This window comes from Anser cygnoides, chromosome 10 (assembly GCF_040182565.1).
Source record: "Anser cygnoides isolate HZ-2024a breed goose chromosome 10, Taihu_goose_T2T_genome, whole genome shotgun sequence".
Lineage (NCBI taxonomy): Eukaryota > Metazoa > Chordata > Aves > Anseriformes > Anatidae > Anser > Anser cygnoides.
Window position 1 is genome coordinate 6,414,615 of NC_089882.1, and position 69,531 is coordinate 6,484,145.

Genomic DNA, 69,531 nt, shown 5'->3' on the forward strand with positions numbered 1-69,531 from the left:
AAGAGAGAGGCGGCAGCAGCCACGGGATGCTCCCCGTAGGCAGCCGGAGCCCCCAGTGGTCCCCCATACGGGTGCAGCATCCTCCTTGGTGCGCCCAGCCCGTGCCTCAGGTGGATGGCACCAGATGACTACAAGTGATCAAATATACCGCCCCATCCACGGGATTTGCCAGCTGTGACTCTTTTCCCTGAGCAGTGGTGAGGAAAAAACACCCCCCCGGTGACGCTGTAGGGGGGAGCGTGGGGCTGTAGCTCTGCGGCTGGGATCCGGGTGGTGCTGGATGGACGCGGGCGTGCTGGGGGGCTGCAGAGCCATGGGATGTTCAATACACGTTTCGCCAGCAGCAGAGTTTTGGAAAATGTGCCGGTTAAAGATTTTTGGGGCTGTTGTCACAGGATATTAAAAAAGCCTGATTCTCAACAACCCTAATCCAAGGGAAGCTCCCCAACCCCAGCTACCAAGTGCTGCCACCACCCAGCGCTGGGCTCAGGGGCTTTGACGGAAGGAGCGCGAGAGCAACCGGTGCTGCAGGGGCTGGGAGTGAGTGGAGGCGAGCAGCACACGCCGGAGCTGACCCCGTCCACCCGCGCACGTGCTGGCGTGGGGCTGCTGGTGCTGGTGCTGGGCAGTGCCAGCCGGGGCTGCTGCCGCCAGCCCCGCTGCTGCTGCCGTTGGCTCCTGGAGCAGTAAAACTGGCCTTCAGCCAGCCGCTGCAAAGTCGCATAAAGCCCATCTGATGGATTACACCTCTCACAGCTCCTAGCGCGAGGAGCAGGTACAATTAGCAGGCTGCGCGCAGGATCCTCTCTGCAATTTTTTCCTTGACATCATCAGTAATTACCCGCAATAAACATGCTGCTGCCGGGCGCGGGCTTGTCAATCACCAGGCAGCGCAGACCCGGCGCGTCGTAAATCCTCTGCCACAAACCTCGCTGCCAGGCGGGGAGAGGAGCGCTGGCAGAAGGGTGCCTGACGCCCCCGGGGCTCGGTGCGTGCCCCCCGGGCCTTGGGGCTGGGGCTGAGGTGGGGAAATTACCGCAGAGCTGCGCCGCGTGCCCCAGCCGCCGGTGCCGGTCCTTCCAGCTCGGCTGCTCCCCAGAAAAGCCATCCCCAATTACCTCGTGCGAGCCTGGCAGTTCCCCCCGCTGGAGAGATACAGGGTTATTAAGCAAATATGATTAATGAATTAAAGAACCTCTGGCATGCTGCGACGAGGCTCCAAGGCTCGCCGGGCGCCGGGAGGATTCGCCGGCTCACACTTTGGGAACTGTGTCAGGTTTCCACAGTAATACGATTAACGGGCTGTGTGACGGGCTAACCCCTTCCCGCAGCATCCCTCCGGGCTGGTCCCTGCGGGGATGAAGCTGTCCCTTTGCGATGGATGCGCTCGAGAGCGCAGCGAGCCGTACCGCTAAGCTGGGAGCAGGGGTACGGGGCTAATGCTGCAGGCAGGGGGGTCAGCAAAAGGGATTTAACGTCGTGGGTGTGTGCTGAAGGGATGTCATGTGGTGGGTGTGTGCTGAGCCTGGGCTCCTGCACCCCTGTGGCTGGCCCAGCCGTGGGTTTGTCTGCCGTCCAGCACCACCAGCCCCAGCTCCAGTGCTCGCAGAGCTGCCCGAGCTTGCTGGCAGGAGGGACGGGAAGGTTTGGGAGCGCTGCGCTCCCTGCTCGCGGGGCCAGATCGGGAGCAGCCGTGGGCAGACAGAGAGCTGGAGGTCTGCTGGGGGACAGCGCTGGCTCCTCATGCGCAGCAAGCCCTGCCGGCAGCGGCAGGACTGCCTTCGGGCAGGGAATCTTCCCTGCCACAGGGTAAAAGCAAGAGGCCGGGTGGTGTAGGGCAGGAACTGAGGCGACCGACCTGGGTTTGTCACCAGAGACCTGCTCCTGGCGTGAGGCTCTGCCGTGGGCAGTCCCAGCCCTGCCCTACCATGCTGTAATACCACATCTCTCACCCACCCCGATACACCTTCTGTTCTGGTAAGCTCTGCATCTGTGTGCTGTTGCAGCAATTCCCAGCGAGTACCTTGGTTTTGCGGATTTGGACATTTCGGGGCGGTTTTTCTTTGTGGTCCCTTCTGGTTTGGTTTCGTCTCTTAATTACCGAGCGATCGCAAGGAATCGGCGCGCGCAGGGGACTGCCTACGGAGGGATTAATCTCCGGCAGACCTCTTTACGATCCTGTTGCCACACCAATTCCCCACACTTACAGAACCTGACCACAGTGTGAAAATTGATATTTATGCTAAGGAGCACAAGGCACCGCCCGCCCACCGTTCCCTGACTTCTCTCCTCTGGGGTTTGAACTCGGAGGCTGCAGCAAGAAGTGCCGCTTCATCTCCAAACCCTGAAAATGAAATAAGTGCCCGGCCGAGCCGAATGCGATGGACGCATCAGCTCCCCGAGATCCTGCGGATATCAGCCTCCAGCTTAAAGCGAAGGAGCCTGACTGCTGGCAGCGCTGTCCCTGCAAACTCGTTGAGCCGGATGGAAACAGCGGCAGAACAGGCAGATTTTGCGATAGGGATTAAAAGCCTGCTGCTGGGCATGGTTTAAATTCATTCCTGCCTGCCTGTGGGCTCCCTCCGTCCTGCTGGCTAACCGGGGTCAGCCGCGGCGCGCTGCTGACAGATTTCCAAGACAGGCAAAAATATTGGGGGGGCTTGTCAGAGGGGAGGCAGCTCTGGGGCTGTGGCTCTCCTCCTCCCCAGGGCAGCACGTTTCCCAGCTGGGACGGGTTTCAGAGTTCGTTGAACACTTCTAGGTGAAAATGATTAAATCTTAGTCGCCAGCCCAGCCCCGTGCCGCACCTGGGGCCCAGCACGATGCTGCTAACCCCGCATGCTGTCACGGCTCCTACACCAGGCACTGCTCAGGGGCGGGCACTTCTCGTCCTGCAGAGAAGGAAGCCAAGGCGCTCCCAGGGAGCAGGAGCGAGGGATGCTGATAATCTCAGCGGCTCCGTTCTGACCGGTAATGGATCTGTTAACGTCTTCCCTGCAACGAGGAGAGACAGGTTTATTTCTGTGCCTCTCAGGAGACAGGCTGGAGCTATTATAAGAGTTATTAAGCTATTATACGCAGGTATTAAGGCTGAAAGAAGTCAGGTGTTATGAGGGCGTATGAAAGAGAAACCTCAGAGGTGCGCAGGAGATAGGCAGAAGAGGGGAAATGGTGGTGAGGCATCCACGTGTGTGACCAACCAACGCTACGGAAGGTAAACCAGAAGTCACCTTCGAGCTCCTGACAAGGTGTTTAAACTTTTCTTCTGCCCTGCGGCAGATCCGTATGGGTTCCTGCAGGGAGGTGAGCAAGAGAGCTTGTGCTGAGGATGTTTTGCTCACCAAATCTTTGCTCTTGTTTTGGGCTTCTGCAAAAATTGTGTTGTAGTTAAAAAAGCTCGTGTTTTTGGTGTTGGTGTGAGCAAGAGTGCAATGTCTGTACCCGAACTAAGCTGTCTGGCTGGAGGAAGGAAGCTGGGCGAGGAGGGAGGATGCTAGGTAGAGCTGGTACGTGGAGAGGATGCCTCAAAACCCAGCGTGGGCAGCATCTTGGATCCACTCGGCGTGTAAAAGCTCTAAACACAGTGGGATGCAGCAGCTGGATCTTTTTACGGCCATCTGAACATCCACCACAGGGAGCAGAGCCAGCGCCGTGACACACGAGCGCAAAACGCTAGTCAGAAAGGACAAATGGAATGCGAAAAACCAACAGAAACTCCCAAAGTGGGTCAAATTCCTTGATGCTTCTAACAATAGATGCAGGACGGGAAGGGCAGGGTCAAGCTGGTTGCACGCCTCCTTGCGCCTCCCCACGCCTGGGCTCGGTTGGGGCAAAATTTAGGGGGGGCAGCAGAAGCCCCGGTGGGCAGAGGCTCCGGGTGCAGCCCCTGCCCTGCCCGCCGTGCCTTCAGCTTCACGCCTGAGCGATTAGGGCCGGGTTATTAAACGTGCAGACCTGCCTCGTGCTAGCCCTTGGGTATTTAGGACCGCGGGGTCTCCGGGGCGGGATGCTCTAATGCTGCTTTTATGCCCTGCCTGCTGCAACGGGGCTCCTTAATGGGCTTGTGGTTCCCACCAGCGCTGCGAGCACGGGGCGAGGGAGGGAGAAAAACCCAGCAGCATCGGGGCGGCGTTAGCTCATGTGTTGTGCCTCTCACCGAACACACGCGGCTGGGCAGCCAGAAAGGATTGAAGGGAGGAACTCAAAAACTCCAGCCCCAGGAACCTGGGGACAGGCCCAGTCCTCACCAGCGTGGCCAGCTGCCCCCCTGCTTTCAGAGCACGGGGGCATGAACTTGCAGTGAAACTTTCTTCTTTTTTTTTTTTTTTTCCCCTCTCATTTCAAAGAGCAGCCCCCCCTCTTCCCTGCTTTAATCACTTTTAAAGCATCCTGGAGGAGCGAGACGAGAGTAAATAACTGTGGGAACCAGGGGAATTCTTGAACTGTTAAAGGAATCAATATAAATCTCAAAGTAACCTTGCCCTGATATCTTCCTTATCACCTCTGAGGCTCTACCTGCCTTTGTCTAACAACAATTTCAGTTAATTAGATAATTAATCTAATTATCTAATTAGGTGGAATAGCTAATGGCAATTCCACCTAATTAGGCCAGTCACGGTATCTCGGCAGCGGCGGTTCTCTCTTCCTGGCCAATTCTCCACCTTCTGCCACGACTGAGACCAGGCAGCGACACAGCTCATGGCTCTGCCTTTGCTTTAACCAAAACCACCTGGAAACGTTTTTATGTTTTCTCTCAAAGTTCCCATTTCCACTCAGGCTTCCCTTCCACCTGGCAAGGTGGCCACTTGGAGAGCAGACAGGGAAGCTCTCGGCACAAGATTAATTTCTAGCAATGAACGCAGCAACCTCTTCCTTTTGTAATTCATCCTCCTGGTGTAAGATTAATTTTGCTTCCGAGCACGGCAACCTGTTAGGTTTGAATTGATCCTAGGGAAGCGTGTTTTTCCTAGGCTGGGGGAACATTGTAAGCAGCTCTTTTTTTTTTTTTTTTTCCCCCTTTTTTTGGGCAAGTTTGGCTAACTCATGGCTTCAGTCCCGAGCACAGCCCCTTCTCCCGGAGAGATGCAGAGCGCTCTCCTGCCGCTGCAGGGCACGAGCTGCTGTCCCTGGGCCAGTGCAGCCCCTGGGCTCCTCTCTGCAGGGCGCTGCAGCTGCTGGCACCCTCCCGCTGCCTTTGGAGCAGTGACTGCAGCCCTGCTGCCCTCCCAGGAGCTGCGGGGGAGCCTGTGGGCTTGCAAAGCTGCCATACTGCTCTTGTGGTGGTTTTTTTTTTTTTTTTTCTTCCTTAATGCCTAAATTGGATTTAAGGCCATTTTTGTACATTCCAAAACAAATCAGCAGCTGTCTGCCAAGCAGGCAGGCAGACGCGGCCCTGAGATAACACTGCTGCGCTCGCACTTTGCACCCAAAGCTCCCAGCGCCCCGCCTTGCCAGCCCGAGGGCAAGGAAAGCCGTGCAACACCTGAGCAGTGAAGGACTCCGACTCTTCCCCCTTCGAGGCACGTTTTATTGTTAACGCCACCGCCATCAGTTGCTGGAGGACGTTGCTGGAGCCCCTCCAGCCGTGTCCAGCACCCCTCGGTGCTGAGCTGGGGAAGGAGGCGGCGGGGAGCCAGCGCTGCGTGCCGCAGAGCCCCAGCGAGATGAGATGGGCAGGTGCGCTCTGCAGGCACGTTTCTGCAGCGGGCCACCTCTCTGTCCTGGAAAATCTTCCTTCCCATAGCGGTCCTGGGTTCACCTGCTCCGACAGCACCCCAACCTGTGACATGGCTCGGTGGAGAGAGCCCCGCTCCTGACTCCATCCTCCTGCACGACGAGCACCAGGTCAACCCATGGCTTGTCATCTGGCTTTCCTTGTTAGGTTTGTTGTTTTTTAATATATATATGTATATAACTGAAACACCATAAAATGTCTCCTTGGGGTAGTTTGATTTTTCCTTCTGTTCAAAAAAAAAAAAGTTATATATATATTATTTCTACATATTTCTTAGCTGCTTGGAGCAAAGTTGTCTCAGCATTCTCATTTTGAGCCCCCCATATTGAGATGTTTATTACAGCGTGGTGAACATTTACATTTAGTTGAAACTTGGCAAGTGCTTTTTGGCTTGAAGCAAGTTTTCTTTTGAAGGAGTTTACTATTAAGTGTTCAAGGTTGTTGATTTTTTTTTCCCTTTCTCTTTTCCTTTTCAGAAAGCAGCACCTTTCAGAGCCGAATTCAGCAGCAGTAGGCCAGCTCGGCAGCAAGTGTGAAAGCTGCAAGTCAAACACGGGGCCGCAGCCATTCATGCTTTTCTCTGACATCTGTTGAGGGAACGGGAGGAAGGGAATTCAGCTGTACTCTAGAAGAAAAGAGAGGCTTTTTTTTGTTCTTTTGGTCCTGTGGAGCTGCACTCCCACCAGATGCTGGTGATCCTAATGCCAGCTGCACAGAGCACAGCATCTCTGATTCCCCGGTGCTGGGCCCTTCATGGGCCCCAGAGCGAGCCAAATTTGCTGTACCTGTAAGAAAACCGAGGGCACGACAGGCTCATTGCTCTTCTGTGGCTTGGCAGCGTGCTGGATAGCGACATCCCTGGCAGGGCCCGGCGTCGTGCTGCTGCAGTGCCGCTGAAGTGAAGGTGGTTGCTGCCCATCTGGCCGGCGCTACGGCCCCGATGCGGACGACACAGCCTGTGCTTTGCTTTATACTCTCCAGTTTTTCTTCCTTCTCAGGTGGGAAGACCCAGCGTTTCAGTGTGAGGACACGCAGGTAGATGATAGGTTTCCTACAGACGCTACTCGGGAATAAATAAGGCTTGTACAGGCTTCCTAACTGCAGGGGAAGATGCCTCCTGCACAAAGACTCCTTTTTGGCAAAACTTTGCAATGCCTAAGGACTTAGAGGAATTTTGTGTGGGCCGTGCAAAACTGCTCCTGCCTCCCAAAAGCGTCTCGTCTGTGCTGTGGAGGTCACTCGGGTGCCCGCACTACAGAAGCTGTGAGTGCTGCGGAGCCAGGAGCTCCCAAACCCTGCAGGAGGTAGCAAAGGGCTGCGGGGGGCTGGCGGTGCCTGTGTCTGCAGAGGGATGCTCCTCCACGTCCTGAGCGTGTGTGTGCTGGGGTGCTCAGCCTGCAGGCAGTGAAAAGGGCTGAGGATGGGGACGGACGGAGCAGACAGCCAGTGCACCTGCAGGGGTGGTCTAAACGGCCTGACGTCCCCGTACGGAGGTGGGCAAACATCTCCGGGGGGAGCCAGGACCTCCCTGCTGCCTGAGACAATTTCTAACCCTGGAACCAAATGGGAGAAATTTCTTCTGAGATTCTGAAATACTGTAGAGAGGGCTCGTTTTTCTTTCTCTTTACTTTTTTTCTCCTGCCACTTCCACTTTCTAGCAGCAGCCACAACTGGAAGTACCAAAAATCTGCAGTGAGCCTGCTTTCTCGGGCTCTGTCTTGAAAACCCAGGAAGTTTGAAGAGGTCTGATAATCACCCCTGGTTCCTTATCAGCTTTCCCCCACCCAGGGGTCTCCCAGCGCCCAGCGGAGGTGGCTGTGTGGCTCTGCCGGCATCACGGTGCCAGCTGGCTGCCGCAGCAGCGCTCACTGCAATGGCAAAAAACAGCGATTGTACTTTTGGTCCAGCCTTTGTGCTGGTTTTTCTATTTTTGCTCTCCCATTGAGTTTCCACAACAGAGCTGTGCCCGTGCTCTGAAGACACCAAACTATTCTCATGATTTTGTATCAGAGATATGACAATTTCATAGCAATATTTAAGATACCTCGCTGGTATATCTGAAGTTGAACAAAGAAGAATTGGGCTCTGTTTGTAGTGGGGCTTTTCAGCCCCTTCCATACTTTATTTAGGTGGCTGAATTCCAAGGGTGACTTGTTTTTTTTCCCTCCTCTTTCTCCCCTCACATTATCCTGTTTTATTTTTTTTGTTTTGTTTGTTTTGTATTTTACTAGACACTACTTTTTGACACAGCGCTCCCATTGCTATGCAGATGCTGCACAGGTCTATTTATCATTTCCCACTCGCCGTGTCTCAGAAGTCTACTCAGCAGCGCCGTGTCTTTCCTTGTTGCAAGCTTCAGTGCTCTACAAACTGCATGGAGCGAGGATATCAAGGTACTTTTTCTTGGCTGCCAGCGTCTAACATAAAGGGGGAGGCAGATTTGGAGACGTTGCTTGTTTCTATGGATAATAATCAATAAGGCCCATTAGGGAGACAACTACATACATCACTAAACTTTGACCTCTGCTCTCCAGAGCAGTCCCAAGATGCCTATTCATATGCTGGTGACATCCAGATTGCGCTATTGCAAAAGCCTCTTTGCTCGGGAAGGGATTACAGATTTAAATTGCACAGCCCTCGCTATCTGTACAATACAGCGTGCAGGATGCTTAGCTGGTGCCTCTGCTTTTTGTTGGCTTCCCTTTCCCTCAGCTGAGTTCTGTATTTAACACTGTTGCGCGCACAGCTTTTTATGCCTCCCTACCTTTTCAGGCTGTTTGCTGCTCCTGCCTGTCTGGCATTTTAAGGGTTTGCAGCCCCTGGGATTCTTGGCACTGGCTCTCGCTTGCATATTGCTCCTCATCTTTCAGATCCTTTTTCTACTAAGTTGTTCTTCGGCAGGCTGTTTCTGATAGAAAGTTTTTGGCTTGCTGTCTGAAGTTCCTGATAGTCGGCATTTGATCACTTGCTAATTCAGTTCTAAAACTATTTTCCAAAGAACCCATGAAAGACCATCTATAAATAGATTATATTAAAAGAGAACTTTAAAAAGACCCTTATTTTGCTGAACAGAGGAAGTTTTAGGTTTTCTGGGATGGCAAAAAGACACGTTCCAAATTTAGAAGCAAATTGGAAATCCCTGGGTGTTTGAGAAATCCATTTCTAGAGGCAAAAGCTGGATGAAGAGCTCTCTTCCTCCTCTATCTCTCCCCTCCTCTTGTGAGAGCAGTGGGTGAGGAGGAGATGCAGACCCGATCCCATGGGGATCCCAGGGGCAGCAGCAACCAGGGCAGCTGCTCTGCAGTGCGATTCCTCCTGCAAGCGATCAAGGTCCATATTGACATCGCCTGCCTTTGCTCCTCCCACGGCAAGGCTGTTTCTGTTCCTTGCTCCTCCGAAGGTTAGAAACAGATGTCTGATTTCCAGCCTACATGGCCAGCATAGCTCAGTTGCGCTCTTCATTCTCATCTGTTAGCTCTTCTATTACCCCATTGTGCTGCCTCCTTCCTCAGAGTACTTTTAGAGAGTAGCCATATCCCCTCTCAACCTTTGTTTCTCCAGGCTGAGCAAGTTGAACTCATAGAGACTTATTTTATAAAACAGGCTTCCCACTACTCTGACCATCCTCGAACCCCTCTTCTGTGCTAGTTCCAGCCTGTGTGCAAGTTTTTGTCAAGAATTGCCTGGAGAAAGGCAACTCCAATAAGATCTTGCCTGCGCACTGCTCAGTGCCATTAAATGCTTCCTTGTCTCTGTTTGTTGGGAGTTCTGATACCTGCGGCTTGACACGTGCCCTTCCAGGAGCGGAGTCACACCAGTGGTACACAAACTACTGAGACAGCTCTTTATCCTCCTGTGCGCCAAAGCAATGGGCTCCTAGCGAAGTCAGAAAGTTTTCTCATGAGCACCCCACTGAGTAAGTCAGATAACACCGTATTTCACCCCGCTTCCATTTCACTTTCTCTAGAAGTTATTCTTTTCTTCAGCTGTGACATCTGCATCTCGTCTTCAGGCTATTAGCACAACCCCTCGTTTTCCTGATAGGGCCGCTGATGAAGACACCAAGTGATGGTCATCCCAAGGCAGGTTTTTGAGGAGCTCTGCTCAGGATTTTCCTGCAGCCCTGTGGTTCTCCTTGCCTCATCCCTTGCCTACTGTGCCATGCCTGTGCTTCCAGCTCAGCTAAAAATATCCCATCTGACAGTGTAGCGGAGTCTTTACCGAAGTCTGGAAAATGGCATGCTGTGTGGGAACTCTCTCTTATCATTTGCTTCTCTCCTACAATTATCAGTAAAGTCTCTCAGTGTCTCCGTATTAATCCAACTCCCTTGTTAACTGCGTGTGTTTTGCAGGAGCATGCATCAAGCTCGGCGGTGCCCCGGGGCCATCCATCAGCGAGTTCTCTGTTTACACAACTCCTAGCACAACGCTTTCCCCAAAAGCCTACAAACTCAGCCCGGGCCACATTTTTAAAGGTCCTGTCAAGTGCTAAGTGAGATTTCCAAGAGCAGTTTCCTCCTGACTTCTTGCTGGCATCAGCACCTGCGAGCCAGTGGCAGCTAATGCTGTGCTTTGAAAGCAGAGGAGGGTGCGGTTAGTTGGCCACCAGCGCCTCTGGCTAACGCGTGCTCTCCGGTTTGGTGTTTTGTTTTGTGGTGAAGACTTCCAGGCTTCTGAGCGCAGGCTCCTGCCTCCCTTGCCAAGGATGCTCTTACTGTATGGCAAACATTACTCTAGTTTGCGTGGAGGCCACCGGCTTTCACACAGCCTCTTTTCATTCCACCCCTTGATGGCTTCTCCCCAGCTTGGAAACCTGGGGAGGCCAGACATTTAATCCCATTCAGCGGGATGTGTTGGGCACAATGAAGCGAATGCTGCCTGCTGTAGCTGGCTCACCTTTTCACCCTCGATTGCTAATTTCCCTTTTCACCCACTTCTACTAGAAGGTGCTAATCACGCGGTGAAACACAACTTTCCTGCCCCAGAGCATCACTTCTGAGCCTTTTAGCTCTGGCTAAACTCACAGGGACCCCTGTGTCCCAAGCCCGATTCCAATTCCTGTGTAAGAGATTCCCTATTAAACCAACAGAAAACTCATTTACAAGTGGTTAGAATTCAGGCTGTTGAGGACAGCAGTCACTTCTGAGAAGTTACGCAGATCTGATGCAAAATCACAAAAATGCATCTTTACCACAGTGACTAACGGGGCCGAGAAGCTCGAGTTAATATTTATATTTGGCATTGAACCCTATGCACAAATACTGACTTTGGCTGGGTGTGTAGCGTCCTGCTTTGTTTTTAAACCCATGTATACGAGTGGTCCAGGTGCATGGAAATATCCTTGTGCTCTCGGCACCCCAGGTTTTGGAGCTCTTTCCCCTCTGCAGGGGCTGTTCACGGGATGCTCAGCTCGGGGTGGGAGAGCTGCCAGCGTGCCCCGAGCATCTCTGGCCAGCTGCAGAGGTGCGGACTGGAGCTCTGGACCAGTGCCTGCTCTTGGGCTGGAGCTCAGAAGCAGGAGCAGCTGTGGTGCTGCTGGGGTGAGGGAGGTGGCTCTGCGAGGGCGAGGGGCTGCTGCATCTCGGGTCCTGCCTGGGAAGAGTCTGCAGCCAGTGCTCTGTGCAAGACCTTTGTTTTTAAAATGCGTGTGATGGGGGAAGGGGAGAGGTGGAAAGATGTGGATTAACAGGATCCTCTTGCAGTTGGGAGAGCCCTGAAGCAGGCGGTTGAACGCGGTACTGCTGAGAAAGCGGCATCTTCTGGATCCACGGGCAGGAATTTCTTCAGCTAGATTCACCACCAACACGGAGTCCAAAATATTTGGCTGGAATGAGTTCGGTTTTACAACTGGTGCCATGGATTTATGTGAGAGCTTAGAAATTTACTGCATTCACTTTTCAAATCAAGAGTGTTGGAGTTAATGAGAAGAAGTGCTAAATGACTTGCCCAAGGCTGCCTTGCGAGCCTGCGAGAGCCTGAACTCCATTAAAAATCGCCAGATGCTCAGCAGGGTACGCTGCCCACGTCATCGCGGCGACTTCTGAGGCAGGCAGGATAATGCACGGTGCGAGCGATGTGGTGTGAAATGAACACCCTACCAGCACAGCGACAATTTAGTTTGCTTTACTTTCCACAAATGGCTCTTCTCTTGGTGTCTGGAGGGGTTAAGAGGGAAGCGCTTCCCATGGGATGCAGCAGCTCTGGAGCTTCAGCCGGACCCGTCCGCAGTCACGGTGCTGCTCCAGGAACCATCCCAGCTTTGCCATCCGGCCTGTGAAGGTAGAGAGACCTAATTGCTACTTGAGGAGTGTTTAATAAACCGGGAATGATTACCTCCTGTTGGATGTACGTGATTAAATGAAGTCACACTGTCCAGAGGTTGCCAAGCTTTTACCATGTGACTTTGAAAACTTACTTGCTGAGGAAGGAAGGTTTCCAGGGGAATTGATAATAAAGGATGTAGTAGGTTTTTGGAAAGAAAACAACTTTTGCTGTGAATACAGCAACCCTGAAACTTTTTGAGGAGATAAACTGCTTTCTAAAAGTGTCCCGTAGCTCCTTTGTGTTTCCACAATAACTTGCTCTGTGCTTGCCGTGGCCATTGCTCTGTTTAACGCGGTAACGGAGAGCTAAGGTAAATAGCTGCAGCCTCTTCTTGCTGTAGCAGAAAATGGGAGTCAGGCAGTGCTCAGACCTGCTTCTGAGTTGAAGTTTCAGGACTTTCTGCCTTTGTGTGCTTCTTCTCAGGTTCTCCGCTGATGTTGTCCCCAAACACATTATTGTTGTGCCCGTAAACATCACTGCAGTGACGTTCTGGTAGCAATTGCACAACGGGACTTTGTGCTCGGCATACCCCTGTGAATGCTGCTGAGTGACTGTTCCCACACAGATTCCTGAAGCAAACATTGCTGCTACAATCTAAAAGAGCAAAAATGTTTGGAAAACAGCAGATGCAATGGGAAAACGACACTTCCTACATGTGATAATTACACAACCTTAACTCTGCCCTTGGAGTATGTCTGCTTCTCGCCGTATTGTTTGGAAACTTGCACGGAGTACGAAAAAGTCATTTGAAGTCTTTGTCTGCACGAGCCATGGTTCAAGGAGTGAGTGGAGGTGCCAGCAAGGGTTAAGGTACCTGCGTGTGGATGTGGGGAACTGGGCACGGTGAGAGGATTACATACAGCCCTTAAATATGGAGAGGTGACAGTCAGCACCACGCGGCTGCTCACTGGGCACTGCTGGAGGGGGATAAAACCTCTGCCTGTGAACAACTCCAGACCGCTAACGCTTTAAAGCACAGGACACGGTTATGCTTTTGTCCTGTCATGGTAAGAGCATATCCTGTCTTAAGTCCCTTACATTGGTTTGCTCTTTAAGTAGCATTTTGTTTTTTCATTTTTTCCTTGTGCTCTGCCAGGGGTTAACTTTGTTCAGACCGTCTCCATCCACTCCCTGTAGCCCCGCTCCTGCTCTCATCCTCCCTTTGCAGGCTGCAGGCTCCTTCCTGACTGCGCTGTATTTCTTGTCTGGGGTGAAGTCTGCTCCTCGCTGGCAGGAGCTAACTGGGCTTTGTTGCCACTGAAAAAGTGGGAAAATACAGTGGAAAAAAATGCCTGTCCTCTATGGCTTGCACTTGTGCAGCTACAAAGAGTTGAACCAACTTTTGTCTTTATTCTTTGCTCTTTGTAAGTTGAGAGAAGGAGGGGGGAAACATGCTCTGTGCCATGTCGGCTCTTGCTTGGATTGTAACGTGAATATTTGGAACTTTCACAAACCAGGAGCCACCTCAGTCCTTCTCCAGCCGTTCTCTCCTGGCCCTTCGACCCCATCTCCTCTCACACAGCTGCTCCAGGGGACACTGAGGGGTTGTGCAGTGAGGGCGACAAGGGCTCATCCTCGACCTGCCACCCCCAGCCACCCCCGGAGCGTTTCTCCAGGCCCACGGGGCAGGCGTAGCGCAGGCCTGGGGCCGAGCTTCTGGAGAAGAGCCACTCTTTGCCGCCTCAGGAGTTTCGCGGACCCGCGGCTTGTGCTTTCTGGTGAAGCGTGCTTATGGATCTGCAATGGATCGATGAGGATGTTGTTGAAAGACTAGGGCAATGCTGTCAAAACGCCTTAAATTCAGAGCAGCCTCTGCTTGGGTTGGTGACTTGACCCAAAGAGAGAAGGGAAGTGGTGCAGGCAGTTGCTGAGGTGCTGGCGGACGCAAAGGAGGCATGTACCCCAGGAACGCGAAGCCCTGAGGCGAGCGGTGCCCCCCTGCCCCTCAGGGCTGCCTGCGGGCACCCTGCGGGCCGCGTCCCGCTCCCCTTCCCGCACGGCAGGAGGAGGCAGGCTCCGGCCTGCCTTCCTCCCCCCGGCCCCTCTGCCCCTTTCACCGCCGAGCGGAGCTGCCCTACACCTCCCCGGGCCGCCCGGCCCCCGGGGCCTTCCCCCTCCCTCGGCGGGGCGGCGGGGCAGGGGCGGCCTCCCCCTGCTGCGGGCCCCGGGGCGGCAGCGCCTCAGCCCCGAGCCCCTCGGGGGACGGGCAGGCGGGGAGCGGTCCTGGGGGGAACGAGGGAAGGGAAAGGAAGGGAAGGGAAAGGAAAGGAAAGGAAGGGAAGGGGTCGCCTCCGGCTCAAAGAACCCTCCCCGCCGGTGGGGTCCCGGCGCGGGGGGGTGGTTGTGTGCAGCACCCCCCCCCCCCCCAAACCCGAGGGGCACAGCCCCGGCTCCGCAGCCCCCCGGGGCTCCCCGCCGCCCTCGCCCCGGCCCGGGGGTGGGACCCCGCGGCGAGGGGGGCGCCCCCCGCTCCGCTCCGCTCCGCTCCCCGCCGGGGCTGGCGGCGGGGCCGCCCCCATTGGCCGCGGCGCGGCGGCGAGCTCCGCCCGCCGGAGCGGCGCGGGGAGGAGGAGGAGGAGGAGGAGGAGGGAGAGAGAAGGAGAGGGAGGGAGGGCGCCGGGCTGCGCTGCTAGTCTGGAGCGGAGCCTGGCAGCGGCAGGAGCGGCGGCGGCGGCGCGGGGGTGAGGAGCAGCCGGAGCCCGCTGGCCGCAGGCAGCCCCGTCGCCCTCCCCTCCACCCGCCCGCCCTCCCCCTCGCGGCTTTCTTTGTGCGCAGGGCAGGGGCGGCCCCGATCCATGGTCATGGGCGACAAGAAGAGCCCGACCAGGTGAGAGCGGCGGGGGGCGGCCGGGGCTGGGGTGGGGGGGGAGGGAGAGAGTCGGGGTAGGGGCCCCTAAGATGGAGGTGAGCGCGGGGAGGGGGCGGCGGGCCGGCGGCTCGGCGCTGCCGGGCGGGGGCCGGCGGCGGGTAGGCCCCTGGCTGGCAGCGGTGTGCGTGCGCTCCGCCGCGGGCGGGCGGCGGCGAGGGGGCGCCTAAGATGGAGGGAGGGCGGGCGGGAGGAGAGGCGGGGGGGCCGCCGCGCCGCCCCGCCAGGTGGGCCAACTCCGCGCCGCCCCGGCCCCGCGGGGTGGCTGCGGGCTCGGAGGGAGGCTCCTAAGATGGAGGGGGAGCGTGGAAGGGCAGCAGCGGGAGGAGGAGGAGAAGTGTTTGTGCCTCCCCGCCGCCGGTGCCAGGGCTGCTGTGGTGTGAGAGCAGCCATGGCGGCTCCGCTCGCACACGCACTCCCGCCCCGCACACTCACTTCTCCCAGACAAAGGGAGATTTAACAAGGTGGAGGCGGCGGGCGGGTGCCGAACACGCCTCCCGGCCTTCAAACTCTTCGCCGCCCGCCCCTCCGAAAAAGGAGGGCGAGGGGGGGACGGCCCCCGCCCCGCCGGCGCTGCCCCCGCCCCAACGGCGGCGCCCCCGGGGCCGGGGGGCACGGGGGGGCCCGGCCCGGCCCGGCTCGGCTCGGCAGGGCCCGGCCTGGCCCTCGGGGAGGGCCGGGGCACGGCGCCGCCCCGCACCTCTGCGGGCCCCCGCGGGGCTCCGGCGACCCCCGGTGTGCGGGGGGAGCGGGGCGGGCAGGAGCAGGCGCCGGGCTGGAGGGCTGTGTAATATGGTTTCTAATGTGTGTGTTTTCCTTCTCTCCTCCTCCCCTCTCTCTCTCTCTCTCTCTCTCTCCTCCTCCTGCTTCTTTTCTCCTCCTCCCCAAACACACGCATACACACACACACACACACACACACACACACTTTCCCTCTCCCTCTCCCTCCTCAAGGCCAAAAAGGCAAGCCAAACCTGCAGCCGACGAAGGCTTTTGGGATTGTAGCGTGTGCACCTTTCGGAACAGCGCCGAAGCCTTCAAATGCAGCATCTGCGATGTCAGGAAAGGCACCTCCACAAGGTAATGCCCGCCTTTAAACACGGCTCCCAGCCGTGCCTTTGGTTATGCTGACTTGTTGATTTCCGCCGTTTTCCAGAGCCCCGTTGTTCGTGGCCCCCCCCCCCCCTTCCCCGAGATGTAGTCCCGGCTGTCCCCGTTTAAAATATTGTGGTTTTTAAAAATTCTCTTTCAAGCGCTTAATTAGACCTGGAAAACGCGTTTCATGACTGTGGCAGCGACCTGAATCTTTTTGTTGTTCCGTGCTTTTCTGTTGCTATTGTGAGAAAGACTTCTTAAAGCTCTGCAGGCAGCCCAAAACGTTCGGGCTGTGTTTTGGGGCCGATGGTTTTCTGTGTTTTGGGGAGAGATCTACCTGTGTTTTCCCCAGGAGTAAAAAATAACTGAGGATTAGGGAGTGAGAAGGGAAACAGCTGAAACCAAGGATGCCACAAGAACAACAACTCCCTTCCTGAGATGTTGATCTCTCTGTCTGTTGTCATCTCAAAGGAATCGGCTTTCGTGGGAATGGTGCGGATTGCTGAAAGCTTTAGCTGTCAGTTCTCTCCGATTGCCTTACGCTGAGTAACTGGAAGTCTTTGCAAGGTTTTGCAGCTGGCGTACAGTGGCTAATTTAATTCCTAAAAACTCTAAATTGCAGTTCTGCAGTTTAATTGGTTCAGAAAGTTGGTTCTGGAAATACCAGTTGGTGCTGAAACAGGCGTGTGGTGGTCTGCTTTTTTTCTCTTTCTTCTGATTTGTTCTATGATGTTGTCTTCTGATAAGCTTTTTGTAAATGATGTATGGCCTGAATATGAGTTCACGTTACTCTTCTCTGTCAAGGAAGCGGTCTGTAAGACCTGCGTTGTGAAAGGTGTCAGTTTTCTTTGAAAGCGTGTTGAGATGTGCGTTGCGATGCTCTCTTGGGCAGGCTGTTCTCGTGACTCGGGTGTCTTGACTTGATTGACAAAGGAGGTTAAAGTGTTTTTGGTTAGTTATTGTTTGCACTGTGCTTTAAACAATGTGAAGTGCCTACATTTTTAATGGGCAGCATGCTTTTGGGCCATGGAAGCTCTCTGAGTTACAGCAATAGAGTTGCAGCACTTCGCTCTGTGTTTCACGATGCATGTTGATTACAAGTATCCCTACCCGTTTTACAGAATATGCCAAGGCGTTGAACTTAACTATGCTATTTAAAATTGTTTTACATCATTGAATAAGGTCTGTCTTTCGGGACAGTAGCGTTCTGTACACGCGTAGATCTGATTCTTCACCGGCTTTGTTCAATCTTGTTTTGTCATGCAACTAAACCTTCAAAGCGTGCTTGATTTCTGTGGGTTTCTGTTGTCTTGGCTTCCCCATTGATTCAGGTAAAACACGTTGATCCTGCAGTTGTCTGGTGTTTTACTGTGCTGCTACAGCACAGCGCAGCCTTGCAGTCGCTGAAAGTTCTCACAGCATAATGTCGAGCATGTGCACGGGTGTTTGTAGGAGGAGAGTCTTAATGAGATGTAGGAGTCCACATGGATTGTATCTGCTATCATACCAGATCATTTTCATTTGGCCACCATACTGACATTCATTTTGAGAGCAGAAGGCTTTTTTTCCTCCCTTTTTTTTTTTATGAGAAGTTTCAAAAGGTTTGTTGAGATAGTACGATGTTTTTCTTTTAAAGAGCCCTTAAAAGGGATAGCAATTGATTTCAGGTTAAGAACTGTAGCCTTACTTGCCAGATGTGATCCTCATGTCTAGAACGTCGTACTTCTGCTTAACTTTTAATAGACTCTTCTGAATGGCTTCTAATTTTAATTCATTTAATTCATCAGCTTTCTATTCATTTTTGCTGCTTTTTAAATTGCTTTTGTTTGTGGAGTTTGAGGGAAAATATTCTAAATATTCAATGGACCATCATGTCTTCTTGCATATTTATATGATTTGCGAATAAATCTAACTGAAAGCAGGAGTGGCTGAATGTTGAGTGAACTTTGTGCGTTGAGAAGACCTGGGAGGTCAGAGCTCTTTGTTGTGGTATTGCTCTGAGTGTCACAGTATGTGAGGTACAAGTCGACGGCTGGGAAATTCATCAGAATTTTTTAATAAGTCACTGGTGGAAGAAAACCTAGTGAGTTATGATTGATAATTTATTACTTCAAATATGAGATGAGCTTGACCTTTGAGTTGTAATTCGACGAGTTGGTGACACCTATCCCCATTTAAAACCACCGTGCTTCATTAAGGCTGGCTTTGGTAACGCTTAACAGAAACTTACCAAACTCTCTTTAAAAAAAAAACAACAAAAACCAACTCAACAGAGTAGTGAAAGAACATTGTAGATGTGATGGGGCAACTGGTTTTCATCAAATTGTAGTGGGAAATCACAGTATGCTCAGTATTTTAATAAGATTTAGTATGACCTACATCCCCCCCCCCCCCGTGAAGTCAGTTATTTGCTGTAGAATTTACTTTGGCGGACAAATATTCTCCTATTTGAGAACTAGTTAGGACGTTAGCTAATTCTTACTGCGCGTGTGTTTTTTTCAGACTTGATACAATCTTTGTGTGGTGTGTGTGGGAGGGGTGGCTGGCAGCCTGCAGAATTTTTGCTTTCTCAGATCCAGCTATCCCCTTTCCTTAGGCTCTCAAAAAAAGAGCTTTAGCTACGTACAGTAACTCTTAGAGACGTACCGAATAAAAATCACTGTGGATGCTAAACAGTTAAGCTGCACCTGAATGCTTTTTCAAGGGATTGTTTGTAAATATTTCAGTTAAAAAAAAAAAAAAAAAAGTCAAATCCATCTCAAGAGAATTGAGAGTTTTCAGGCAAAGATTGTATTAAACCTGTAGTACTCAAATACTGAATTTGTTACATGTCGCCAGCACACTTTCCCCAACTCTATTCCTGCTTTTTTATGGTTAAACTTCATTTCTCTGTACTTAGGCAAGTATGTCGAGTATGGAGCATCTTGAGTTTTCCTTAAGTTCTCCTCTCAGAGGCTAACAGCAAAGATGCAAGCTGTGTTCAGCACAACATCCAGTTCAGCGAGATGACAATTTAATTGGCTAGCTTGGGAATGAATAATGGTAATGTGCTTGCTGGGGTTTGCAATGATTTTCTTTCCTGGAGGTTTTTGTATTGGTGTAATGGCTCAGGGAGGTGGTGCTAGTCACTGCTTCCACTTGTGTCCTTTGGCTGTCCTGGTGGTTTGCTCTGCTAGAGCCCCGTCGGTTCCTGAACACAGAGGAAGACTTGAATTAAAACTTCTGCTGGGAATTTTGCTCCACAAACACACGTTCCCTTCCAATACCCATTACTACTCCAGACGTGGAAAGAAATTTTACTTTGGATTTCCTGAGAATGCTGGGGCAGAATTTGGCCTTGCATTTCCTATTAAGGGGAGTCGTAGGTTCCTACGTGAGACCATCTCCCTGTTTCCTTTTTTTTTCCTAATGGTATTCTTGCTCCTCTTCCCTGTTCTTTCTCTTCTGGTTCACATATGTTGTGTTCCTATGCACTTGTAGCTTTCTCTCTCCTCCCAGGCATGGCTGTGCAGAATGTTTCTGTGTGCTTTAAAGCATCATCATGAAGCAGATTATTCCCCTTTCCCTCTGATTTCTCTCAGATAGTTATTTTCTGCAGTTTTCCGTTTGGTTTAACAGGCAAGCAGTGCGAGGTGGCAGAGCTTCTCTGATGTTAGGTTTTGTCTAACTTGAGGATAAGCACTTTGTTATCTGAGCTTCGTGTCCTTTATAGTGAAGAAACACACTGAAAGTACTCACCAAAAGGTGTGAGAGCAGCAATTAGATACCTGACGTGCAAATTAAGAAGAAAAAAAGGGGACTTTTTAATAGTAAGATAATAAATTGTAGCATAAATGTCTTCTGGAAGGCATACACTTAGTAATAAGCATTTCTGTTGTATTTGTTGCTAATGTCTGTATACCCAAAGTATGTGATTTGGAGGTTGCATGGGGAGATGAACATGCGTTTTGTTGTGGAGTGCTCAAGGAGCATGCATCCGTAGTGTTTCACTCTTGTGCCGTACTTTTGAGGGGAGGCCAAGCAGCGTAATTTTAAAATGAATTTTGTTTTGTGTGGAGCAGGTGCCTTGGATGCTGGTCTTCCTTCCTCTTCAGTTCTTCAGAAAATTCCTTTGCACGTCTGCAGTATCTAAGCTAGCACCTTGAAGGACATCAGCTGCTCTCCGTGTCACCAGCGCAAGTACTCTTGTTCTGTACCCAGGCTGGGCTGACCAGAATAGACACCAGATAGTCCTGCTATTCCTGGAATGAGGAATCAGGCTTACGAGCCCAGCCTCTGCAGAGCTAATATGTGCCCTGCTTATTTGCCGTCTATTAGCAGGACCCTTCTAAAAATACGTGCTGGTGTGTCATCGTGGTGTAGATTAGAAGCAAAGTGGTTTTCATTCAGTTCTTTAAAGTTAAGTGTCTTTCACCTGCGTTAGGCAGGGTTTTATTTTTGCATCAGGGCTGTTCTTTTGAGTGGGCTATATCTATAAAAATGGAGTAGGGGACTTCTAGAAAGAGCTGTTGGGGAAGGGAAGTTGGTGCTCTTCTCTAGAACATTAGCTTTACTTACTGGCCGTTGAGGACCATGTGTAAATCGTCTCTGCTTTTCCCGTTGAAGCTAAATGGCAGCTGGGTCGTAAGGGAGCTGAGTGAGGTCTGTCCCAGCCCGAAGCCGTGCGGGTGCCCCCTGGGCCATCTGGGTCTGGAGGCTGAGTCTGCTCGGGGACTGCTTGGCTGGTAATGGGTGAGAGCAACGTAATCGTGCCTTGGTCACTTGGAGTGCTGGGATTCACAATAGGCGTTTACTAAATGTTCGACCGCGTGTAGGGAGCTCTTCAGACCACGGTTTTCTCAATTCTTGTTTACCAGCGCTGTCTAAAACTAGTTGGCTCTTACTCGCTGAATTTGTAGAGGAAGAGTACTTTCGCTAAGTTTGGCAAACCCGGTGTGGCACGGGAGCTAAGAATAGGAGCCTTCTGCGAATCTTGCATACAATCAGCCCTTCACAAGCAGAAAATGCTGATTGTTCCCAGCCAGACCTGAATTCTGAGGCTGTGCTTTGACGATACACTGTTTGACTTCATGACTTATATTGTCAGACCCGAAATGCATCAGCCATGAGCCATTATAAGCTGTCCGCTGGTACAGATTCATGGTATGCTTTTTTAACCAGCATAGCCTTAGTCTGTAAGACTTCATCTGAGCGGATGAAGCTATTCAGCTTCAGATCTGGTGTTATCTGTCATACTGGTGCAGGCAGAAAGCTGGCATAGGATCAGTCTCTTGTGCTTTGGCTGCTGGAAGGAGTACGAGTTGTGTCCTGATTTGCTCTTTGCTGGTGTTTGGGTCTGGCATTGATGATCTCATTACCACAAATGTGTTTTTTTGTCTTGGGCCTCAGCACCTCTGGGGAATCGTTCTGAGCAGGGAGGATCCTCTGCATTGATGTGGAGCGTCTTGGCATGGCTCCTGGTCTAGCTTCCAGCTTTGGGTACCTGAAGTGCTGTAGGTGACGAGCATAGCAGGGCTGTGTTGGCTGCTGTGACTCTTCTGCCACGTTTTGGTCCTGAAGATCGTGGTAAGGCATGCTGACTGCACCTTCCGTGGTCCTTTTGTACTAGGGAAAGAAAAAAATATGTTTAATAGCATAGTAAAATGCTCAGTGTGGATAAGGTGCGTTACAGTTTTCATGTAGGTTACACGTTCGGGTTAAATGATCGCAGGTGGGAGGATTTAAAGCTCCGTCCCCTGTTTCCAGTGGAGACAGTCTAAAGGTCTAATTGATAAACCGTGGCACTGAGTGTGTTAATCTGTCATCGATAGTACGCAGCGTGGATATTATTCATTTTCTCCTTCCTCCATAGACTGCTTTTTTTGGAGACGGGAATCTAAATCAAAGTGTGCATGCGCGTGTGGGAGGCGAGGGCACGCAACTTTCTGCTGGAGCCGGGAACAGCCATCGCGCCCGGTGGGATGCGGGCCTCGCTCCCCTCAGGTCCTCGTGGGCCGAGGAATGCGGCGCGGCTTTCTCTGCGTGCCTTTCTCAAACCCACCGGATCGTTTCGTGCTCCGGGCAGCTGGCTGCGGAAAGGCTGGTCCAGCTGCAAGATCGGCGTGTGCGTCTCGTGCCCTGACGCGGGTCCGTCAAAGAGCTGGGACCTCGCACGACCTGGGAATAGGAACGTTTTTGTACAGCATCGCCCCGAGGAGTAGCTGCAAGGAGGGAAGTGGTGGATGCGAGGAGCAGTTCTCCGTGGACACGCTCGGCTCACGCATGATCTGACTTACTGTCGTGTGCTGCATATTAACGTTGCCCAACAACCCCAAGTGCTGTGGGGCTCTGTTTTGGCTGAATTATTAGGTCTCTGAAAACAATGCCTGTGACCCGAGACCCCAGAGGGATGAAAGGTGTCAGGGAACGTGCTGTGGGCTGGATGAATTATTTTGGTTGTCTCTATCCAGGCTTTGCGCTCGGGTACCTCTGCCGTAACTCCAGGCCGGTTCGCTGCTGGTTATCAATCAGGTGTCGCTTGTGCTCTGGCTACTGCAAGGCCCCCTCCGCTTCAGGACTGTGGATTACTCACACAGCTTCACTGGTGATGCTTCTGCGTGTGGGGCTGCTCCTTTCCTCCCTGCCTCCCCAGGCCTGAAGGAGCAGGCTTCTTCCAGGGTCCCTCAGTGAGAATCAAAGCAGTTCGTGATGCTTGTGGGAAGTCCCGCCTGCACGCAACGGTGGCAGCGGGGTAAAAAATAGGATTTGCAGCGTGCTCCTGTGTTCGTTAGGTGAAGGACGCAATCTCAGTGTTCTTTGTTACGCGTGTGTCTTTTTGGCCGTGTAATTCTTTCTACCAGGAAACCCACTGACCTATTTTGTGGGCTTTCAGATGGTTCTGTAGGTTAGTGGGTTTTAATTCCACAATGTAGGTCACTTGCAAGGTGTGCTGGCGTTTCGTAACACGCAGCTCTGACCTGAAATAAGACTCACACAAACTACAGATGTGGCTGTGTCTTGCAGCAGCACTTCACATCTCTTCGCACTGTCCTTCCCAAGGCAGAAGGAGAAATTTGGGCATTTTTGCTCAAATACTCATATCCTGAATATTCATCCCTACCATAAGCAGGTGTCCAGGATTAGATGGTATAACAGAAAGGAGGTGAAAATGCCTGTTTCGCTTATGTAAGTCCCTTTTGCAGGTTACATCTGCTAACTACAGTGATTTTCCTGTATATCAACCACAGCTCGATTCGCTCTTTTTCGTTATGTCTGGAGGTGTGACCAAATCCTCAGCACTGTTCTTCCAATAAGCCAGCTATTAATTAGGAACGTGTTCTTTGGAGAAGACTGCTAATTGGTACGCCAACAAATTCACTGTCTGTTAAACACTGGGAAAATTGTAATTCTGTGTGGCTCAACTAAAAGGAGGAAAAGCTTCATTTCTTGCTGGCCTAGAGTGTTTTGTTTGACTGCTCACTAACTCGGTATCTTCAGAGGTGGATCTTAACTCCTTAAAAGAAACGAAACCAACTGGATAAAATCGGACCCCGTTTGAGTTTGACAGTGTTTTATTATTGAAGGTGCTGCCCGTGTTTCTGAAAGTGAAAAGTAAACCCACGGTTAATCTTCCGTTAACAAGCAGTACTGGATTTACATGAGGAAAAGGGGTTGTGCGGATTTGAGGTTCAGATCCTGAAACCAGGAGGCCTGATCTGGAGAAGTATGGTGTCTTGCTTGGGGCGCTGGTCTGTGATTGCAGAGTAACAGTCTGTGCTGCGAGGGTCAGAACAGTAAAATGTGAAATTAGGTACCGCAGAAGCAGAAGTCTTCTGACTTTTAAATGGATTTTAACTTTGGCTGATGTACATTTTGAACCTCCATCGTTGAGCGCTTTGCTGAGAGCTGGGCTGTTCCGTGTTTAAGCACAGCGCGTGCTTTTTGTCAGTTGCGATACGGAGGTGCCAACTTCCAGAAGTCCAACTTAGGGCTTGGGTATCTCCAGGAGTTCCAGAAACTCCAGCGTGAGGATCTTATCAGACTTGTTGGAGTCCCTTTAGGGGTAAGTGAGGAGTAAATATTTAGATGTGTTTTTCTTTAGATGTGTTTTCTGAAGCAGATTGTTCGTTGGGATTTCAGAGTTGTGATGGATTGCGTGTAACGTGCAGAGGTGCTAAGTGAGACAAAATGTCTTGCCTGAGATAAAGCTGCCTGCTTCAGATTTATATTGTTGGGCAGACAAATGCGAGACTGATTATAATCAGAAATTTTTCCTCAGCTAAATTATTTTTGTGCAGGTGGAGCGATGTCTGGGTAATTCATGTGCAATTTAACGTAGTCAAATCGCAGAAGTGGACCTACGATGTGGGAGGACTGTGTTAGAAACTCGATCAGAACGTTTTTGGACGGGGTTTAGTGCCCATGTCCTGTTCCTGCTGCAGAATGTGCAGCATTTCTGAAATCACAGGGGTAGTGCATAATCGAATAGATCCCTCCTTTTCCTTTTTTCCATGTTATTACCAATGTAGTAGATAAATGAGAAAGATCTGTATGTGCTCACTTCGGTTTGCAGGTGTCAGTGGGGATAATACCGCATTAGTGTCATGTGAGCCTGTGTCCAAGGAGCTGGAACTCACCTCTTCGCAAATCAGGTAGCTAAATACCCTCCAGGTTCCCTTCTTTGGTCTGCGTGGCTGTATTCGCCGTCTGTGTTTTTGCTTGACCAAGTAAATTATGCCTGTAGTAGGTGTTTCATTCCTCTTTTTAAAAACAAACAGAAAACCCAACACCACCAAAAGACCTGGATTAGCATAAGGACATAAATCTTTCTTGTCCTGGTTGAACAAAGCGTACATATATATGTCGGGGTTGCTGGAAACGCGTGTTTCTGCGGAAACATTTGGCTCTAATTGTGTGCCTTGGAGCTCTTATTCTGAAAGCGCTTCCACCGTTTTCCCGAAGTGGTACGAGCACTTTCTCTTCCCGAGATGAGATTTCAATAAAGGAGGCAATACATTGATGGACGATGGCCCCGTGATGGAGTCAATCAGCCGGTGCAGTCATTTGTCTCCTGGGGATAGCAGGGTAGAGCACATCATTAGCATCGGCAGGAGAGGCTCTCCTCTGTGATGCTAATCCAGCCAGGGAGCTCGCTGGTGCCTGTTTGCTGCTATTACTGAGTTATTACAGGTGCCGTATGGAGAAGGGAGGGGAAACAGCCATTGCCAGTTGTTATCTGCAGCAGGCACGGGTGTGTGGTTCAGCCTAACAAAAATATTAAATACGCCTTATGAGATGTTTCCAGTTCAGCATGTTATTAGCTATAGGGAAACCTACAGCAGATAAAACTTTGTCACAACAATTGAGACTTATTTGGGGGGGAATTATGTGCATCTTGTTGTTCTTACACACCTGTTCTGAAGGAACTGTAGGACTGGGGTTCTGCTTTTGTCTAAGAAGTGAAGTATAGAAGGAGCAAGAAGGACCTTTTAAAAAGTTACTGGGTTTTGTCTTTTGCCTCACTGCAGTAGGAAGATAAAGCAGGACTAATTTATCTGCTTCAGGTGCATCTTCTGCAGCGAGACTTGTGTTGTCAGTGAGAGTGGTACTTTACGATTCGATCAAATATCGCGTGTGCTGCTTACACGTGAAGTTATGGTGTAAAATTGTCAACATCCCCGACGTGGAACAGCTGAGTGCCCGTAAAGCTTTATCGTGTCGCCGAGGAGTTGTAGCCTGCGTAACTCTGGTAATCTTGTCCAGTGAGAAATGATCGCTGGAAAATTGTCAGCAATTCAGGCGGCTGCAACTGGAATGGACTTCTTCGGTGAATAGAGCCAGGCTCCTAAAAGCTCCTCTCCTCGGTTATTTATTTATTTCTATTATAATCGGTGGCACAAATCGTTGGTGGTTTTTCCAGTGGTTTATAAACCCTAAAACGTCTTTGGAAAAAAGTAGCTGCGTGGGATTTCTCCCACCCTCGGAAGTGCGAAGAAAACGTCAGAGGAGGAGCGTGCCAGCACCTTTAGCGCTGAGCACAGCTGCGAGATGTGCTCTGGTAGGGGCTTCTTCCCTCACACGTACCTCGTGTGGCTTTACGGTAGGGAGTCGGTCTCTTCGTGCTTAATCTCCGCTCGGCTTGCTGGTAGCAGAGCTCCCCGGTTTTGCAGGGAATATCTGCTCGCTTGGATTCAAGGATGGCGTGTCTTACTGGGAGGAAAACCACTGGGAGCGAAGCCTGCGGATCCCAGAGAAGGTTATTCTGGTCGGATGGAGCCAAAGCGCTTGGTGGGCGCTTGGAGAGGCTGCGGGGTTGCGCTGTGGTTTCTCGTGGGGCTGTGCTGAGCGACGTGGGCTGCTCCCGCCATGGCTCCTGGCTCTCAGCAGCATAAAGGCTGTGGCAGGGACGCTTGCCAGGAGCCAGCCCGGGCTTTCCTGAGGCACAGGAGCTGTCCCCAGGGTGCAGGAGCTATCCCCAGCTGTGGCAGGTGTCTGCAGGGAACCACTCACCTCCGCGGGCATGGGAGTGCCTGGGGTAATTCCCGTGTGAGATGCAGGGCTGGGCGTTTTGCGTGAGTAGTGCCTGGGTGTCCGGAGCTGTTTGCTTGCCACGTGACACAAAACGAAACCGAAATCGGCAGGAATGGTGGCAGAGGCATGGCTGAGCCGGGAGGGTGAGGCGGGGCGGCTGGGTCCCTCTCCTTTTCCCCTTTAGCTCCCGGTCACATCACAGGTAGGTGATGGCGTGCTTTGGCTTACCTGCCTGTCGAGCGGATGTAATTACAACTCCCCCCGCATACGGCTTACAGGAGGCGAAGTCAATTTTTGGAAAACGCGACAAAATCCGGAAACGTTTTCCCAAAAACTGCACGTGGAGTCAGACTTCAGAACAAGTCTTCTGATTTCTAAACGGCGCAGAGGCGGTCGTTCCGAACAGGAGCACGCGCAGCAAGAAATTGAATGAGGATGCAGCTGCGAGATGGTTCCTGGAACGAGGTGGGCAGGCTTCGTCCACTGCTTCGCCGTCATAAACGGTGACGTCTTCGCTCCTCGGCTCCGGTGAAACCTCACAGCTGCCTCCCGCACGGCTACCAGAGGCACGGCACCATTAGAGTTGCATAACTTCACATGTGGGCTAGCAGAGCGAGGAGCATGCTCAGCTGTGGGTGTAGGAATATAGTACTCTGGGAGCAATTAAGAGTCATTAACTCCAAGTACTTGTTAGCGGACGTGACGCAAGTTAGTTGCAAGTTGCTTAACTTCTGAGGTCAAGATGAGCTCAGGCATCTCCGGTGAGCGCGGTTAGTGCCCCTGAGGCTGGGGGGCTGTGACACCAGGGCTCCAACTGCGAAACCCCGAGGTTTGTTACATGACTGACGTGGAACGGCAGCTTCACAGCACCGCTGCGAGCTGGGACCGCGCGTTTGCATTGAGAAGTGCGGACCCGTGGGTTCCTAGCTTGTGTCTCCTGTGTTGAAGCGTGCTGGGAATTTACAGCGCTGTGCTGGGACTCGCTGTTATTCAACCGGCGTTCAAAGAAGCGATAGCGAAACTTCGTAATAAACAACAGCCTCCTTACCTGGGTGAAGAGGATGATGATTTTTTTCCCAATGACAAATTAACCAACTGATACTAAAGCCGACAACGAACAGAGCGGTAGAGCATCATGCCCACATGCCTACTCTAAATGCATAGGAGATGGCACCTTAATATTCAGTGTCTGCATTTATAACGATTTAAACATGAGGACAGTCTCACCACCTGTGCTTGGAAGACTCACGCTTGTGCCAGATGTCAGTCATGGAAAGCAGTCCATAATAAGGTACGCGTTACGTTTCTCTGCCAGTTCTCAGATTTTTTTCTGATGTGTAGGGATAACACTTAGCAGTACCTGGGTTTTGTTTCCATCTCTTTAGACTTTCCCCTCTTGCCTTTTTTTGCACTGTAAACCAGGCACTCTGAATTCAAAGTTAGGAGGTTGTACAGCTGTGTACTACGCTTGCTTGTTTCTAAAAGCCTGTCACAAGTAGGAGTGGCTTTTTTTTTTTTTGACGTGAAGGTATATAGCGTCAGGAGCATGCTTATTTAGTCACGGGTGTGGGAATCCAGAGTGCTGCTCTGAAATTAGTTTAATAACAGCTGGTGGCTTTATTTCTGAACGTGCTAGCATTTGAAACTTCATGGTGGTTCGGCAGGTAGCTGACACATGCGGAGAACGTGACCTTTTGTTGTTCACACAGGATTTTTCTGAATCATGTCCAGGGGCTGCAGAAGTGAGGGCAGCGCTTGGCTGTCAGTTGCAGGAGCTGGGTTAGGCGTCTGAGACTGACACTTTGAGAAGGATGGGAGTAAGATGACATTAAACTTGAGCAAGATCACAAAGAACAACTGCGTTTTTTCCAGGACTATTTTTTTTTTTCTAGAGAGTGTTTTTTAATAGATAAAAAAGAATTGAGAAATGAATTGTATTGTATAAAGCCTGAAATGAGGCTCTGGGGAAGAGTTCTGTGCCCCTTTGAGCAGAGAACTCCTTCAGATTTCTCGTTGCTTTCCTTGTCCTGGTAGTCTCTGAAGTTAGGACAGTGCTGAGACCGATAAAACTTTCTTTTTTTAATTTAAACATGTCATAGGTAGCAATCGAACCCAACCCAGATGATTTCTTGTTACGAAGTGGAAGAAAACAAAGTGCATGCTGCATTATGTTCACAAAATAAGGCACGGTCCTAGCTTGTGATGAGTCTCATCTGTCAAAAGTTTCTTCTTTCTGCTGCTGAGTAAAGTTCTTGGGTTTTGATCTTAACGTATAAAGACCATATTCCTTCTCCTGAGTTGTATCTATGCCTTTCCTCGTTTAGGTGGCAGGTGAGCGGTAGGTATGATGAGTAAACTGTCAGCAGCACGCTGCTTTTCCTTGCTTCTCCTTCCTTTATCTTCAGTAGCTCAAAGCAGAGCTCCTCCTGGAAGAATTTCTGGCTCAAGGCGGAAAAAAAGCTTTCTTACCAGTTCTGAACTGCTGGGGCTATTGTGTTTTTTGAGATCCTATTCATCTCTTCACAAAAGTTTTACAAGTACATCTTGAATCATGCGTAGCCTGAAGAATACCCCAGGGGCAGGGTGGCACAAATAGCTGTTTTCTTGGGCTGCTCTGGTGTGTGGCTTATGTCGTGCTGAGTGGACGGGCAGGACTGATGTTCATTTAGTGCTGGCCTAGGAGTTTTCCCAATCTCAAGCTGAGCATTTATCTTGGTAAAACTTAGCGTGCTGTTAAGCAAGACCGTGCAAATATATTTTGACTTCAGCTTTTAGTTTGTGAAAAGGTTGTGGGTCTCTCACCTTTCAAAAATTGGGCAGTTACACCCATTGGAGTCTTACATGTCAAATGAAATCCTATTGTAAGGAAAACACTTTCTGGTTAATAATTACATTAGTTAATATATAATTTTCTATCTCACTAGTTTTCTGAAAAAAAAAGGTCTCGTATTCAGTGGTTGTTAGCAGGGAGAGCAAAAATGCGAGCAATATATCAACATTGTTTTTATTAAAAATAAACTTAGCTTTTCGTACTGCAGGAAAATAAATTCTTGTGCTCAAAACATGCAGCAAAAGCAATCCCATGAAAATCAATTAGAATAATAGAGTACAGCCATTGCAAAATATCATTACAATAGTTAAGTAATTATCCCACTGCATGACTTAGCAAGAGGGATAAATAATGCATGCAGAATTGTGTTGGAGCTTGCGAGGGAGCTTCACGCTGGCAGAGCGGGTGGAAAGGGCAGACAGAGCGCTTCCAGGGAGGGGGCTGCTGGGTCCAGTGGATGCTGATGATTGAGATCTTGTAGTGCCTGTGATAAGTAAGATGCAAAAGAGACACAGTTTTAGATGTTTCTCACTGGTTTTGAGATAACCTTGAGGAGGAAGTCTGTCTTTGCTGCGTTAACCAATGTACCTGGTGTGGCGTGTTGGAGGAAAAAGTGCATTCCAAAAAAAAAAAAGTAATACGAAATTTCATTTCAGACTAGTTTTAGCTCAGAATATGTTGAGGATTTGTCTGGTGAGTGTGCTTTGCGACAGCCCTCTGGCCTGGAAAGAAGGAATGAAGCAGTGCCTGCAGGACCAGAGCAGAGCCCGCGTGGTGCCGCAGTGCTGAGCAGGTCGCGGGGATGCTCGGCTGTGGAAGGAGAGCACGGGCAGGGACAGTGGAACCAGCAACCTGCAGGAGCCGGCTTTGCTTCTTGTAGAAGGTAGCGAGGGGTAGAAACCCCTGACAGGGCACTGTGTTGGGGTGCAGATTGCCACCAGCTGGCCCAACTCTGTGTCATCTGGGTGAGCAGTTGCTTTCAGCTTCTTGCTTTACTTTTCTACGTTTCGCCTGGTGAAGCTGTGGGGCCGGTCAGCAGGATCACTAGCCGTTTTTTTCAGCCTTATTCCAGGGCTGATAAGGGTTTTTTTTTTTTTCTTCCTTTTGTTAGGAACTGAATACTCTGAATCTGTCAGTTGCTGTCAGAGGATCGTACTTTGGGTTGTTAAACTACTGGAAGCAGTTTGAACCATTGCAGATGAATTATGCTGAACAACAGTATAATTAATGGTTATATTATATAATGTCATCTGCAAGCTTATAAAAATAGCAGGTAAGGTGAAAAGAAATGTCCTCTTGAGGGAAATTGTCCTTACGGCCCCGTGCAGTTCCCGCACAGCCTGAGGCACGCGGCGTATTTAAAGGGCGCTGCGTTTCTGCCTGGGGCTGTTACGATTTCAGGGCAGGATGTGGTCCCACCTATGTGATCTTTAGCTTCTGCTGTTCCAGGAAAAGGCATGTGAACGAGACCAGCCACCACACGTGGCTTTTTGTGAAGCTGACAAAGACTTTGGTGGTATTGACAGAGGTATTGTGGCTACTCCCCAGGAAATGGAGCTACCAGGACAGATTTTTTTGCTGTTACGTTGGTTCCATCACGAGACGCGTGGTAGCAGCTTGTAGTGCCTTTCCCCTTCCCCTCTTTGATACCTTTCCCACCAGCACAGGATCAAACCAAGAATCCTGCCCACTTGTTGGATCTATTCGTTGCTTTTGTAATTGCAGAAGCCTTCCATTATTGTGTAATTACAGATAGCACGTGAAACAAATCTTCAGGCTGAGGTTCATCAGCGTTTTCGTGGTTGCGTTCGGAATAGAAATTTCGGGGAAATTGTACAATAGCCTTGTGCTGTGCATTACTAGTAAAGCTGCACCACTTGTGTTTTTGGGGAAGCCAAAATGGTGATTGAGATTTCCAAAGTAGCTGCTGTTCTGTCGTGAGCTCAGACCTGCTGGGAAAAGCTACGTATTGCAGCTGGACAACGAATGAGACCGTGCGCCTCAGGTGTGCCTTGTCGGTATCAGACTGGGGGTGTGATGCTTTCAGGTTAGCAGTATTTTACTTCTGTGACTGTCCAGGGGACACGGATCAAAATCCCGAGTTGCTGCTGTAATTCTGAACGAGTTTGATGAAAGATTAACGCCATTATTCCGTTTGCTGACTTCAGTTGTCTGAACCGTACTCAACAACACTTGAAAACGTTTTTTCGTCTTAAAGAAAAAAAGGGGAGAGTTATGCTGGTACGTAACTTGATAAAGGTTTCTAAAAATGGCACTTTATCAAATGTATTGATTGATTATTCACAAAGTGAATCCCGTGCCTAAAAAGAGCAACTTTCTGTTAAAACGTGCTACTGCTGCTAAGCACGTTTGAGACTGCCTGCCCTCCAGTTTCGCATCTACACGGATTCCCCGAGTGTTAGTTTGTTCAATATTCACTGCCGCTGACCTTGGATAATTAAGAAGAAAGTCTGCTGTTCGGAGGAGATAAATGCAGCTTCTGTGTGGAACGTGGCTGATTAGCTCAGCTGGGGAAGCGTAGTTTCTGCGGGCCCTGGCAGGATGGATGCTGCCTCTGCAGAACTCGGCATCCCTCCCTCTTCTGCTCCCCGACGCGGCGTGAAGATGCTGGGGGAAGTCCCCCAGGGCTCCAGAATCTGAACTGTGCGACGAGCTTCTTCCCCTTAGTTAATACAAGCTGCTTTTACTTACTGAACTGCTCGGCTGTTCTCAGGGCAAACACAGGGCTGCTGTTGTACGCTGAATCGGGCTCGAGATCTGGGCAGCGGGGTGGCCGGAGCAGATGCTGGAGCACGTGCGCTTCTTCCAAAGCAGCGCCACTCCTGGTACGCTCCTTAAGGTACGTGCTTGTTTGCAGAGGACTGCAGTGTCCTAAACATCTCCGTGATGATCACTCGCTCGTTTGCGTGGTATTTTGGTGGGCTTTTTGCTTAGGGTAGGATTTTCACTCGAGATACTGAACTGTACTTGCAGGGCGTAGCGCTCCGGAGGTGGAGGCGGCTAACAAGGTTGCATTTCTGGGGGGGTTTCTGGTCTCACTGATTCAATGAAACCATCTTAGCACTAGGAGAAACTAGGCAAACCTTAAAAGCAACTTTAAAAGTGTAGCTGCATCCATGCTGGATTTTTGTAGCTGGTGTCAACCACTCTCCTGTACATTCTTGAGAGACAGAACTGCGGTGGTAAGTTGTGGATTTTGCTGGGGTGTCTTTTGGTTATCCGCAGTGGGACGCTGTTCCTGATGGGATCTTCGGGTGCTGATGCAGTGTCTGTAGTTACCAGGAAGATTCGGGATGGCATGCAGTTTTTACAAACTCTTGGCTTCTGAAACCAAATCTGTAGCCTTGAAAATCTTGGGGACTTTGTAATCTTCCCTTCTGCAAGGGTATTATTTATTTGGGAAATTGCATAACACTTGTTATGCAAGCAGTCTCTTTTCAGCCACTGTGTAAAGTTTATTATGGAGAAAAATGTAATACATTTTTTAAAAAAAATCAGGCATCAAGTGGCACAAATTAAATCCCACAACTGAAATCTTTTAAAGAAGAGGGGCTTTAAGGAAGGTTGCCTTCTGTTTATTGCAGAAGTGAGGCAGAACGGGACGCAGCTCTAACTTCCACACCTGTTTCCACAAAGAAGTTCACTTCCCACTGTGCATCCAGTTCTGAGAAATGGTGATTAAGCGGACGGGCTGTGTCGCAGGCAAAATCAACACAGGGCTGCTAAACTGATCCGTGTTTTTTCCTGGAATGTTTTTAGTAAACAAAAGTTTATGTTAAATACGTGCCTACCTTACTTTATGGCATTTCACTTAAGGATTTGCTGCTTACGGTAATTTCTGGGTCCGTATTCACATGCCTGTGCGTGTCCTGAAACAACTCATTTTGTAGGCTGGGTACCCGATATGCAGTTCTCCTTTTCCTTTGCAAACTGCTGCACGGTTTTGTTTTCAAGTTTCCCCGAGAATCCGGATTACCAGCAGCAGCAGCAAATACTGTGGGCAGTGACTGCTGCTGGGGTTGCAGGAGGACACTCTCACATTGTCCCCTTTGCAGCCATTGTCCCCTCAGCGGGCTTGTGCAAGACTTGGCTGCCTCTGAATTCACCGGGATCTGGCTGGAGGAGGTTGGCGTTGGAGGAGTGGCTACTGAGGAACGTTTTGGCCGGTACAGCCAGCGCTCTGGAGAAGGAGGGGGTAGATAACACGCCTAGCTGCTTTCCAGCTTACCTTGGTGGCTTACCAGGTGGCTCTGGGCCACATGGTGGCCTTACAGATTTTATGTTCAAACTAGGTTTTCCTTCAGTGTATCTGTTTAATTCAGAAAGGTTTGTTTAATGCAATGTAGCCGAGTAGAAGACTTAGTCACTCAAACAAAAGAGGCTTAAAACAAAGCTGCTGTCACAGCCACTGACTCCTTTTTCTCCCCGTGTGTTGCTGTCTGTTGAGAGCTTTCAAACTTTCCTCCAGCACAGGAGATCCGTACCCCTTAACTTCGTCAGTGGAACCTGTCGCACAGAAACAGCAGATGAGTGCGTTTGTGAAACTACCCTGGTGGTTTTGTTTGTTTATGAAGCAGTACAAAATAATTTGTGGAAGGCTCGGGTCCTCGTTTTGCAGTGGGCTCTGCACAGGCATACTGCTGCTGGTGGTGAGCAGGCCGGCTTCGTTAGACTTGACGTTTTAATGTTCTTTATATAAACTTACTTTATGTCACCACATATCAGTTGTTAAAATGATGGCTTTTAAGAGACAACGTCTGTTAACATTAAAAAGCGACTTTTTTCTGAAAGCTTTTTATGTACGAGAAGCACCTTACCTTAATGACTTCTTTCTGTTAGGGACTTCGATGGGAGCCTGTGTCTGTTTTGGTAAAACTCTTGTTACAGCTGTTACTTCAAACACCTTTACTTAAGAGGAAGAAGGAGTGCCCCAGAGTGGACAAAGGTGTCCACCAACATGTGCATGTGGACGGTTGGCGTCTCCAAGCTGTGTCCCCGTCCTTACAGCAGGGTCACCATCAAGCTTATGTTTTCTCCTCCCCGCTTGTATCCCACCACAACACAACCAGAGCTGCTTTTCCATCTGCTAATGCCGCATGTAGACCTGGTGGGATGTTTGTTTTATGAACAAAGCCAGCAGCAGGGGAAGCAGTGGCTCAAGGTAAGCCTCCACGTGGGGGGATGACCTCTTGCTAGACGGTGCCTGCACTGCCCAGCCTCTAACACGTTCCTGCCTACGTCCACACCGTGTCCATCGCTGGTTTTGCTAAGCTTGGGGGGAAGAAAAAAAGAGAGAGTGCTGAGGTGTGGATACCTGCCAGGCACGGCTGAAAGGGCTGAGGATTTTTCAGCCACCACTGCAGCATGGCTGAAGTTCAGATGAGGCAGAGGGGTCGTTAGCTCGTGTTCCGCAATAACCCTTCTTTAAATGTTTTGTCTTGACTCCCAGGGTGGGTGTTGCAGAGTTTTTAAGCTGCCAGCTCTGCTGCTGTTCCTGCTCCGGCTCTGCTGCAGCTCCTGCTCCGGCTCCCCTCGCTGGGAAGGGGGTTACACGTGCCGAGCCCCGCAGGGCTGTTGGTTGGGTGCAGGTGATGGAAGAGCGTTGCTCAGGCCGAGGCTGTATCCGTGCAGTGAAGTCAAACCACGGTTGCAGACCAGCTCTTGACGATGTTAAGGGCAGAGCAGCACGGGCTGGCAGCAAGGATACGTGTGCCTTCCTGCGAGCATAATTCCCATTTAAACCTGTGCTGCGGCACTCGCCACCAAGCTCTCACCGCTCGCTTTGCCCCACGTGATAGCTTTGGCTTTCCCTCGCTGGACGAAACGTGACGGTGAGTTTGAACTCTGGACCGTGGCACAGGCCTGGCTGCGTGCCCGTGCCCCGCTGTGGGTGGTGACACCGGCTAGTGCGGGCGCTGCCGTGTCACCGGAGGGCCCTGGGGCTAAGATGTGCCAAATCCCAGCCCTGCAGCTTTTTGCTGCTGCTTTAGCCTGTTACAACACCCCGAGCAGCACAGGCGTCTTCTATATCCTGCAGTCGTGTTTCTGCCTTAGGTGTGCCTGAGGTCAGGAGAACTGTACCCCTGGATTCACACCTTGATGCGGGCACAGAGGTCTGAAAAGAAGGGGAATGAGACCTGTACTCTGTCAAAAATCTGGTGTTCTGTGGAAGTCCTCACAGAAGAGCTGTACCGTTAATGTAAAAATGAGGGTATTTGGTAGCCAGCCTTCCTGCTGCAAATGAGTCTGCTTGAAAGGTTTGCCGTGTTGCTCTTCTTTCAGTCCTAATCCTGCAGGAGCGCAGTCCTTTGCCTGCACGAATGGTTCCCTTGCAGCTGGTGGCACTGATACCCAGAGGTAAAGCTCCAGTAGGGGATGGATCATCTGAAGCACCGCTGAGGTGTAGGTGTCAGTAACCAGAGCCTTCTTGGTGCTTGCAGCAGCAGCAGAGACCTGGGTCTGGCACTTTGTAAGAGGTAGCATCAGGCTCCCTGGGTGTGACACAGGGCTCAGACTGTGTAACTCTTGGTAGCTGCGCCCTCTTCGCTTCTGTTACTTTTTTTGTCAGCTCAATCTGACACTTTGGTAAAAAAAAAAAAAAACAGGTTATTTTTTTAAAGCAGCTTGGGAGGTGGTTTTCCACCTTCTCATTAAAAGCTGCGAGAGTCCTCGCCCGAGTCGGGCAGGGAGCAGCCCCCTGGGCTCAGGGCAGCGCTGTGCGCGGCGGGGCCGCGGGAGCGGCTGGCCGCAGAGGGAGTTTGTTGGTTTTGGACGAGGCCGCTCGCCCTGCGCCGCAGCGACCAGCGAGGAGCCCGTGCTGCTCGGCCTGCTACCGGGGGAGGGAAGAAGCTGAATAAACAGGGAAGCTGTGAAATAAACAGAAACAAAACCAAACCTAGCCCCTGCGTAGGGGAGCGCGTCCTGGAGGGAGTGAGGCGGCTGTTCCAAAGTCAGGCTTTATTCTGTTAAAGAGAGGCGCGTAAAAGCTTTCTGCTTTTGTTTCTGTGCCGTAAAGATGACTTCCATTCATTTTTCTGTGTTACTTTTGGGGTTTCTTTTGAGGAAATTCACCTGCAAAGCGAACGGCTCTTTTTTGCAGTTGTTCCTGCAGTGTTTACTGAAGGCGGCTGCTGCAGCCTTTTCTGCTTTGTGCACCCCCGGCGCTCCTGGGAGAGGTCATAATTTCTGAGCAGTGAATTTAAACCTACGCCGTTTTCTAAGTTACAGCATCTTCATAGAGTCAGTGGTGTAGACTTCTGGGGTTTGGGGTCAGGCTGGAAATCCTCGTGTCGGGGCGGTCCTGTCCCTGTACTAGCAAAAGGCTTGATTCGAATTCTGTGACTTACCGCCACTGAGAGTCACCCCGGGGATTAATAACGGACAAGATAACGAGGAAATACCTTCTGCTTTTCTTCTAGATGGCTTGTCACTAAATTATGCTAATCCAGTAACTTCTGCTCTTTTTCAGTCCCCGGCTTTGGTGCCGCGTGGGGTTACGAACTCCCTAGGAAGTGGTTGCTGCAGTCACTCCACGCTGTTTGGTGCAGCGCACTTGAGTAAAAACACGGTTCTGTTTTTAGCTTGCTTTTACTTGGAAATTCTGCTGGTAAGCAATTAGCTGCACAAATCCAGGAAGAAATTAGAGGAGGAAGCAGTGTAAAATGGTAGTATCTCACTGACTCATTTCTGCAAATCTGTAGCGGCAAGTAGTATCTCTAATCTTGGAGATGTGCATCTCTGATGTGGTGTAATCCCGGGGTTCAGAAAGCCTTCATAGATCTGCTGCTGCTGTAGTCACCCTCGAGCAAGTCACTGTTTGTCACAGCTTCGTCACGGTTAGGTGGAAACGAACCTAACCTTGATGCACATACGCGCGACTGAGGTGCCTGGATGTCGTGGTGCCGGGAGCCGGCAGTCTGACATCAGCTGTAAGAAATTCTCGGTGCGTGTGGGCAGCGGGGGATGGCCGGGGGTCGTAAAGGACGCGCCACGTGCTGCTCTTGGGCTCTCTGGTCGCGTTGTGCTGTACAGAGGAAGTGAAACTTCAGATGTATTTTGTGTATCCTTTTCTTCCATTTCCAAGAAAGATCTCCCCCGGCGTCCGTATTTCGTTCATCCTACAAACAGGTTTCACTTTCCTGACGCTTTTTAGGTGGGCACAACAGTAAATGTGCACCCATCTGCTGTTAGCACGTTGTCTGGTATTTCCTTTTGCCCCCGGTTGTGTATTCAGCTTGTAAGAGGGAACAGCAGGATTTACAGGGCTGATGTATTGCCCCACACTGGAAAAGGGCCGTGTATGTTTCGTATACAGAATGTACCGATGCCTCGTCTCTGCCTGCCATAACCAAGTGCCTGGCATAAGAAAAGTTCAGCGGCAGCTCCTTCATACAGTGAGCACCACTTTTTGAGCTCTCGCTACCCCAATTTTGTTAGCAGAGGATGGGCTACGTGGCAAAAGGAGTTACTCAACCCCAGCATCCTGACTTTCAGGTCCCGAGGCAGCGCAAGGTGTGCGCGGGAGCGCCCGGCGCTAGCCGGGGCTCGGTGACGCCGACCCCAAACCCGAAGCCCGAGGAGCGTGCGGGGCGCTGGCGCTGCCCTTCCCCTGGCGCTCGCCTCTCGGGATGCAGGCGGCGGGAGGCACCCGGCGGCGTCCTCCCCGGCACCGCGGGAGCTTCGGGAAGCCGGCGGCCGCTGCAGATGACATCTTGCATTAGGCTGACGGTCCCACACGCGCTGCGGGTCGGGCGCGCTGCCAAACGCTCAGCCGGCGGGGGGGGGGAAAGCATCAGGAATCCCAATAATCCCCACGTCGGTCGCCGTGCGGTCCTTGGTCAGCGGAGGCCGAGCGAGCGAGCTGTGGAGAGATTGTGGGTATTAAGTGGGACGGGTAATGAAAGGCTATCCCGGCGTTGATGTGAGGCTCTTTAAATGGAAAATGACTCGAAAATGATGGTGCCAGGGTGGTTGGAGTGATTCGCGGCTGGCACAGGTTCATGGCTTAACTGGTAGTTTTCAGCGAGGCTGACCACTTCTTTAGGATGGAGCACCGGGGGAAAGAAAAAAAGAACTTAACTGAATTTGCTTTCTTTCCCTCCTTGGGGCCCAGAAGGAGGGCAGCTCGAGATTTTTTTCCGTCTGTGCGTATACAAATACACGCAGGCTGTGCAAGCGTGTGTGAGGCTGCAGCGCAGTAGTCAGCAGGATGGTAAATAACTGACGTTGTGCTCAAAACGAGGAGAAAGGCAGTGTTTTAGGTTCGAGGCTATCTGAGGGCTTTATTTAAAAGGGATAGTTTTGTCTGGACAAGCAGTTATGATTGTTATCTGCCGATCAGAAGTTGACTTGTAGAGGACTCGGAAACGTTTCTGTTGTTTTAATCAACTGCTCCCAGCTTTTTGTTGTGTGGGATAGCGCTCTGCTGGCTCCATTCGGGGAGGTAATTGAGTTTCCTTATCCTGGGGGGTGTGTTAGGCACATGTAGGCATCAGCACTGCTGCTCCAAGTGAGGAATCGCTTGTTTATTTTCCTAAGGCTTTTCTAGTTAGGGTGAGAAACTGAGCTGAGGTCAGCTCCTTCAGAGCCCAGGAGTAATAATTGTGAAAACACAAGTTTTTCTGCTGCTTTGCATTTCACGCAGGTGCCTGAATGTCAGCTGCTGATTGCAGCTGAGCACCCGATTTCTCTCTGGTCTTCCTCCGGCAGAAACACGTGTGCAGGGCAGGGACTGCAGTGCCTCGTGCCACCTGGCTGGGGCTGCAGCTGAGCTTTCGGACACCAGAAACCAGCCTGCTACGTCTGCCCTGCCACCGCGTGCCGGCCAGCCCCTCGCCGATGTCCAAGGACTCTTAAAACGTCACCTAATGTGAGAGGAAATCCTGCCATTGATGTTCCTCTACAAAAAGGTCTACCTCGCTGGCAAAGCTCCACGTCCCTCGTTGAGGTGAAGCCTGCGGTTTCTGATGTAGCTGAATTAAAATTTCTGCCTTGCTCAGCCGGCTCTTTTTTTTATTGCATCCCTGGAGATTCAGAGCCTATTGAGACTCTTCGGCATCTGTTGTAGAACAGGTAGTTTCTCATTTTGCTTCTGTGGGAATTTAGGCTGGCTGGTAAGTGATAGAGAAGCGTTTTCCCCAGGTGTACGCTGTTCCAGTGTCGTGCCAGTGCGGTACAACCTTGTTCTGAGCAACTCGCGCATCCCTGCATTGCCACGTGGCTCTGCAACACAGCTACTCCGTAGACGTTTTGTGCTTGCTTTTAAGCAAAGCTCTCGTGCTTCTCTGTCGGGGGGATAGGTGTTCAGAGTGTCTGCATTTCTCACAGACTAAGTGCTGTGCGAGTTTAGGCGTTATGCTTTCCAACAGCGACTGCAAACCACGTCCCATAGTTCTTGCTAGTGCCCATCGCTCCCAGGTTTGCAGGCTGGTTCAGTCCTGCCGCTGCTTGTCTTAGGACAGCAATTGAAAGGGTGGTGGCGATGGCCAAAAAATAAAAAATAGATCACCTTGCATCAGAGCTGATTTACAGGAGGATAGGCTCTACGTTTTACAGTTTCAGTCCCAAAGTTTATAAATTCCCATCATTTGAGGGTTTAAAGTTTACCCTCCTTTTTCTAATAGAAATTACGAATGTTTGGAATGTGTTGTCAAAAGTACAAAATCTGCACCGATACTGGTGTGCAACTTGTAAGCCTTAAAATGCTGTTCAGCACTAGCTGTGCAACAGGTTTTTAGGTGGCATTGAAGTATTGTTTTTTGCAGATACAGATTAGAGCATGTTAACTTTTCTTCTCATCTAAAAAATATTATTAGGCATTGGATATCCGATACATACTCAAATTTTGAGGTGCTTGAGGATGTTCAGAGAAAATGCTGTTAGAACGTGTGTTCCGGTAAGAGAAAAACGTGCGTCGTTATTTCTGCTTACATGACAGCGTGCTTTTAAGAAGGATGCTTTTGGAAAAGTATTCTACACAGAGACTTTTGGGGATGGGAGCAACTTCAGAACTGGGTGTATTTGTTGTGGTTTTAGAGAATAGTCTATCACATCTCAGGACTTCAGGTAGTAAATTTGACCGCCGAATCTGTATTTATTTATTTATTTATTTTTTAGGGACCTCACTTTATCAGCATTTCTTTCCTTTTCCTTGCTTGCAGCTTTTTCAAGTTTGGTCTCATTCCTGCTGCTTTTTTTTTTTCCTTCTTCCACATCCCCGGGTGGGGAAGCTGCCTGCTGCGTGTAGCTGGGGGTTGGTTTGGTTTTCCTCTCGGTGGATGGGCTGTGGGAGCGGGGACGAGGAGCTGGTGACATCCATGTGAATCCATCATTCAGCTGCTGCTGAAGGCAATCCCCACCCGAGGCTGAAGAACCGTCAGGCTAACCTTGGCTTTCAATTAGCACGAAACAAGAAATGTCTCAAAGCCTCGAGGCAGATGCTCCTGGATGGGACATGTCAAGCTAAATTAAATGATGATCTGTACTTGACAATTTCCACTTACACTCAAGGTTTCAGTGTCAGAAACTGAAATATGTATTAGCGGGGGTTACAAAACGCTTTTGTAGTACCAAGTCTGGTATTCCTGGTTTTTGGCTTCAAGTAGGGTTGCTAAAATTACTGCTTTCCTCAAATTCTCATTGTTTCAATCCATAATACAATTGAGTGGTTGTTCTGGGGAATCTGCATGTTAAATTTTCATCTGACTCGTTTATACTTTGTTGCTGCCAAATGCACCTTGTTGCTAAATAGGAAGTTTGAGACTTTGGCTTTCTGCAGGATTATACATAGCTTAATAAAGAGCCAAACGGGAAGAAGTATTCAAGGAATTGTTGTAAATCTGAGTATTTTATCATATGAATCTTGGTTGCTGCCACCTTCATGAACTGTTTTCAAACTTTTCCTAGTGTGAGCAGCTTATTTTTGACAAGTGAGTGAAATCGCTTTAGTTTTATCATCGTTTTGGTGGTGGTAGGCAAGTAAGCTTTGTGCTGGTATCAGTGAATTTTCCATAACAATTTTGTAAGTCCTTGTAAATCGTAGGTTTACAATCGATAGTTTGGTATTGCCGTTTTGCAATCAAGTGTGCCTGCAGATGAAGACACCAGAAGCAACTGAGCAACAATAAATTGTGCTGTGCCGCTCTACAGCCTGATGCTGGCCGGAGTTTTCGGTGGTGGGTTAACAAGTACCTGAAGCTCAGCACATCAGCAAAAGGGGCAACAGCCTGGTGAGGGGGGCTGCAAGCAGAGTCTAAAAGTAAAGCTTGTGCAGTGCTTGCAACGTAAGAGTAAGTGTGTTGGTGAGCAAAGAAAATACCTTCACAATCTCAGGGCCATCTTCTTGAGTTCAGCTTTGGTCTGATCTTCACAGCTGCATCTAACTTCATACAAACTCCCTTGTGGATTTTTTTTATTGCAAATTTTGCAGGAGAGATTGTGCTCTTTTTTTTTCCTAAATTCATATTTTAAAATCTGCCATTAAAAAACCCTAACCTTAGTGGAAGAATAATTTTTGTGTAAAATAGAGAAAGAAAGCACCTGAGAAGCTGTAGTTCTGGTTGTCTGCTTTTGTCTGAGGTTTTCTAAGTGGACACGAATCAGCAGTAGCTTTACAACGTTCGCCTAGTGAAGCGTGATGCCTTCTTCTGCACCTTGATTTAATTAGAAATGCCTAAAATCTTTACGGGGGGAATAGATGTGTTTGAGCAGGTCTCCATTAAGACAAAAAGTGTGCTTAAAAGATAAAATTGGGGGGGTGTTTTTGCCAAACCTTACTTCATTTCACAATAGTTTAGGGGTGCATTCTGAACTTGGTGTTCAGGGAAACGTCCTTTATTTTGTAACGAATGAAGAAGATGGTCATTCAGCCTGCCCCATCCTGAAAAGATGTTCCCATGAGAAGTAACTTCAAGAAACTAACGTGGCTACTTTTCCTCCACAATCTGGTACCAAACAAGCCTGAAGAACAACTAGTGCTCAGCTCTTCCTCGTGGCATGTAGCGGTTTGTAGTTAAGTAGCCGCAAGGAAGGAATTTTGCTCTCAGAAGTGCAGTTTTGCAGAAGACCTTGTAAGGCTGCCTCGCTGCTCTTGTGTCTGCAAGAGGAGCTCGTGTTTGCCGCTCCCACGTGCTCAGTGCTGTGAGCTCTGTCACTTGTTCTAAGTATGGGAAACTTCAGAGGAAACTGAGGGGGGGACTCTTCTGAGGCCTTTTGCCATGGCTTATATAAAATATTACTTGAAGGACTTTAATTTCTTGCCTGTCCCATGTATTTCTTTAAGGATGCCAGGTCTGCCCTGTTTCAGGAGCCAGAGTGTAGATGGAGGTGGGTGCAACTGGTTCAGTAGAAGCGCTCTGCAGAGGCATATCAGAAACCTTTAAACTTTTTTTTTTTTGGTGTTTAGTACCTAGAGTATGTCTGTGGAAAGGACACAGGACAAAGCACAGCCTCAGTGTTCCGTTACAGGTGTTACTGTTCCTTGGTTCTCTGGCATCAGCATTTACCCTAGTCAAAATCCTGCAGTCCAGAACATGCACACCATACACTCTTAGTCATAGTTTTGTATTTTTTTTCATAGGGGTGTGCAGCAGAGAAGTAAAAGGGCACGGGGCAGTAATGCTGGCAAGCAGAGCCCGTGAGGTTGGGTAAAGATCCAAGTTTATGATTGCTCCCTGGCTCAGTACATTTTAACCAGAGAGTCTCTTCTGTGATTTATCACTTTCCCTTTAAAGAAGGAAGCTTTGTGCCAGTCCTGTACACTCACAATAAAGCAGACCGTGGTGCTTCCCCAGTGAAGAATATCCCAAGAAACACCCCATATCCCCGCTCTCTGGCTTTAACCTCGCAGCTGGTTATTCCTGGGGGCATTTCTGGGTTGGTGATGAGTGCTCCAGAAGTGGCCGGATGAAAAGCCTTGGTCTTCAAACAATGCCGGGCTGCTTTGGGAGGCTTCTGCTGAAGAAAATCCACCACACGAGCACATCTGGTGCAGCTGCACGTTCCCATCCCCATCGACCCAACAGCTTCAGGAGAGCTCCGGGCTGGGGACTTGCTTCTGGCTGGTGCTCCTCCAGCTCTTACAGTGTGCCGTGCAAGCACGGCATTAGGCATATTTTATTTAATTTGGTGCAAGGTTAATGCTGCCGATTGTTTCCACATTTGGATTTGCGGTGGTGCCCGTGCAACTGATTACATGAAATGGTATTTGCAGCTTCCAGCTTTGTCCTGTGCTACAGTGAGCGTTTTGAGGAATTTGTGACCACTCGCAGCTTTACCATGGGAAAGCTCTAGTCAAATGCTTCCAAAACCACCTTCTGGCCCTCATTTTAGTCTACTTTGCAATGGGATTCTATGAAATAGTGCTATGATTTGTACATAAACCCAAATAATTAGGAATAAACAATGTTGAGACTCATGGTAACATGCAAGAATTGGGTATTTTTTTTGCAGGCATCATTGAAAGAGCCTCAAATAGCAGAGAGTGCTAGCTGGGCTGCAGCTGGCTGCTCCCTGCAAATGCTTCCTTCAGCAATACTTGCGTTTTATTTAATAACTTTATATTATTAATTAAAAAAGGGAGGTGGGGAATTGGAAAAAAAGCAGCTTTCCCCAGTAAGAGGCAGGGGAGCTAGCAGCTTTGTGAGACCACTGAATAATTAAGTACTGCTAATAATTTCAAACTTCTTGAAGTTTAAAATCCTAAAAGTCTAACAACTTCTGGTAGACAACCGGAACGTTCAAAAATACGGTTCCTTGGGAAGCCTAACAAGCTCAAGGTTTGTTGTCAGAGCTAGGACGAGTTATCAGGAAACTGAGGCTCCCTTATCTCTGCTTTGCCTATTCTTAGCTCCTAAGAGGACGTGGGTGACAGCAGGTGGGATGGCCAAGGAGTCACCGAACGGTTTGTTGGAGGCTCTCTGGAGGTGGTCGTGCATTTTTAAGTGCGCTTAGTGAATGCTGTAGTGAACAGTTGTTTGGGGTTTTGTGAAGTTGTTGTTTTCTTTCACGTTTTTTCTGAAATGTTCAGACTTAACACTAACAGTCTTAGGAACGCTTTGGTGTGTCCTTCTGTATAAGGTCAGCAGCAAATCCTGTTCTTTCAGCTGAAAGATAATTGTCTTGCTCGTGATGCTGAGAAAAAGTAAACCTGCAACCCAAGAGAAGTGTTCTTTAGGTTAACTTCTTTATGTTTAAACGTCTATTTTAAATAACAGTACAGCATTAGTACATCAATGCTAAAGGTAAATCCTGTTCTTTCGACAAAATATTGCTCAACCCCGTATTTCTTGCTGTTTGTCCTTCTAGTGCTGGCTGTCTTGCGGGCTTGTATTGCACAGAGAACTTCAGATAAACGTATGTAGCTTCCATAGTGCTCTGCAGCTGGGCACGAAGGACAGCTTGTCCATTCATCTGTTTTCTTGTTGCTAAAAAGGACAATGTGGTCATCACAAATGAGCTGGAAAATATGCATACAAGAACGAGTGCTCACCCCGTCATGCTTATGGCTTAATTTCTAAAGTTTGGGGTCTTCTAGATGTGAAATTCTTTTAAGGAGGTGATTTATTTTTCCTTTTAACATATTAATGGGTTAGTTTCTAACCTCCCTGTACAGTATTTCTCAGAAGTAGGCTTATTGTACTATTGTTCTGGCACTAATGGTTTCATAAATACTCACATAAATACTTTTAGTCTTGTTTTTCCTTTGAGCAAAGACATATTCATGTGTTACTAGGATTATTAAAATAATCATGTACTTCAACTTTACACTGTACTGCATATGAAACAGATTTCCTCAAAGAAACAGAGAGCCTCTCAGAGGTCTGCTGTATCACCACTTGCATCAAAGCTGGAACAGAATGAAATTATCCAAATCCTCAGTACTTAATGTTACATGAGGCTTTTGACTCCGAAATCCCACTTGATGCTACTTTCATTCTTCTGATAACATAGTTGTAGGAAAGTAAGAGCAATTGTAACTAGATCCACAGTTCTGGGGATTGGTGGCATCCCTTAAGGTCTGTGGGTGTTGCTGTGGGTATGAAGCAAGCTGCGATTTCCGCTCCTCCGATGCTTTCGGGAGATGGGTGGCTTGCATTTGCTCAAGCAGGACCAAAGAAATCTCAAACAGATACAAAAATTAGGGTTACATGGAGGAAAAAAAAAGTCTAACTTAACCTCCTTTATCCTTCTGTAAGTTCAGATCCACGTAAACATTAACAGGATGAATGTGTGGGGCGTGATCTGTGCGTGCAGCTGGTTGCAGCGGTTGCACATAAAGCAGAATTCCTGACTGTGTTCTGCATTTAGTCCTGAAACGGGTTTTTAAAGGCACGCTTTGAGATGTGGAAGAAAATGCGCTGGGAGATATTTGCAAAACCTTAGAAATACCGATTTTTTTGAGAATGCAGTAACACACGCAGAGAGCCCTTCGTGCAAGGGCTGGTGCTTACACTCCGCTCCCCGTGAACCAGCCTTGCCAGTGCCACCTCCTGGGACAGTCCCAGGAACAGTAGGTGCAGGCACAGCACTTGTGTTGGTGAAAGGCAGCAGGGACTATTTGTGTGCAGCATTTCCAGGAGCTCACGTTAAGGACCTAAGTGCCAAAATCACTCTAAATAGAAAAATGTTTCAGCTTTCGCATGTATCAGTATTTCCTTGCTGCAATGATCATGAGAGTTGTGCAAATACCTGCTCCTGTGCTGCAAATCGCAGTGTAACACTTCAACTAATGTGAAACAATTTGGCTGAACGCACCTTTGAAAGCACAGTTTAATTTAGTTTAATTGCTCTTAGTTTTAGAACGGGAGAAGACAATCTTTGTCACGTGATAGTGAAGAAGTGGGTAATGCTCATTTGTTTGTCACATCAGGGCTGGATCGTGACAGCTGAGTCTACCCAGGCTGTCACTTTAATTAGGCTTTGCTTGGACAATTTTCCTTTTACTTAATGTCAGGTAGAAGAAAACTTAGCTCTTTCAGACGCTTGTGCTGAAGGACTGTTCCTATGCTCATCTGTTGGCATCACGATGGCAGTTTTGGTTTTCTTGTCCCTGGTGTGGGCTTTTGAGACCGCAGTGGAGGTGAATGTTGTAACTGGAAGGAAAATAATTTGGTTTGGGTTTCAGGTGCTGTTTTTTTCCTTTTCTCTTTTTTGAGACAGCGTGATATCATACTTAGTATTTCCAGAGGAAAATACTTGATGTTTTCTCCTTTCTTACCTCTTGGTTTGAGCCATTCTGGTAAATCCTCACTTCTGGCTGGGTTCTTGATTAAATCCTGGGATGTGTGCACGTGGAGCATCAATTGGGAGAATGCATATTGTCCTGCTCTTGGTGTCTGCGAGATGGGGCACAGCACCGGGGCTCAGCTCTCGTGTCTGCGTGGGGATTCGTGCACCGAATGCAGCACCGAGAATTTCATCTCTTTGCATAGCTGCTTTTGGAAGCTGAGGTTTGCTGGCTGTGCTTTGTGTACAGTGCTGTTACTTCAGACCTGCTAAACGGCACAGTGAGATGTTCCTCAAGCGTGAGTGCCGGCTGGAAGGCTTAGAAGAGCCCGAGCTGGGGTTTGATTTCTGTCACGTAAACATGTTTGCGGTTTATATGAATTGTTTTAATGTTACAGAGAGTAAGGCGACAGGCAGATTTGGGGTAAAAATGGTTAATGCACGTTTCTGAGGCTCTTCAGTCTTACAAAAAGATTTGGAAGGGGCTTCGAATTTCTGTTCAGGTTATTCTGCTCGAATGATACACCATTATTATTTTAATATAAGTTATTTGAGTTGAAGCATTCTCTTTGGAGAGTGCCAAAAAAAAAAAAAAGTGCCAGATGGGAACAAAATTAGGGGCAGAGAGACTCAGCCACATTGTACTGTTCAAAAAAAAAAAAAAAGAGGAGGAAAAAAGCAGTAAAAAGGGATCCTTCTGGTTTTATGACTTGAAATTCTGTGGTATAAGCCAAAGGATGCTAAATCATTGTAGCCCACGTGGGAATGAGACTTGTTTCTCCACTGTGTTTTGTGGTTTTTGTTTTTTTTTTTTTTTTAGATTTTTTTATTGCTCATACTCTGAAAGGGAAGACGGCTAGTATCCACTGCAAACCCTTATTGAGTTTATCCCCGTTCCTGTTTCTGGAAGGCAGTGCAAGCTGTCGCAGCTGGAGGAGAGCTGACAGCCTGAGGCAAGGGGTGGCAGCGAGGTGCAGTGCTGGTCGTGCCTGGGGAGCTGCGACCTGTGCTGGGGAGCCCAGGTGACATCGGTGCCAGCCCTCGCCGTGTGGTTTTGGTGGGCAGGGAGACTTGGAGCGAGGCTTGGATATCGCAGATATTTCGCCCGATTGTGGTTACTATGGTTATAGCTCGCGGTGGTAAAATGTGCTGTTGTACTTGCTTTGCTTGGCTTTTTCGTAAAGGGCTTGTAACCAGTGTATGCTGGCTGTAGTAGGAGTGTGGGCCTGCCTCTGAGGATTTTATGACTCCAATTATTATTACTGTGCCAGTTGCTTAACAGACCTGTTCTTTAGCCTTCCTGAGCTTGCTGCTAGCGTGAGTGAAATGGCCAAGTCATGAACTGGAAAGCCGCTCGGGCATTTGCATCATTCAAACAAAACAAAAAAACAATAAAAAACCTGTTCCTCAGATCCTGAAGCGTGTTCACCAAAGCCCTGGCAGCTTTTTGGCTGGGTGCAGAAGACGCCCCCAGCGCCGCCGGGCCCCCTCTCCTTGGGCACGCGCCTTCCCGCCCGCGGGGCTTTCGCTTTCACGTCTGCTGGTAGCAGCGAGCAGGGGAGTGCGTAAGGAGGAGTATGCAAATGCGTTTTTTGGAGAAGTTGTGCTAGTTATGTCAGTGGCTGGCCAGAAAATGATAAAACTTAATAAATGGAGTGTGCTGTCAGACGCACAGATAAGGAGTGGGAGGTCATGGGGGGAGGCGGCTCTGCAGGAAGCTTTTTTTTTTTGATGTGTAACCTTCCCTGGGGAAATACGGTGTGATTATTGCATTTTTCTTTTAGTTGGTAAGTTTCCATTTTAAAATTCACATCTTCATTCAAGCAGGGCAGCGCTCCTGCAACGCCAAATGCACGTTGGTAGCCGTTAAGGTTAGAAATAAGGTTTGGAAATAACATCACAACCAGGCACAGCAAAAAGACTTTGAAGGTGCTCTCAGATTCTTGAATTGGGATTTCCCATGAACGGCTCGAGTTTCTGATTTAACTGGCTGTGTAAACAGCAAATAACTGTAAGTCTGGGCAGAGGAGGCAGCTTCAAGCAGTGAGGTTAATCACGTAGGGAGATAGTATCTGCCCTTCCTTTGAAGGTTTCTTGACACTTCTTTTTTTTTTTTTACTTTATTTTTTAAGATATGGGAAATGAGGATCAGGAAACAGTGTGTGAACATTTTTTTTTTTTTTTATATCTAATAGAATTTGCTGCTGGCAAGGAAAAGTTTCACAGCTCTGCCATTCCTGGAAGAGCAGCAGGTCAACAGGTTGCTTTAGACAAGCTGCTGCCAGCTTTTATTGTGCTCGCATCAATCTGAAAATCACTTCTGTATAACCAAAATGCTTACTCTTACGTGTTTATTCACAGTCACCTAGACAGAAGTTGCTGTATACCAGGATTTTAAAAGCAAGGATGCTAAATACCTTCACTATTCTGTAAAATATTTGGTGGAACAGGTGGCTGTTTGATCTGATCTGCAGAACTTCCCAGGATCATAGTTATTTAAGGCTGAAGTCCATATCATCTTTGTTTAATCACTTGGAAATACACATAGATTGTTGCATAAAATGCATTATAGTTTCTGTAATGGTTGAAAAATCCAAATGCCAGTGTTGTTGAGATAGATTAGTGGCCTGATTCCAACCTGTAGACTCGATGATAACCTGTGGTAGTGAAATCGAATATCTGGGTATATATGGCTTCAGTTAAGAGCCTCTTCATACCGTTGTACAGAAAACCAGCACCAAACGAGGCGTATTAAGAATTTGGATTTTTGTGTGACAGAAAGGTAGGACTTTTTAGAGTCCCACTGTCTGCATTGGTCTCTAAATGCAGATGCTACATTTGAGTGGTTAATGTTTTGTGTGTTTGTTTAAGAACATGAAAACACCGCGTAGCTTCTTAAAAAAGGCTCTGTATGTGTAGTTAAAGCACAGGAGGTGGTTCTGGAGGGTAATGGTGCTTCTTGCTGGAGCAGGTTTACCAGAGCTCCTTGTCCGCAGGGGCAGCAGCCGCCAGCGCCCGGGGCGTGTGTAGCTGCCGCGGGTTTTGTGCTTGCTAACACTGAGCAGGGCCAAAGGATGACATTTTGGAGAGCCGGGTAATCAGCAGCGCAGCACTAATGAAGTAGGTGATGATCAGACTAACAGGGTTCAGCGCTTCGGGGTGCATGTTTCAGTAGCAATCATCGCAGTAGCTGCGGCGTAGTCAAACTCGGGCCAGCTCCGGGCCGCGCGGGCGCCTCGGCGAGGCCTGGTGGCGGTGGCCGAGGCCGCGGCCTTGGCGCTCCCACTGGTGGCACGAGGAGGGCTGGCCTCAGGCCCCGTGGTTCCCCGACATTCCTGCTGGTTGTGTGCTGCCCTTCGAGGGCTTTCGTTCACGACGTGTTAACGTCTGACCTGTGCAGGAAACTTGAGTTGTGTTTGTAACCGGCGTAACAGCTGCCGGCAGGTACGGACAACTGCCGCAATTAGCACGCGGCTCATAATTGAAGACGGATGGAGCTGATAACCCAGCCTTCTTCCCCTCCTAAGCTGCGTGGATGGTGCAGGGGGCGTTAGATCTCTCTGGCAGGTCCATCCATCACGGGCAATCAGAGTATTCGGAGAATAAACTGCTTTGTGATGTGCCAGGCCACGAGGGTGAGATTTCAAGTTGTTAAGCCGAGAGGAGGTGAAAGCCTGGATGAGGAATGCAGAAGAGACAAAGGCATAAATCTGTGAGACTGCGTGAGCACTAGGTTCTCCTTGAATGCTAAGGCATTTTTTTGTATTAATCATAATTTGAAATGCCCTTTGAAAGACAGCTTTGCTTACCTCTCTTCCTTTTCTCTTTGACTCCAACCTCTGAGTTTTGTTCCTAAGCATTACTTGTGCCGTGCACTGCCCTTGAACTCCGTTAGCTCCCTCAAACTGGAGCCTGCTGCCGGTGGTCGCAGCATGAGTGTCGCTTCCCTTGCCTTACCTTGGCCTGCCCCGTGCTCTGGCAGCAAAAAGCCATGCTGGCGTGCTCTCCTGCCCCTTGCTGTGTAAATCGGCCTGTTGGGAATCTCCGTGTGCTTTGCAAGTGCCTGACTTTTTTGCTGCTTTTTCAGTCTGAACATACGGCATGTATAGTACTGAGCACCATTCAGGGACTTCAGACAATTGTATGAGGACAGTGTGTCGGAGGCTGGCACAGCCTTTCTGCCGATGGAGTACTGAATGCCTGTTTGTTTTCTGTGTTCTTTCCAGTGAATTTCAATCCCAGTGTTTGGAACAAAGTCATCTCAGTTACCTTCTCTTGTTCTTTGTTACATGTGCTGTTCGCTGCGTCAGCAAACTTAGAAACTCATTTGAAAAATTAAGTTGGAAGATACTAAGGAAACCAATGTTTCAATTTGAAAACTTCTGTCTTGTTTGGTAGCAACTGTAGTACGCAACATTGAATAAGTGAGTCCATGTGGTATTTCATTAGTGAAGTATTCTTCCCCAGTTGCTGAAATAGATGCTTTTTGTGAAGTGGTCTTTGCTGTATGAAGTCTGACTACAGATGTCTTTATTGTCATTATAGAAAACCTAGGATAAACTCTCAGTTGGTGGCACAACAAGTTGCCCAGCAGTATGCAACCCCACCGCCACCTAAGAAGGAGAAGAAGGAAAAGGTGGAAAAACAAGACAAAGAAAAGCCTGACAAAGAGAAGGAAATTAGTCCAAGTGTTACAAAGAAGAACACTAACAAGAAGACTAAGTAAGTTTCAAGGATGCTCTATTACGTGTGGTGTGACTTCAGTACCATGCATTGATTAATTAAGTTAAAAGTTTATCTAACTAAAGTTTATCTAACTAACATCATAATCTCCCCTCTTCCCTCCAATTTTTACAGACCAAAGTCAGATATTGTGAAAGATCCTCCTAGCGAAGCGAATAGTATACAATCTGGGAATACTACAACAAAGACGAGCGACTCAAATCACACTTCAAGGTAACTTTATCGAAAAGTTAAGCTCTTAATATTTGAGAATTGTATAAATTGCAGACACTGTTTTTTTTGGTGGACCATCAGAGTACAGTCTAACTGACAGGATCTGGCCGAGTTGGTATGACAAGGCCGCCAGTGGCTACGGGTCTCGTATGCGTGCAATAAGCATTCAGCCACGCTTCTGGTGAGGACAGATTCAAGCATTTGAAATACTCATTCTATTAGCCACTTGGTTCTCATTTTTCTGCTTAAATAATCATGTGTCAACTGGGCAGTAATGTCTCCTGGCTGTGAAATACACTGGGCAAAATTCACCAGCAATCATAGTGGTCTTTATCAAATTCATACCGTCATTTGGTAGCAGTAACGAAGGTTACTTTTAAAAAATTTCCTTACCTGTAATTAAATAATTGTAATTGTCAGGATAATTTTCTTGAGTATACTGGAGTTAAGACTGCATGAACAGATTTGTTGGAATCTTTCTATCAACAAAAAGCATGAATGGTTGGCTTTGTATTTATCTATTTCAAAAGAGCAGCTGTTTGTGGAGAGCTGTTCAGTCTACGCTGATGCTCCATGCTTGTTTTCTTTAGGGTGGTGTCTTGTGCTTTTTTCATAATTCAAAAATTCAGAGTCAAAGTACAGTTCTTACGTTTTTAAACTTACAGAACTGCAAGAAGCAGAATCCAACTGGGTACTCTCCTTGTGTGGGGCACACAAGAATTGCATCCGTCCTGTAATCGCATAATGTTTTATAGGGAAGCTAGGTGAACAGAAGCACAATTTTTGTTAGCTGCAAACAGTCATAAAGTACGTGCAAAACATGGCTTTCACTGCTGTGTTAGCATAAAGATGGGCAAGCCATGACTGCAGAAAACGGTCTTGGAAGATTTTAAATAATAACATGAAAACATTTAGTAATAGCGAGTGCCCTTTACAGAGTAATTCACTGGAATGTAGCGAAGGCATTGTGAGATTTGCTGTGCTTAATCTGGAAGACCGAGATGTTTGTGGTGACTACTGCCAACTCTTCCTCAGTCCCCAAAGATTTAACTGTCCGTTCCTGATTTGATTGTAGAAATACAGCTTCATTGCAATGTTATTTTTGTCTTGTGCTTTTCAAAACAGTACTTATTTTGAGGCTTAGGATGCAGGAGACTTGATGTACTTGACTAATGAGATAACATTAAATTGATAGATTGCGTCAAATAATTGTTTTTACTCCTTAAAGGAGTCACTTTGTCTAGTGCAGAATCATCTAGTCCATCTTTTGTGGCAAGATTTTTTTCATTCCTAATTAGCCCTTAATAATAGTATCAAGACTAGCTGGAGTATTTTTAAGGGATACATCATTTCCTTCAGTTATTAAACTGTCTTCTTAAGTACTTAGTTTAGTGGAACTTTTCTTGCAGCTCACTGCCCTCAGGAGCGCTCTCAAGAATCTTTTAAAAGGACCTGATTTTTTACAGAGTTCCAAGTTATCTATTCAATTATTTTTTGTGCCCAGGTTTCCTAGCTTTTTTTTTTTTTTTTGGTAACTTGTATTTTAAGGGATCCTGTTTGAACTTCTTGGTTACCATGCCTGTTTCTGAAAAAAAAATACCTTGGTTTATTCTGCATCTTCCTGCACTCTTTGATTGTTTTGAAACGCATTCCTAGCTTGGCCATAAACCTTTTCAGCTATAAAAGAGGATGTGAAGCATCGGTGTGTTTAAATCAGTGATGGCTTCTGACAAGCAATAGCAGGAATGCACGTTCAGCCCAGCAGAAAGGTGGAGGCAGTAAGGTCTGTTCCGGTGTCTGGGCCGGCATTTCTTTGGCTGTTTCAGAGTACAAGAGAAAACAAATGACCTAGTCAAATTACAGGAAGAACCGGGTTTCCTAGAGGAACTCGGAGTTTAAGGAGGAAAATACGTACGTGTACTACGCTTCCGGGAATGTTTACTGCTGCCTCTGCTGCCAGTGCTTTGGGGGCAGCGCCGATCTGCTGAGACGCTAGCCGAAAGCTGATGGAAACCCCAAAAGTTGCTGAGCTGGCTGGCCTTTCTTGTTACCCACAAACACGGTGACATCATTTCATCTAGTCTGTGGTTACGTGTCAAGTTTGCTAACTCTCACAAGTGCGTACGTACAGCGCATACACGTGGGTGTATGTCTCGCTGCTGCAATTCAGTAAGCGCAGGTACTGCTTTGAAAAGGGCAGTGACTGACCCGAGGGGCAGATTCAAGTAGGAGGTTTTACTTGTAGTTATTCTTACACGATAGCATTTTAATTGTATTTTCTATTAGAAATGCTGCTCCTGTTCCGCATGTGGTACGTTGAAACAGCCTCCTAGGTTAGACATGAAAACACTGGTTTTGGTGCAGTAAATTCTTTTTTGCTAAAGAAGTTTGCAGAAATACTGTTGTTTATTTCTGAAGTTGTACATCCATCCTTAATACTTTCTTCTATTCTGTCCAGTTCTGGAATACCACTTGGATAGCTACTTCTTAAGGACTTCCCTCTTGTTAACTTAACGCTGTAAGCTAATGAGTATGCATGGCAAACACAAAGTCAGCTTAATTTCCTCTGTTTTTGTTTAGGCTGCATTAGCCTAATATTCTGTAGACAAAGAGAAGATAGGTTTAAAAGCTGGAGCTTGATTCCCCAAGTACGCTATCCTTCCCTCCATCTCTTGAAATAAGGCAGTTCTCAGCAAGCTACTTTTCACTGAAGTATAAAGACTCTCCTTTTTAATTTCCCTACTGGGAATATTCCGCTGCTTAAGTCTGACCCTTAATTAGGAGCAAAAGCTGTAAATTGCAGCAGTTGCTGCAGCTGACTTGGAATTGGTTGGTAGCTGGAGGAGTGTCCAAGAGCTTGTTGTTTCAGAGCTTTGGACCAGCCCCTGAAATGCACATGAATGTCAGCTTCCTAGAGTCTAGACCCTTATTAGCTACATTACTAATTGAATGATAGCACAGCATGCAAATTACTGAGATAATCCTGAGCTATAAATACCAGTGTGTTCTCTTCTGTTGTTTTTTTTTTTTTTTTTTCCCCTAACCAAAAAGAGCTAGCTGCAAGAAATATCGTTGTACGTTCTGGATTTTATTTTCAATAGCCTTGTTTCCAGAGGGAATGTTTTGAGCGATTTTATCCATAGCCTGATTGGGCATCTGATTTGTACGAGCTCAAAGCAGTTGAAAGAGAAGCCAAGTTGTCCCAGTGCCTGTGTTGTTTGCAGCTGCAGAGTTCCAATATGGGAATGAAAGAACCGTGTTCAAATGCTTTCATGTGGTTTTGTATTGCGGAGTCACAGCCTTGTCTCATAACATCAGGGCACATGATGAGATGGGGAATTTAGATGACAGAATTCTTTCATCTGCCCCTTGGGGAGGAGATCCCTAGGTCTCCCTGGCTCCTGTCTGCTCGACTCTCTTATAGTGTCCTCCTTTCTGGCTGAGCTGGATTAAAGATAACCGTCTACAGCACAGCACCTTTTGCCGAGCTCTACAAGACGGGTCCTCCCCTCGGGATCCAACGTGCTGCTGCAGCCCTCGCAGGCTGTGCTGCTGCAGGGAGCAGGAGGTCAAACCTTTGTCCTCTGCTGAGCAGCGCTTACTGCTACCTAGATTCTCTTCCCGATTGTTGCGGTCTGTGCAGGCGAGTGGAAGAAAAGTCACCGAGTTTGTTGAACGCTGTTTTTTGTAACAAACTCTTCCTTTCTCATTTATTTTTATCCTGTTTATAAATGTTTTCTCCTTTATTTTAGACCCAGACTGAAAAATGTGGACAGAAGTACTGCACAGCAGCTGGCAGTCACAGTGGGAAATGTCACAGTAATTATCACAGACTTTAAAGAAAAGACTCGCTCCTCTTCCACGTCGTCTTCTACAGTGACCTCCAGTGCAGGATCAGAACAACAGAATCAGAGCAGCTCGGGCTCTGAGAGCACAGACAAGGGCTCGTCCCGTTCCTCCACGCCAAAGGGGGACATGTCGGCAGTCAATGATGAATCTTTCTGAAAATTGCACATGGAGTTGTGGAAACTATGAATCAGGGTATGAAATTCAAACACTCCACCTGCCCATGCTGTTCAGATCCTGGAGAGCCTCTTTTGTGCTTGAACACACACTTTCTTGGACATCGACCTCTTACTGATGCAACCAGGATAATTTCTGCTTGCCGTGGGCATCTGGCCACCAAGGAATTTCTCACCCTAACGATTACTCTTGACACTTTTATGTATTCCATTGTTTTATATGATTTTCCTAACAATCATTTATAATTGGATGTGCTCCTGAATCTACTTTTTTATAATATCTGCTGTGCACAATTTTCCATGAACATTACAACTTTTTGTTTTGGGATAGGGAGTGGGTGGGGAGGGAAGGGGGCTTTATTTATTGCATTCACAAACTCCATCCTCTCTCAACATATCCTTTTTAAGTTCAGTTCTTCTTCCAGTTATACTGTGTACTATCAGTTTTGATATAAATTATATATAAATATATATATAAATAAATATATATAAAGGGTTATTTGAAACCAATACATGGAAACGCTGGTGCTTGAAACACTGTGAAGTGAAAAAAAAATATTGAACAGTTAAAGATCTGGGACAGTCCCCTTCTGTGAAAGTGCTGAAACTGAAATGGAACTGGTCTTAGGTGAAAAGCGTTCCTGAAGGTTTGAACCTAGATGGGACCCATTCTCTCGATTTGTTCCTTCCCCATTTCTTCCCTAAGCAATGGCTATAAGTGTACTGGACACAGTTTTGATTTTTTTTTTTTTTTTAATACCTTGGGATTTGAAATCAGGAGATTGCTCCAGATAAATGTGTATTTCTACTAGGGTAACTCAGCTTGACAGCTTGCAGGTTCGTGTCCAGCTGGAGCGTAAGTGTTCAGAACTAGTCTGGTGCCAGCACGCCACGGATTCACGCGTTCCGGTAACATCAGCACTGCTGTGTCGTGCATAGCCAACCCCCCCCAGAAGTTCGGTATCCTTAGGTTTAATGACTTTTATCAGTTTTCCAGTCCTGCGTCGATGACTGAGGTAACTTTAAAACTGGAGCTGTTCGCTGTGGGTTTTGCTGCACCCAGCGGTGTGCAGGTCGGTCATCGTCCGCTCCCTCCCGCCTGTCCTGTGCGTGCTGCCGGGATCGCTGTTCTGTTTGAATTCCGGCCCTGTCCCGGGGTGATCTCTGAGCAGCGTGTCGTCTGGTGAGGACGTTGGGCTTGTCCACGCTAGGACACTCTGGGCATGCTGCTGGGGAAGCAGGCGTAGTGATGAGCTGCCCCGCTGGCGAGCCCGCAGCGCGTGCGACTCCTGCTTGCGCCCGGTATCTCTTCGGTTGCGTTCTGAAGCTGTTCGGGCTGTAACTTCTTCTCCTGGCCTGTTAGTGTTGCTTTACAGTTTACCTTCCATGCATTATCCTGCTAAAACACTAGTCTGAGGAGGTGAAACAAACTTTTTTTTTTTCCTAAAAAAAAAAAACACAACACCTCTTTGGCTTTTCATCTTTGTTTAGTGGCCCCAGGGTGACCTGCGGTAATTTCAGGCACAGAGGCTGTGGCTTTATTCGACATCAAATGCATAACTTCTGGGTGTGAGGAAAGAGGGCCACTTCTTGACAGCTTCGTGCCAGCTTGTTGTGTTGTGAATTATTTGCTTAGCAAGAGTGATTTCTCTTTGTGGAGGCAACGGATTTGAAATTTCCTTTAAAATTGTGTGGTTTTGAGTAGCAGACGTAGGTTCCTTTCACACTAGCGACAGAAATCTGTGAGGTACCAATCCGTTACCACCTCCGCTCGAAGGCACGTGCGGTGGCAATGCCTTTGTGGTGGTGGTTTTATTCCGAGTACGTTGATATGGACACCCCAACTTAATTCTGCTTATATTCACAGTATAGGCTGTCTGTACCTTTTTAAGCATTTTTGAAGTATTTATTAAAGAACCAAAGGAAAACAGATGCTTCCTATGAGCATCAAGACAATTTATTATACATAGTTTTAAATACTATGAATTTCTCAATCCACATTTTAACATTAGTGGGATATTGCAAAGACATTCCTTTTTCCAGTTTTTACTATTCCTTTAAGGGTCTCAGGGAGGGTAAACTGGTCAGCCATATTTATTTATTTTACTGAAATGTATTGGAATAATTTTTTAAGAGAGATTTTTTGAAGATGCCCCTGAACTTGTATATTTTGCACTGCTTTATAAATGATCCATTATCGATTAGGCTTGCGTGCATTTTGGCCGTGATCCAGCAAAGCGTGTAAGCGAGTGGCAAGTCCCTTCAGCGGGGCTCTTTCTGGTGCTTAGTCAAACACGTGCTTGCATTCTTTGTTGAATCTGGGAATTTGTGCAAAAAAAAAAAAAAAGCATTGTGTGTACCAGGAAATTGCTTCTTTTTAAAGTGAATGGACCTGTAGATTAGTTGAAAAAGCTTTAACGCAGTAACCAGCTACTCATAGGCTACTGATTAAGTCAGTGAAATCTGTTTCTTTGGGTGTGCCTCCTTGATAAAGTAGCTTACTATACATAAGTGGGAAAATTTCTTTGGAACAAGTGACCTGTAATTCTGCATTTAGTAGAAATTGCTAGCTAAGCGTTGAACTTACCCGGCCTCATTCGTAGCTGTTGTGTTGTGGATTTGGAGGATAGCGTTTGCTTTTACACTTGATTTCTGAAGTTAGCACCCCCAAGGCATGTGTCTGGAAAAGGGATTCCCTTCACACGTTGCGTCCTCTGGTTATCCTGCTGTTGTTGGGGAGCATGTTTAAAGCCAACCAAGCCAACAAAAACACTAGTATAGAGGAAGGACCAGGCTCTTGGTATTCAGTGGCACGGAAAGCAGGTAAGTAAAGCACAGTGTTACGTTCGCTAAGTTTCGACTTTTACACAGACACACACATACACCAACACAGCTTGCCTGACTTGCTCAGTTTGACATAGTTATGCAAAGGAGAAATTAAAAAAAAAAAAAGGCATTTTACACAACCAGGCTATTTATTTTAATTGGAACACTTTGCTCGTTTCGAATTGGACAGATCTAAAACATGGCAGTAGCTTCCGCGAGTTTATTTCCACTGAGACGTCTTCACCTGCCTTACCAAGATCATTCTCAGTCTACTTTTTTAAGCTCTACCATAAACTTAAATTATTGAAAATTTATTAATTGCTGACTATATAATAACCTTTGCTTGTATGTAACCGAATGGTTTTAAGAGCCAACATTTAGAGTATGACAATGGAGCTGAACAGTTTTTAATGCGCAAGCAGTTCTGTTCTTGTGTATGACTTGTAACCTTAATTTACTGTGTAAAGATGGTTACATTATTTCCTTAGCTTTGTTTGTTGGAGACAAATATAGAATGCTTGTTTAAGTATGTCAAAACATAATCTTATCTTGTGGATTTTTATGTTAATGTATTATACGAGCTATATTTTTCATTTGCCCAGAAAGACAGCTTGTATAACGCTTTTGAAAGTTTTTCCGCTCTGTAAAGTCTTTAGAGCTGACAGTCCTGTTAGGTTTGTTTTAATCTTCATGCTAAAGTGTCAATGGTGGTTTTGTGAACTGGTCAGAAATTCACAGGTCTTAAATGTTTTTGGGAAATTTATATTGGACACTGCTCTTTGTCTAGCAAATAAAAGATGTTAATATATTCCTGTTACTGGCATGTGCACGACTGTTATTAGAAGCCACTTTATCATTTTCCTGCTTTAAATAGAAATGTCTATTTATGAATTCTGCTTGTAGTTTTTTCACAAATAAAATAGTAAAATTTAATTAAATCTGAAAGCTCTCTTTTTTGGGAGATGCCAGCATTCAGAACCAGTGGAGTCCTGCTGAAGCACTTTGTCTCTCTGTACGTCTTGCCCGTGAGCCGTCCCCTGAGCACCCCAGTTCTGCAGACACGGTTGCACACGTGGAAGGCTTCAGGCGTGTCAGTACGTCCGTGTTGTTCCCCGGGACTGCCTCTACAAGGAAAGCTCGCGGTGGGTGTCTGCAGAATTTGGGTTCTCTTACTGTGAAGTAGTCATTTTTCCCCTTTCTGTGGTTGCAGAAACGGCGAAAGCTCAGTGCAGAAGATTTTAGTGAGAGCCCTTGGGAGTTCCTTCTGGTGTCTTGTGCTAACAAACTCCCACGAGTAAAATTAATAGAACTTAATTGAGGGCCTAATTATATTTTTTGTGACATAAAAATGCAGGTATTTTGTAAGCATTTTTTTCCGCTGCTAGGAAGCAAGGTGATGTAAAATTGCTGTTCTCTTTCTAGTTCATTTGTTGTTTTCCCCACCTGAGAGGGCAGACGTTTGGTGTAACTGTGCCAGTCCAAATGCCAAGTTGAAATTTGGAAACCAAGTTGATGGGTAAAATGCAAAGAAAAAGCCTTACTCCAGAGGTGTGGGTGCTGTCAGTTCTCCCCCCACTCCAACCCCCAAGGAATACGAGACAGTTACTAAACCAAAAGCAACCTGGATTTTTTCGTGTGTGCTGGGGGAAGTGTATGCTACAGCCAGAGGTTGCTTTTAAAAAAAAAAAAAAAAAATCTCGATGCAAACACACTCTTAAATGCTTTTAACCTCAGCTGGAAATGAGTCAAAATGCTTGGTGCCAAGAATAAGAAGAAGCAGGAAAGGTAGCGCTTGTCGTACAGACCCGAGGAGCGCTGGCTTGCCCTGCCAGGCGAGCGCGTGGAGGAGCGGCCTGGCCGCCAGGAGCGGAGGCTCCCGGCCCTGTGGGCTGGCAGCGATGGCACGGGGAAGGCTGGGGCTGAGCCGTGGCAGGGGGAAGGCTGGGGCTGAGCCGTGCTGGTGCCGCTGGCTTGGGTAGCACAGGTTGGGCCAGCCCGTCGTGGGACGACGTCTGCGTGGAGCCGTGGAAAGGCAGCAGCCGGCTGCAGCAGCGAGGGCACCGAGTCCTTAAGGTATGTGCTGAGCTTAGCGTCGTGCTCAAAGGCTTTACTTCGCTACCTGTAGGGGATGTAAACTTTAATCTGAACGTACCTCCCTTACACAAGGGGGGAAAAAAAGTCTGGAGAGCGCTGTGGCAGCGGCGGCAGGCCGGTGCCTGCTCTCGAAGCACCAGATGCGCGGCCCGCGGCCCGCAGCAGCTTTGGTGTTTGCCACCATGGGAGTTTCCAGGGGCCAAAGCGAGAAGTTTGTCTACGAAAGCCGTGACAGAGGTGACAGATGGCTGTTTCTGGCCCAGCTCTGTCGAGGCATTAGGTTAGGTGGAAGTGCTGAGTGCTGTCAGGCCAGCAAAGCGCCGTGAGACAGGGGGTGTGCTTGGATCCTGAGCGCGGGCAAGCTCCTTGCCTCCTCACAAAGAGCTGCATCAGAAGAAATCACCCTTGGCACAGTGGAGCTACTGCCCAAATTTCCTTTTTTACATGCCCCCAAAACCCCAGTTCCTCGTTATTTTAATACCCACACGCCAGCTGGGAGGAGGGGCTGGGGGTGCTGCTGGCAGCAGCGCGGTGCAGCCTGGCTGGGGAACGCGGTGCTGGGTCCTGCGGGAGGGCAGGGCAGCGAGGTCCTGCTGCGCTGCTGGCCCTGGATGTGGTTCCTCCGAGGCTAAATGTGGGCCTTCAGGCAAGTGTCTTGGCTCGCAGAGGGCCTGCTGCCGCCCCGCTGGTGTGGTTGGGTAGGTGGAAACCCGAGGCTCCAGTACTTCAAAGGCAGCGGTGTGAGACTTCGCCTGTGATTCACAAACTGGGAGGAAATAAAAAGAAGAAAAAGCTAGTATATAATTTTCATCCAAGAATCCATGTTTTGCAGACCTTTTTTTTCTTCTTTTGTCCTGCGCTTCCTTCTCATCACCCCCATAAAAAGAAAAAAAACATGGTACGGATCACATGTAATGCATGTCTTGTTTGAGATTTTTCTTCAGTCTCCTTTTCCTTGGCATTCAGGGAAATTCAAAGAAGGTTTGGTTGACCATCTCACGTTTTTTCCTTTGGGCCTGCTGCCCCGTTCGTGGAGTCCCTGAATGGCCCCGAAGGGATGCACGGGGAGGACGGGTGCTCCCCAGCAGCTGGGTTTGGCAGCCGGGGTGCCGGGGCTGGCAGACTTTCCTTGTGTGCGATCTGCAGTGCTTCAAGCCTGTTCGTGGCTTTTGCAGCTGTAATAAGGACAGGGAAACCTCAGGTTTTTCTGCCTTTCCTTTTCTCTGTTGTTCCTTTCTGTAGTACTTAGGTACGTAAGCCCTGCTCGTTGTCTGCGCTGCTGGTTGGTGCGGTGAGGGTTTGTTGGGTTTTGGTCCTGCTGGAGGGCTGCTGGGTCCTGTAAGCAGCCCTTTTCTAGCCAGGGTTGAGGCCAGTGCTGATCCTGTCTGAACCTGTTTAATAGGAAGACTTTAGGAGCGTCTGCAGTGTTTTCTTTTTGCTTGTTTGTGTACCTCGGCAGAGAATAAGATGCGCTCAGAAATCACCAGTAACATCAAACAGCGACCTCAGAAATCCCAAACTCAAAGCATTTCAGGTCACACCAGCAATTATCCCGCTTGCAAACTCTTACAGGATAGCGTGGAAGCTTGCAGTAGCACAGAGCAATCTGTACCTAACTCTGGTCTTCATTTAATATGAAGCTAGGAACTAATTGTGTGAATCTTGTAGCACAACTCTGGCACATCTATTCTGAAGTCCCCTGTCGCTCCTCGAACAGGGACTGCTGTCCCCAGAGCAGGGACATCAGCTCCTGGCAGCGCAGGAAGCACCGAGGCATGAGAGGTGCACGCCTCTAGGTGAGGAATTGAGAGATAAATACTTCTTTGTCTGCACACCGAAAAACAAGTCTCCACCACGCAGGTTTATTCTTTCCAGGACCCTGAAAATTTCACGACTTTCTTACACCTCCATTTTTCCCCCCAACTCCTTACATTTGGAGTTGTCAAAACTGGTCCAGCTTAAAAGGATGTTCCAGCACCCGGATCACCTCCCTTTACAGAATCATTGTGAGAAGGACTTAAACGGGCAGGTTAAATACAGTTACGGTGTGAAAATCCGCATTGTTCTGCTTTCCCTGCTCTGGCAATCCTCCTTTCCTCCCGCCGGCAGGTGAGTCAGAGACGTTCAAGGCGTGTAATGCCGATAGCACTCGCTTAAACGCCGTGAAATTCTCGGTGTAACGCGCGCTTGATAACAGCACATCAAAAGCTTTTAGGAAGCATTAATTGGCCACAGCTACTGGAGCTGGCCGGAGCAGAGGGAGGAGGTCCGGGGTGTCTCATGGGCTGCTGTAAGCTCCTCGAGGAAAACGAGCCTGGGAGCTGAATTCGGGCGGAAAATACCCGCGTGGCAAGGAGCAGGCTGGTGTGCTGCAGGAACAGCGCGCTGCTGCCCGGCTGAGAGGAACAGGAATGAATAAACGTGTGTCTGGTCAGCCCCGAAATGCGGTCCTGGGGCTTGAAGCGGACTTTGCAGAAGGAATTTTCAGTGTTTGCGTGTGTGTTTTGGGAGAGATTAAAGCCTGGAGCGGCGCATGGAGCCACTGAGGTTTTAATTCTACCTTCCTCTGCACGCTAATAGCTAATACGTATAATCTATTACATATAATCATATACATTAGATTTTAAATGGGCTGTAGGGGTGTTCTGCGTGGCAGGTTAATGGGGTGGTGGGTTTACAAGCATGACCTGCACCAAGCTGTCCCTGATGGGGGTTTCCCACATCCCACCCACCCCGTCTGTCCTTCGGGTGGGTCCAGCAGCGGGCGGGCTGCACCCCGCTCACCAAGTGCCTTAATTCCCAGGGTGGCTTGTAAAACTGAGCAAGAAAAACACAGTTCTCGGTTAAATTCATTTCTTTCCGATCCGAGAAGGACAAAATTAGAGTCAGGAGGAACCCTGCGTGCCACTGAGGGGTGGCACATGGTGACTGGACACAGCCTGGTCAGGGCTCGATGCTGCTGCTGCTGTCGGAGAGGGTTGATTTCTTTTTTAACCATCCTGATTTGTCCCAGATGTGATGAGATGTTAATACCTTGCTGGGTACTAACTGGGGTGGAACCAGCGCTGGGAGGAGACGGGGCCGCCCTGCTCCAGCCCCAGCTCTGCTGCTGGGAGATGCTCGTGGGCCACGGAGGGAGAAGATGCATTCGGCTCCAGGGCATCTTCCAAAACTTAAAATTTTCTTGCGTTTGCACATGCCACATGACTGTGGGAACCCTCTGAAACCTCCACATCTCAGCGCACAGGGAAAGGTTTTGGCATTTGCCAAGGGCTAGGGCCGCATCCAGCCACTGCAAGCGAGAGGGGCTGCACCAGCATCGGGGCTCCGTGACGGCAGCGGGAGGCAGCCGGCGGGGTGCCAGGGCTCGGGGGCAGCCCTCGCAGTGCCCTGTGGTGGCTGCCTCCGCCTCCGTGCTGCTCCCACCCAGCTGGGCCCTTCTGCTCGGGGTTCACAGCACGGAGAGGAGCCTGGGATCAGTGGCTGTGGCCTGGGGACAGCCCCGCCGCCACCCTCGATGGTCACCGTGCCGGCCCTTACGCTCCTTTCCTGCCTCGTTTGCCCCCCAGCGCAGCACCGGCCTCAGGACCCCTAAGGGCACATCCACCCACTCGCCATCGTCCTGTAATGATGCCAGGCGGCGCTTCCCTCCCGTGCCAAGCTATAAATCCTGCAGATTTACATGCCACAAGGCTTCATAAATCAAAAGCGTCAGCGAAAGGCGATGAGTTGGAACAGCGGGGAGGCGCCCGGAGTTCCCCTGCCCGCGGAGCTGGGAGGGGGCTGGGGCAGGCAGGAGGTGTGTGCACGGATTGGAGCCAGCAGAGCAGTGTTCGTGGGCACTGCTGGCACCCGGCGAGCCCTCTTGTCCAGATCCTGGTGCCCTGAGCAGGGTGTATGGCGCTTACCAAGCCCTCCAGCCAGCGCAGAGAAGTTCCTTGCCTGAAGGGCTGTGGACGAGGGGCCCCTTTCCTCGTGATTTTTGGCCAGTGCAAGCGACGGGCCCTGGGAGCCTTGCAGCACGTCCCGGGCTGCTCTGCCCGAGCGGGAGGCAGAGCTCAGCCCAGCAGCTCTGGTGTGTGCGATCCTGCCATTAAATGGATTTTAAAAAAAATAATAAATACAATAAACAGTGGTGCTCTTACCTCAGGCGATCCATTAGGAGTGTGATTTAGTGCAGGGAGGGCTATAAAGGCAGTTGGTAAATCTTCTGTGCAGCACAAATAACATTCCTGGTGGGGGAAAAGGGCCCCTGATGATGGAGCAGGGAGGGGGCCCCCGGCTCTAATTGTGGCATCCAAGAGAAGGTGATGTAAAATGAAAAACCCAGATCTTCTAAACCTTAGGAAGGGCCTCATCCCCTTAAATTATCAGCCGAAGCCCTCATTCAACGCTACTTTGAAGGAAATCAACTGGCAGTGCTATTCACTGCGACGGAGGGCTCAGCACTGGGCTCCATGTGATTATGGCACCTTCTGAAGAGCTCTCTTGTATTTCCATTGAAAGCTCCTATTTTTATCCTCCTCCAGTCCCACAGGGTATTTCCAAGCGGGAGGCAGCGCGGAGAACGGCAGATCTTAGCTCTGCTCCGCACAACGAGGGCTGCAAAAAGAAGAAGGGGCAAGGACTGAAAGAGCTCCCAGCTGGTTTTGGTGCCGCAGCGGGGCGCGGGGGTCCCCGGGGGGCTGCCGTGGGGCGGGTGGGACGTGTCCAACCCCGCGGGGCAGAACGTGGCAGTGGGATGGGGACAGCCAACGCTGAGGTGCCAAGAGCTTCAAGTCTTGGAGCCTAATGTCCCGTAACACCGTTGCTTTGGTTTGGGAACCAAACACGTTTGGTTTGGTTTGGTTTTGTCCGTGCAGAGCTGGGTGCCGCAAGGCAGCGTTTGCCTTGTGCTCGTTCCCTTCTGCAGCCCCGGGTTGCGCTCTCGTACGTGCCCACCTTCCCCAGAGCTGAGCTCGGTGCTGGCACACGCAGCGCGGTCATGTGCCGGGCGGCAGCAGCCAGCTTTGCTCGAACACGAAATATAAATCAGAGATCAAGTGAGTTACTGTGCCATGCCGCTGCTTGGGCAATGGGGAGCCTTTAAATCAATCAGCCCCCAAATAAATAAATAAGCGTGCAGCAGACATGCTGGAGTGCGTGTCTGATTCCTATCAGAGGCAGTAATTTAAGTCAGACGGCTTCTTTGCGTTACCTGGGCTGCTGGAGTCACAGGAGAGAGAAAGCAAAAAATTTCTCCGAGCTTTCGCTATTGTTGCCAAAGAAACCACCTCATTTGGGTGCCATGTGTGCAGCAAATCCGGTTCCATCCGTCTGGATGCTGAGGGCCGAAGGAAAGGGCGCTGGGGAAGGAGGCCTGCAGAGCACAGCCGCCGCGCCGAGCACGATGCTGGCTGCAGGAGGAAGGGTCGGCGGGGCCGGGGCAGGCTCTGGAGGGCCTCGTCCAGCTGCACATCCACACGAGCATCCCCGAGGCTGCAGGGACACCCAGGGGGGCCAAGGATGCTGCTCACCCTCAGGGTGCTGCCCAGGGGAGCAGCTACATGCGAATTGCTCCAGAAAAGCCCTGGAGCTACAGCTTAAAACATCTTATTTCTTTTCCTTTCAGCTCACGCAGCCGCTCGGGAGGGAAGTGTTCAAAGCTTTCACCTTTCTGGGAGGCTGCTGGCTCCGGAGGGCTGCCCCAGGCTGAGGAGCTGCCGTGGGCTCTGGGACATCAGCAGCGCCGGCCGGGCACCCTGTGGTGCTTGCAGGCGAGCACAGAGGGCAGGGAGCAGTCGGTGGGTGCCTGGGATGTTCTCCTGCTGCCCGGCGCTGGGGACAGCTCCGACACCAGCCCTGAATTTGGGAGGTTGTTCTCTTTTCCAGGGCAGCTTTCATCGCCCACAGGCGGGACGGGGCTCCCTGCCCAGCCTGTAAGGCTGGAGGTGCACCGTGCGTTTGGATTTCAGCAGCACTTTGAGATGCCCTGCCCTCGCGTACCTGCTACGAGGCCACCGGCGTGGCATGGCAGGGCTTCCCTTCGCACCATCCGAGCTGTCCGAGGTGGGTCTGGCAGTGTCCTGCCGGGCTGCCGTCACTGTGCTGGCAGCATCCTCTTCCCCACGTTCCCCCAGGACCTTAATGAGGCCGAACCTTGGACCAACAAAGCCGATGTTTTCCCAGCACCTCGCGACGGAGGATAAAGCAACTGCAAAGCTGGGACTTCAGCCTGCGTTCCCAAAGCTTTAGCCCTGGGCAGCACTGAGCACGGGGAGGTTTCCTTCCAAAGCTCCGTCGTGACCCCAAACAAATAAAGGCCCGTCGGTTGCATCCGGTCAGCACCTAACCCCGTGTCCTCCTGCCTCAGCACGGCCCCTGTAACAGCCAGGGCTGTGGGTACAAATTGTGGTGTGCGGAGCGCAGTGGGGCCACCTCTCAGGCCTGCAGCCCCGCTGCTCTCCTCCTGCTGCCCTGCATCCCTGCCCTGTGCCGCCGCGTAAATCCTTCCTCGCAAATCATTGACCCGAGAGGTCATAAAAGTTCCTTTACGGTCTGTCAAGACAAACTAGATTCTTTACGTGCACCCTAAGTCAGCACAGTAAAACTTTTATGATGTTTTTAATAACAAGAGCTACTGCACATGAACAGCAACTAATTTTTAAGGTCCCGGTATTTCAGCTGAGATGGGTTTTTTCCCCCTCTGAGCTGGAAAAACACTTAGGTCAGTGCTTTCAGAAGTCCATGTCTGAAGCTAACTTCTTTGCCAGAACTTCTGCAAACACCGAGCACCCTCGGAAAGCAACTTCCGAAAACCAGGCCGCGTGTCTGGGAGCATCTGTGCAAACAGAGACGTTGAGCTCCGGGTTCCCGTCTTAAAAACATTCGGGACTCGATCTGTCCTGTGATGTTAGGACTTTAAGTCTTTGCAAAAGGAAATCCTTGTGCAGTCGCAAAGTTGTTGTAGGGGCTCAGCGTGTGTTTATTTAGTAAGGCAGTCGGTGCAGGTGAGCAGCAAGCCTGCCTGCTGCGGAGCGGGGCGCGGACGGCCGGACCTCCCGGGGCACGCCGGCACCCGCCGCTGCCAGCCCTGCCGAGGCTGGGCTTTGCAGAGCAGGGGGAATTAATCTGGCTGCTCGGAGAGGTGCTGCTTCAGTGGCTGGGTTGGCTCCTGGCAGAGCAGAGCCCGTGGGATTTGCTGACCTGGCCAGGGGGAGTTGTTTGTGCTTTGGGCACGTCGGCGTGAAGCCAAGCGAGGGCGGCCAGCACGGCTTCCCAGCGTCGAGAGCAGCAGGGGACGGGGGATGTGCCGCTCGGGTTTCCTTTGCAGCAGTTCCGTCACCCGTAGATCATCTGCTTATTCTCGGTTTGTTTGTTTTAAAAACCTTTCCGGCAGCAGGTGGGAGGGAAAGCCTTCCCTTGGGTTCAGTCCCTCCCCGTGGGCAGCCAGTGCCTCTTCCAGCCCCGGGGCTTTGGGGTTTTCTGCACGGTGTCGGGAGGGTTTCTTGCTCCAGCACAACGCCAGCTTCAGCCAAATCCCGTGGGCTCAGCCAGCCCCATCACCAGTCCCGTGTGGTTACTGCTGCAGCTCAAATCCCCCCGGGGAGCTCCCCTGCACCCTCAACAAACACGGGGGGTGTCTCAGGGGCAGCGGGGCGCTACCCAGAGCCAGGACCCTGGGATTGGGGGGGACCCTCCTGCTCCCAACCCCGCAGTTTGCTACGAGGTGATGCATTTCTCTCTGTGCTCAGCCAGGTGCAGCGGGGCTCCGGGGGAGCAGTTTGGGGGCTGCAGCACGGAGCTGCCCCGGATCCGTGCAGGATTTGGCCCTCCCTCCGGTGGGAGCAGCGAGGCTGCCGGCGTGGCGGCTCAGCGCTGCGAAAGCCAGCGAAGGCTGCGAATGCTCAGGGGAGCTGCAGGGAGGAACTGTTGCTGTCGATCTGTTAATTAAGATTAATGTGCTAGCTGATAAGGATGACTCTGCGCCAATTGCTATTATAAGCCAAGATCCTGCGAGGCAGCGAAGGGTGCGCGCCTGCTTCCTCAGCAGCGGGAGGCCCCGGCCGCCGCGCCTGGGGCTCGCAGCACAGAAAGGGGCCCTGGGCAGCAGAAAGAGGGGCGCTGCAGTAAAAAGGGGGGGTGTTGCAGTAAAAAAGGGGATGCTGCAGCAGAAAGCAGGGTGCTGAGCTGCTCTCCCAGCGCTTCAGTGCCTGCTGAGCTCCCTCTCTGCTGGCGGGGTGCTCGGGGGCTTGCTCGGGTGCTGTCGTGGCAGAACAGAGTCTATATTTTTGGATGGCGTCAAGGCAGAGCTTTGTATCCTTCTGTCCCAAAGAGCAGAGGGGAAAGGAGGTATGACATTTAAGGTGTGTGTGCGTGTTCCTGCCCTCTACCCCGGGTCTCTCGGGCTGGATGTGCCCCTGCAGGGAGGCGTCGTGGCTCAGGGTTGTTCAGCGCTGCCGTGACTGCCGGTGGTGCATCCCCGAGCTCTGGTTCTGGGCTTGCCGAGGAGCTCACTCTGGAGTCCCTTACCCACTGCTCTGGCTTAACAGCCCTCTTCTCCTTGTTTTCTGTGTCTGGCAGCGGCTGAATTCAGGGCTGGAAGCTTGTGTAGTCCCCAGCCACCCTGAGCCAACGCCAGCACAATTGTTAGAGCCCCTGACTGACGTTTTTGCACAGCCTGGGTTTATTAACAGAAGGTAAAATTAGCGGAGGGCTGCCCAGATCCCAGCTGGGTTCCTCCCAGCACTGTCCTGGTGTTCCCCACAGAAACCCCTGGCACCAGCCCTAATGAGGAAGTGTTATTAACCTGGAGCCTCCCCACCACCTGTAAAATTTAAGGGGGTATAAGGAAAAGCTATTTTCCTTTTTATTTTTTCTTTTTTTGTGGATTTAGGAACGTGATCTGCTCCTGGAGCCTTGCTGGAGCTGAGTGCTCCCCCGCACCATCCCATGACCAGTTTGCCCATGTGGGTGCTGCTGGGCAGCCCCATCCCAAGGCGCCGCGCCGCTCCCCAGCTTCGAAGCCGAGCCGAAGCCCTCTCGACCTCCG

The 69,531-nt window shown here is 49.4% G+C and overlaps 1 protein-coding gene and 1 long non-coding RNA gene across 5 annotated transcripts; both read left to right on the forward strand.

Moving 5' to 3' along the window:
* The first annotated feature begins 2,452 nt into the window (after nt 1-2,452).
* LOC106035483 (uncharacterized) lies at nt 2,453-12,515 on the forward strand. Of its 3 annotated transcripts, none has more exons than XR_007165151.2 (3): nt 2,453-3,214; nt 5,744-5,881; nt 6,211-6,714. It is a non-coding gene; the product is annotated as an uncharacterized lncRNA (long non-coding RNA). The 3 variants fall into 3 exon arrangements; XR_010833947.1 differs by having other exon boundaries at nt 5,744-5,844; XR_010833946.1 differs by lacking the exons at nt 5,744-5,881; nt 6,211-6,714 and adding exons at nt 8,004-8,127; nt 11,437-12,515 and having other exon boundaries at nt 2,454-3,214.
* A 2,109-nt stretch (nt 12,516-14,624) lies between these two features.
* Nucleotides 14,625-59,223, forward strand: RYBP (RING1 and YY1 binding protein). Of its 2 annotated transcripts, XM_067003242.1 has the most exons (5): nt 14,625-14,885; nt 15,879-16,004; nt 51,148-51,324; nt 51,460-51,558; nt 55,311-59,223. In XM_067003242.1, the coding sequence occupies exons 1-5, from the start codon at nt 14,854-14,856 to the stop codon at nt 55,561-55,563; spliced, it is 687 nt and encodes a 228-aa protein (XP_066859343.1). In that variant the 5' UTR covers nt 14,625-14,853; the 3' UTR covers nt 55,564-59,223. The 2 variants fall into 2 exon arrangements, with proteins under 2 accessions (XP_066859343.1, XP_047924495.1); XM_048068538.2 differs by lacking the exons at nt 14,625-14,885; nt 15,879-16,004 and adding an exon at nt 26,329-27,819.
* The last annotated feature ends 10,308 nt before the right edge of the window (nt 59,224-69,531 follow it).

Bases quoted from the DNA above. Each gene is read 5' to 3' on its own strand.
- RYBP (XM_067003242.1), top strand. From the start codon at position 14,854: ATGGTCATGGGCGACAAGAAGAGCCCGACCAG. The intron at 14,886-15,878 runs GTGAGAGCGGCG...TCCCTCCTCAAG, and splicing joins GACAAGAAGAGCCCGACCAG to GCCAAAAAGGCAAGCCAAAC. The intron at 51,325-51,459 runs GTAAGTTTCAAG...CAATTTTTACAG, and splicing joins AACACTAACAAGAAGACTAA to ACCAAAGTCAGATATTGTGA.